Below are 72,089 nucleotides of genomic sequence, written 5' to 3'. Positions count from 1 at the left end.
CAGGGTTCAGTCCTGGGTCCTCTCCTGTTTAGTATCTACTTCTCTGAAGTACAGGCTAACAGAGAGGGTCTTTGGCTAATGCAGTCTGCAGATGGCTGCAAACTAGGAGCAATAATTGAAACTTCTAACGATGTGGACATCCTACAAAAAGGCCTCACTGAGACAGATGCCTGGTGTCAAAGCCATGGCCTGAAGCTCAATGCAAAAAGTGCATTGTCACCCTTTTTGGTAAAACCTCTGAACCCATGAACTACCACATAGGTCATAGTCTACTTAACACCGAAAGTGTGATAAGAGACCTTGGGACACAGTTGACCATTAGTCTCTCCTTTGATAACTGCATTGCCACAGTGGTCAGGAAATCCTTCTACATGGCACACCTCATCACAAAAGGTTTCTCATCCAGAAAAAAATAGGTCATTGTTCCCCTCTACTCATCACTCATTAGACTCATTATAGAGTACAATGCCACTTTTGGTATGTGCCTCACAAGACATCTACAACAACTGGAAAGGACACAGAAATACCTCACAAAGAAGATTACTGGCCTTAAACAGATGCCCTACACAGCCCATCTCAAAAAACTCCAGCTTTACTCCGTTGCATATAACCTACTCAAAGGCGATCTCTGCCTAACATACAAAGCTATGTCAAACCCAAAGCTGTTGGACATACTCCAGTTAAAGAAATCCCAATCCCTCCGAGCTACACGCTGTAGGGACCTAAACCTTGTCACCACAATAAACAGAACATGCTGGAGGGATAGATTCTTGTCCCAGAGACTTCCCATACTCTGGAACAGACTACCTATCTATGTCAAACAGAGCTCCTCATTAGCACTTTTTTAAGAAAAATGTTGATGATTGGATGGGAAATAGGAAATTCACCTCAGGGATTACTTCTGTGGCTCTGTTCGACAGGGACACAGGAAAATTATTTTATTGGGTGGCGAACGCCATGATACCTTTTTGACTAGGCTTATATAGGCCCTAGGGTCAATAGCCTAGTGCCTACATATGAACCTATAGAGAAGACATTTGATTAAAGAAAGAGGATGTAATAGACATTCCATACAAAAAAGTAAGGTTACCATGGACTAAGGCAGCTCAGAAGGTATTTAGCAAGAGCTGGAAAAGTCCAGAATGTTAAGGATGGAGAGAAAGAATCATCCCAATAAGAGATAAACATGAGGATGAAAAGAGAAAAAAATTCAGTATGGCAGAGACTCATAAACAACCTACAGTTAAGTACTGAACACAGATATTAAAAGGAGGGAGACATAAAGCATGGGAAGTGACCCAAGAAGAATATTGATAACTTAGAAATGGAAGTACCAAGAGCTGAAAAGCAGCTGGAATAGAAAAAAGCAGAAATACCTGAAGTTCTGATGGAAACTGAAAGGAGGAGGCAAGAGCGAAGACCAAATAAAGGTTGCCTAAGGATGAGGAAGAACTAGTTAAGAGGAGATAACAATAAAGAAACAGAAAAACAGAAAATACAATGGGAACAGAAAATAGGTGTGCAAACTGAGGCTAGGGAATGGGGGGAGGGTAATACTAAAGTTAGACCGATACATTATTAAAGCCCATAAATGTAGAATATTAGCCTGAAAGTGCTTGCATAGGTGCTATTACACACCATACAGGCTAGTGAGGTCATTTTCAGGAGCCTTGGGAACCTGCAGGAGGTGCATGGAGGAAAGGGAAACATAGTTACACATATTCTGGACCTGTAGCAAATTAGATTGATACAGAGGAAAACATCACATCTTGGTAAAAGAGAAAATACCCAAGATAGGGGAAATTACACCAAATCTATTTTTGTTGGGATGCAAAGTTAAAATTGTAGAAGAAGATAAAGAACTAGTAGGCCTGATTATGACCATAGAGAAGAAGGTAATCACAAGAAAATGGAAGAGACAAGAACCACCCATAACAGAGGAAGTAAAAGTATTGATAGAACAAGTGGAGGATGGAGACAATAGGGATGCAGAGGAAAAGGGGGATAAGAAACATATGGAGAACGGGTATACATGGAAGCAGGAGAATAGGACTCAGTCTGAAGAAAAGAGGAGGGCTGAGGATAGGAGTTAGGAATAAGCAAGAGTAAATATTTAAAACCAGGAGAGACTTTTTCTGGAGCTTTGAAAACAAAAAGCAAAAATGTGGTAGTGTATATAATTATAATAAACAGTAAAGTTTATGGGCAATACAATTAGAAATTATTATAAATAATGAAGATATAGACAGACTCATATAGGGAATGCCATAACAATAATTAAGAAAATTTGAATTATGTTCTACAAACAAACAGCAAATCAACTGGATTAACAACAAACTTTAATAAACATCAAATGCGCCTTTATCTCTAAAGATGAGACATTGTCAGACTGAAGTTAAACTTAAATTCAACCACATTTAATGTGCTTAAACAATATCACATGATAATGTCATATGACCAACATGGATCAATGTTTTAACCTCTTCCTTTTCAAGAAGATATTGACATTTTCATGATAATTAACACCAGGACAATTAGTCATTTCTAACCTAACTTGCCACCTATATTCCAACCAATATAGTTCAGCATTTAGCCGTCTGTCAAAGTCCTTAATGTGATTAATCACTCCAAATTTAAAATTCTTTTGCTTGGTAGATATGGCAGAATGTCTAGATAAAACATTGGTGTTATTATTTATTTCAACTGCATGCATGAGTTCATAAATTCTGAAATGCAGTTTCCTGGTAGTTCTACCTGCATAAAAAGCTGTACAGAAATCACATGTTGCCAGGTATACCACAAACATAGATTTTTGTGTAAAAATGAGTATGTCAATATCCCTACCTTTAACTAAAACTCACTCAACTACACAATTTAAATATTTACAATAATTACAGTTGAAACATTTGAGCATCCCTTTTCTCTTAGTTTCACTAGGGACTGTTAAACTATTTAACCCTCTTTGAAAATGTTCCTTCAAATTTCTATCCCTTAACCTTACAAAAATAAGTTATTTTCCTATTTTATTTAAAGTTTCAGAATATCCATTAAAAGATGCTCCACTTTTTTCCAATTGCTTTCTTGTTGCTTACTTTATTATAATGATGTTTTGAGCAACAGAGAATTATTGTAGTGTCTATCTATAAAACAATTATGATTTCTTCTCTCTGTCCCCATCTCACTGATATCTGACTGAACTCTTCTGGAGCTAATTACTTCTTCAAACATCTTCTTAATTAAATTTTCAGGATACTCTCTGGAAATAAATGTGCATATTAATGCATTGCTCTCTTCCATAAACTAATTATCTTCATCTGTCAATCAATCTATTCTGACAAATTGCCTTATTCTGCTTTAACCTTTAGAGTGCATGCTGCTAAATTTTAAATAAGACTTGTTTTAAATTATCTTTTGATGGAGTTTGGCTTTTAAAAGACCATCTTTTTTATAAACCTTCAAATCTAAGTAGGTTATAGAAACATTATTAAAATTATATGTAAATTTTAGATAATCACTGATATTGTTCAAATAATTTATAAGCATTTCTAAATCTGAAACTGTACACCTCCATATTAGAAAGACAACTTTAATAAAACATTTTCAAATATATATTCTTACACAATTCTGTTGTTATAATGAACTGACTTTCCGAACAAGACATAAAAATGTTGGCATAGTTGGAGCCATTGCTGCTCCCATCACTACTCCATTGACTTATCCAAAAAATGTACTACTAAAATCAAAATAATTATAAAATAAAATAATATCTAATGCTTCCATTAACAAGCAAATTAAGCTGTAGTCCATCAACTGTTTGCTGCTGAACTCATTTCTTTTCATATCCATCCCTTCATTGTTAGGCATTACTGTATGTAATGATTTAACATCAATTGTGCCTAAAATGTCACTTGCCAGTATTTTCACACCCCTGATATTATTCTTAAAATCAAAAGAATCTTTTATATAGGTGTCAGTTTTAACAACTATTTTTTTGCAGATGTTTGGTCGTTGTAGTAGATCATTCAAACCTTTATGTATCTTAGGAATGCCGTAAATTATACTTATTTTCAGTGGGTGTACAATGAAGTAATTATCTAAACTTTGATCTACCAAACTATTATATAACCATTCATAAATTAATGAGTCTATAAGCCTATAACTCTTTACTATATTTGCAAAATTGACTTATGTGTAATATCCACTATCAATTAACAAAAAATGCATTTTGTCCACATAATTATCAAGGTTAATTACCACTATAGCATTTCCTTTGTCAGCTTTGGTAATTAATACATTTTTATTATTCTCTAAACCATATAACATTTCTCTGCCATCAACATTTTAGAACACTTAGCCAGCAGTCTGAACCATTGTCTTTTTATGGCCAATTGTAACATGTTGGGCTTATAGTATCTTAATATTTTCTGAGTATTACAAGTATGCCACTTAATTTTAATAGGATATTTATGTATTTTTTCTAAGAAACAATTAAAATGTTACCTATGTTGCATTATATGTTCTTGATTCAACAGTCTTTGGTCTTGGAATTTATAGTGTTATAAATAAAGGTCTTTTTCTGCTATCTGAAGCAGACATACACACATACACACACACACACACACACACACACACACACACACACACACACACACACAATATGACTACAGTTATTACAAAGAATTCAGTCTGATATTACAAAACTAAGAAATAATGGGCATGTAATACAATCTTTGATATACTAACTGTACTAGCACATCATGTATCACAGGACATGGAGTTCTGAGCACAGAAATGTATTATAAAATTACTTTTTAAATCATTTTGAGATTTAAAAACATATTTCCACTACATTATGTATCTTCAGCCAAATGTGTAAAGAAAGCAGTTGTGTATAAATATCAGTCAAGAGTCCAGTACATTTAGAACAAAACCTGTAGTCTCCACTTCCCGTGCACTCCATCCCCCAAGTTATATATTGTTGTATTGTATGCTTTTCATACAGGTGTGGTACAGGTAGGAGACACATGCTGTTCATGTGCAATATGATGTGCAACATGAAATAAATAATTGTGACACAGACTGTCCTCAGGGGTACAATTAAACATAGTATGGTATTTTTGGCATATGTACCATAACATTCTTTACATTCTGCACAAAATGTGTCATGATTTCTCACTGCTAATGAGACAAACTAATTTGACAGCAGATTAAAAGTAATTCCAGCCCGAGAGGCTGCTTCTGCTAAATTATTTCTAAATAGAACTTTTCTTAAATGAAAACAAGTTATAATAATTATGTAAGAACTGATTTTTTTCTCTCTTTTAAAGGGGGCATGTTTTCCTTATTGACCTAGTTCAGTTTGTGATGTTGTCATAACCTTATTTATGCTGGACAGCAGTGCCAGCTGGGAGAATTAGATCCTTTGAATCTGCAATGGCTGGCATCAGTGGTTTTATAGATTCTTTGTGAAGAGCCAGAAAAGTTATTTTAAGGTACATGCTCTGTCTAAATGCCTTGCTGATATTAATTCAGTTTGCCTGTGAAAACCTAGGATCCTGAGTAAAGTTATTAGAAAATAAAACATACATTTCATCTTTTTTTGTTTTAACCAATATTAGTAACTTATATCTGTATCATATACCTGTAATGTATTTTATTATTCTAAGACAAACATTTTTTGTATAGCTGCATTCATTTTTATGCTTAGATCCCTTGTTTTCCATTAATTCTTTATAAAATTTTAGTGACTTCTATGATGGACTCCATTGAGAATGGATCTTCCCAGACGGACATTCCTGATTAACACATGTAAATTCTAGTAATTATACTAGTCAAATAAAACTGTAGGACCTGAAATAGCACTTTTAACTTCAGTAACATCAAAATGATTTGCAATGCTGAATTAATTATCTTGTAATTCTTCAGTTAATCAAGCACTTAACTTAGTGCACTTTTCCATCTTGAGCTGTATGACCAGAAATGTACAGAACTCAATGCATGGTCCAAATTAAATCATAAATACTAGTCACTCCTCACATCAGCTGGAAAAGTCATGCTCACTTCTCAGACTATGTATTTTCTGTGTGATGATAAGCAGGAACAAAATGAGAATATTAATAAGGAAACAATCACAATAATAAGAAACAGAAGCAGAATTTAAGGCAACAGTAAAAACAATACAGATAAGAATTTTATTTCTGAACATTTCAGACTTTTTTTCTGTTCTTTCCATATTCGTGCAGTTGAAGTGAGCCTGAAGCATGTCACTTCAACCATCATATGCATCATGGTACAAGTTAGGTGATCCCTGTATGCTCCAATGTTACTTAGATTGTCAGAGGTTTACCCATCTTCCACTAGTTTATGTCCTACTATGGACAATATATTACAAATAACATAATGTGTACATGTTTTATTTGTTAATATGTTAAATTCTATATATATGTTTGTATGCATTAGATATTTATTTGTTTTGTTTTGTTACCGGGGTAGAACACTGATCCTTCAAGGTCATTTTAGGTTCATAGGTTCATAGGCAGGTACTAGGCTATCTGCCCGAAGGCATTTATAAGCCTAGCTGGAATGTGTTGGCTTTTGCCACCCCCTTAGATTAGTTCCCTGTGCCTCTGTCCAGCAGAGCCATTGAAGTGATCCCTGGGGTAAACTTTCTGTTTCCCATCCACTCATCAAGGTTTCTCTTGAAGAGGGTTAGCGAGGAGCTCTGCCTGATGTAGATTGGAATTTTGTTCCAGAGAATGGGAAGTCTCTGGGACAGGAATCTATCCCTCCAGCTCGTCCTATTTATTGTTGTGGTGAGGTTTATATCCTTGGAGCATGTGGCTCAAGGGGATATGGTTTTCTTTAGGTGGAGCATGTCCATCAATTCTGGGTTGGACATGGCCTTGTATGTCAGGCAGAGATCACCTCTGAGTAGGTGGTATGCAACCGAGTACAGCTGGAGTTTCTTCAGTCAAGCTGCATAGGGCATCTGCTTGAGGCCAGTGATCCTCTTGGTGAGGAACTTCTGTGGTCTTTCTAGTTGTTGCAGGTGTCTTGTACGGTACAACCCAAATGGGGAATTGTACTCTATGATGGCTCTGATGAGTCATGCGTAGAGGGGCCCAATGACCTCTTTCGATCTGGATGCAAACCCTTTTGTGATTAGGTGGGCCACATAGAAGGATTTTCTAACCACTTTGGCAATGTGATTATCAAAGGAGAGGTTACTATCTACTTGGGTCCCCAGATCCCTTATTAAATTTTCTGTATTTAGGGGGCTACCACCTATGTGGTAGTTTGTGGGTACTTTGTTTTTTCCAAAGGGGATGGCTATGCACATTTTGGCATTTAGCTTGAGACCATGGTTTTGACACCAGGTATCTGTCTCAGTGAGACCCTTTTGGAGGATGTCTGTGTCAGCTGGAGAGTCAATTATAGCCCCTAGTTTGCAGTCGTCTACGAACTTGGTGAGCCATAGTCCTCTTGTGCTTGCCTGTACCTCTGAGAAGTATATACCGAACAGGAGGGGCCCTGGGACTGAGCCCTGGGGAACGCCACTTGTAACAGGTTTAGAGTCAGACCTAGCTCCTGCAGCTCTTACCATGTGGGTTCTGTCCATGAGCCAGTTGGCAACCCATCTCGTGATGTAGGGGTTTATGTTCAGGCTGGTGAGCTTGTCTATAATACCTGAGTGGGGATTAGTGTCGAAGGCCTTTGTGAGGTCTAGGTAGGCTGTGTGGACCACCTTTCCCTCATCTATAGCCTTGGTAACTGTCTCAAAGAAGTCCACCAGGTTTAGGAGGCATGAGCTGTCCTTAACAAAGCCGAACTGGGTTGGGTCCAGTGTTTGGAGGTTTCCAATGTCTCTGTTAATGAAATCCATGATGATGCGCTCCATAGCTTTGCAAACCAAACTAGTCAGGCTTATAGGGTGATAGTTCCCGGGGTCCGTTGTGGCTCCACCTTTGTGGAGCGGAATAATCGTTGCTGTGCACTACTCTGTGGGCACATAGCCTGTGGAGAGGCTGAGTTTAAGCAGTGTGTTTAGGTGAGAGGTTAATTCATCTTTGAGCTCATTTAGGACGCAGCCTGGGACACCGTCCGGTCTCATTGATGCTGTGTTTTTGGCTTTGGAAAGGGCTGTTTTAACCTGAGTGTCTGTGATTTCAGGGGCACTACATTCTTCTGGTATAGTTATGGGCCCTTTTGGGGGTGAGAGGGTGGTGAAGTTTGCACTGAACCTGTCTGCCAGGATGTTGGCTATATCAATCGGTTCAGTGTATTTTGTGCCATTCTGCACTAACTCCGAGCAGATCTGAGAATTGCCACTTAGATTCTTGACATAGCTAAAGAATGCCTTGTGGTTATCTTTGGAGTCCATGGAAATTTTTCTTTCGAAGCTAGCCTTGGATGATATTATGAGGGAACGTAGTTTTTTGCTAGTACTGATCAAGGATGTCTTCCCTTCTTGGGATTTTACTCTTTTCTGTACTAGTTTCCTCCTTCTATTGTATATCTTGTTTATGGCAGGGGTCCACCAGACTGGTTTCCTTTTCTTGGAGGAGTGAGTCTTGGTTTTGTTTGGGATAGCATGATCCATGCATTCTTGTAGGTAACTGTAGAGTGCATTAGTAAAGGATTTTGCAGCTTGGACAGCGTTATCCTTTAGCATGGGGGCTTTGAAACATCCCACCTCAGGCTTAAGTAATGTGAAGTTTGCTTTTGAAAAGCTTTTCACGGTGGTTTCTTTGACCGGGGGTGGTGGCGGAATGTGGATATCCATAGTGATTAGTTTATGGTCAGATCTAAATGGTGATTTAAAAGACTTAGTTTAATCGAGAAACACAAAATCTTGACACAAGCGCTTTCACTCGGACTCTTCCGAGCTTTTTCAAGTGAGACAGTAAAGACATTTCAACAGATAGCTTAAATAGTGTTACTTTAACCATTAATTAATTATGCAATTAGCCCATTTCTTAAAAAAGCAGTACATGGTTGAACTTACTTTTAAATAAATAAATACATAAATAGTTGTACATTTAAAATCTGTGTCAATGTAAAAGTATTAAGTGGGTTTTGACAATTCATATGCAACCTTAAAAATTACTCCCTATCTATATAGAGCATTAAATGCTGTTATTAACTTTCTTAAAAAATGTGTGTTGAGAAATCTAAAAAATCTAAAAAATTCATACAAGAAATTTTTTTATATATTAAAAAACTTTTTTAAAACCAAATAAACAACTAGGGAATGGCAGGATTCCAAAATCTAGACATAAATAAATATGTATAAATAAATATATTTAATCAAAGTCTGGCCTTCCTTAATCTTAAAACAGAGCTTATGCTCAAAGTGTCATTTAACCCAGGTGTTTTACTTGCGTCTAAGCTGAGTTGCCAGATCAATTCTCTAAATTCTAGGGTGGCTTCCCAATCTCCCCCTCTTACATCCGGCACAACTTGTTCAAGAACTAGAAATTTAAGTTTGTAATCGGGGCATTTGAGGGAATGTTTATAGAAGGCATTATTCTCCTTCTTTCTCTCAATCTCATAAGAGTGTTCATATAACCTCTTCCTAAGTTCCCTCTCTGTTTTGCCTACATAAAAACTATTGCAGGTAACACATAGTCCTAAGTAGACCACACCCTTCGTAGCACATGTGTAAAAACCTTGCGGTTTAATATTAAATCTACGTGCTTTCAAGTATAAGTGGGAGTCATGTAAAATCATAGAACACTGTTTGCAAGCTCCACATTTATAAGTTCCTTTACGAGATTGCTTACAATTAATTTGTGAATATGGCCTCTTCTCGAAAATCTCTTTAAGGTTGGAGCCTTTTTTTCTAACAAATGTTGGTTTACAGGCTAGAATAGCCTTAAAATCATCATGCGTTTTCAAAATAGGCCAATATTTCGAAATTAGGTGTTCTATCCCAGTGTTGTTATTTGAAAATGTGTATGCAAAGCTACTGCTCATTTGTTTGTTTTTTGTTAATGACTCCGAAAGTATCTCAGTCTGACCTTCACCTAGAAGAGGTTTGTAAGAACCTTCTCTTAGGTTGCAGACTTCTTGTGTTAATGTAGTAAGCAAATCCTGAGGGTATCCACGCCTTAAAAACATGTTGTGCAATTTGTTAATCTCTTCTTCAAAATCCTTCGTTTTGCTGCACATTCTAGAGGCCCTAATTAATTGCCCCTTTACAATACCTTTTTTCTGGTAGAATGGATGCTGACTGTCAAAATGTAATAATGAATTCGAGAAGGTTGGTTTGCGAAAGATTTTTGAATAAAATTCACCTGCTTCTCCATCTTTATAAATAGTAACATCCAGATAGTTCAATTCTTCTTTGCTTACAACATGTGTGAAGTGAAGAAAAGTGGTTGTGGAATTGATATATTCTAAGAATGCTTCTAGTTCATTCATTGTACCTTGCCATAATATACAAATGTCATCTAAAAATCTACGATAATAGATAATATGCTTTGCCCAAGATTGTTTAAAAATGTAAAAATCTTCCCATCTATGAAGTACTACATTTGCGTATAAAGTGATTTCACTATTTACAACTATACAGAAGTCAAGATGAACGAAACAGCATTTAATATGTTTGCCAAAGGCTTCCATTTTGTCCCCAGTAGAAATCCTAGCATAGCAGCCTTATTAGTGGAGTTGAAGCCATTTACTAGAAATATGAACATAAAACATTTTTTTAAGGGTAATTCTATTACACAAACAGATTTAACGAGAAAAAGTACATTCAACCCACCCATGCATCCGGTTTTACGGATTTTTGAAGAATTAGTTGAACAAGATTTACGAACCATTTGTACTAAAGGCTCTGATCCACCCAAGCAGAACATGAGTAAAGATGAAAGGGATTTCATCAACATGCTAATGAATGAAAGAATAAGAACAATGAAACCTGATAAGGGTGGGGGGGGGGGTTGTTTTGATGTATGACTCAAATTACAAAGCTTGTATACACGATTTATTACAAGATGATGATCAATACATGCTTGTTTCTCGTAATGAATACAATATAGCAGTGGCCAAAATAAAATACATGCTTTCAGATGATCTCTTACAAGGAGCCATAAATGAAAAACTTTACAACTACATGTTTGTCGATAAGCCTAAAATTCCCATCCTATTTGGAATTCCGAAAATTCATAAAGGAATTGACCCTGTGGTTTTCAGGCCCATAGTGGCAGGTGCGGGGAGCATCACCGAGCCTCTAGGAAAATTTATTGATTTTATTACAAAACAATTCAGTTCCAAGTTGGCTCATGTATGTAAAGATTCTTGGGAATTTTTAAAATCATTCCCTACTAAAGAATACTCCCCAGAGGTCCTCATGGTCACTATTGATATAAAGGACCTATTTTCTAGTATTCCCCATGTAATTGGTTTGGAGTGGTTTGGTGATTTTTTTAACAACGAAACCAGCCTGGGTAATAATTTTACGAATTTGCTTATAGAATTAATGCAGACAGTGTTGGAAAATAATTTCATACTTTTCAATGGGGAAATATTCAAACAAAAGAAAGGAGTGGCCATGGGGGCCTCCTGTGCTACTTTATACGCAAATGTAGTACTTCATAGATGGGAAGATTTTTACATTTTTAAACAATCTTGGGCAAAGCATATTATCTATTATCGTAGATTTTTAGATGACATTTGTATATTATGGCAAGGTACAATGAATGAACTAGAAGCATTCTTAGAATATATCAATTCCACAACCACTTTTCTTCACTTCACACATGTTGTAAGCAAAGAAGAATTGAACTATCTGGATGTTACTATTTATAAAGATGGAGAAGCAGGTGAATTTTATTCAAAAATCTTTCGCAAACCAACCTTCTCGAATTCATTATTACATTTTGACAGTCAGCATCCATTCTACCAGAAAAAAGGTATTGTAAAGGGGCAATTAATTAGGGCCTCTAGAATGTGCAGCAAAACGAAGGATTTTGAAGAAGAGATTAACAAATTGCACAACATGTTTTTAAGGCGTGGATACCCTCAGGATTTGCTTACTACATTAACACAAGAAGTCTGCAACCTAAGAGAAGGTTCTTACAAACCTCTTCTAGGTGAAGGTCAGACTGAGATACTTTCGGAGTCATTAACAAAAAACAAACAAATGAGCAGTAGCTTTGCATACACATTTTCAAATAACAACACTGGGATAGAACACCTAATTTCGAAATATTGGCCTATTTTGAAAACGCATGATGATTTTAAGGCTATTCTAGCCTGTAAACCAACATTTGTTAGGAAAAAAGGCTCCAACCTTAAAGAGATTTTCGAGAAGAGGCCATATTCACAAATTAATTGTAAGCAATCTCGTAAAGGAACTTATAAATGTGGAGCTTGCAAACAGTGTTCTATGATTTTACATGACTCCCACTTATACTTGAAAGCACGTAGATTTAATATTAAACCGCAAGGTTTTTACACATGTGCTACGAAGGGTGTGGTCTATTTAGGACTATGTGTTACCTGCAATAGTTTTTATGTAGGCAAAACAGAGAGGGAACTTAGGAAGAGGATATATGAACACTCTTATGAGATTGAGAGAAAGAAGGAGAATAATGCCTTCTATAAACATTCCCTCAAATGCCCCGATTACAAACTTAAATTTCTAGTTCTTGAACAAGTTGTGCCGGATGTAAGAGGGGGAGATTGGGAAGCCACCCTAGAATTTAGAGAATTGATCTGGCAACTCAGGTTAGACGCAAGTAAAACACCTGGGTTAAATGACACTTTGAGCATAAGCTCTGTTTTAAGATTAAGGAAGGCCAGACTTTGATTAAATATATTTATTTATACATATTTATTTATGTCTAGATTTTGGAATCCTGCCATCCCCTAGTTTTTTATTTGGTTTTAAAAAAGTTTTTTAATATATAAAAAAATTTCTTGTATGAATTTTTTAGATTTTTTTAGATTTCTCAACACACATTTTTTAAGAAAGTTAATAACAGCATTTAATGCTCTATATAGATAGGGAGTAATTTTTAAGGTTGCATATGAATTGTCAAAACCCACTTAATACTTTTACATTGACACAGATTTTAAATGTACAACTATTTATGTATTTATTTATTTAAAAGTAAGTTCAACCATGTACTGCTTTTTTAAGAAATGGGCTAATTGCATAATTAATTAATGGTTAAAGTAACACTATTTAAGCTATCTGTTGAAATGTCTTTACTGTCTCACTTGAAAAAGCTCGGAAGAGTCCGAGTGAAAGCACTTGTGTCAAGATTTTGTGTTTCTCGATTAAACTAAGTCTTTTAAATCAGCATTTGGATTATTGCCTTTGCCTCGCCATTTGGACTTGTCTTTTCTTGGATTTGGTACACGCTACAGTTTTTTATGGTCAGATCTAACCAGCAAGGGGTTGACCTCCGGTGTCGAACACTGGTCGCCCATGATGGTAATGACCAGGTCCAATATGTTGTCACCTCTGGTGGGGGTGTTAACCAGTTGATCCAGGGCATTTGAGTTTATAAATTCTAGGAAATGTTGGGCTAGGGAATTCGTACTTGAGTAGTTCTCCCAGTTAATGTTTGGATAATTGAAATCACCCAATATCAGGGTGTTTGGCAGGACCTTTATGTTTCCCAGTGTTTCCAGGAATGTGGAGTGGGGGTCCTGGGACATGGTGGGTGATCTGTAGCAAGCTATAACTTGAATAGCAGTTTTGCCTGTTGTTAGTTGCATGTGGATGATCTCTGAAGCATCGTGCTGTGCCACTAACCTGGAGGTGTGGGTATCCTTGATGAATATGGATACTCCCCCGCATTTTGTATTTCGGTCCTGGTTTTGTGGACAAAATATATGGTATGAGTTGTAGCCTGGTAGTGCTGGGGTGCTCTCTGGAGCCTTAAACCAGGTTTCTGTTACTGCACATATATCGATTTTCTCCATACTGAGGGATGCCTCGAGTGCGTGCATTTTGAGGTTTAGACTTCTGGCATTGAGCAGCATTACCCTCAGTTTTTTGTTACTTGTGCTATTTATGGCAGTGGGTTTGTCTTTTGAGCCTTGCATAAAAAAGGCACTATGGGGGTGGCAAGAGCCTTGGCCAGAATTCAAAAGCCTAAGGGTGACAGGTGCAAGCCGTCTCTAGAAAAGCAGCGTGGCTTGTCAAGCATTTCATCCCAGGCTGACAGACACTGGATCCCCTTTGAATGACTCCAGAAGTTTAGCCAATTGTTGAAATTGATCATTTTTTCTCTATACCGTGTTATCATTCATTCAGGTTTAACCCAGTATGTCAGCTAATCTTGTGGCTTCTCCATTTCTTTTACTGGTAATGATTGCAGAAGTCTCTGTCCCTCAGGGTTGTGTGCCCTAATTGTTTAACTATAGAATTTGATCGTGAACTGAATTCTCCTCCCTGCATTGAGATCTTGGCTTGTCGCTTCCCCTTATAACTCTGCAAGCAGACATACTGATATGTGAAGAAAGAAACTGTGCATGAAATAAAACTAATTATTTAAATGTAAAATTTGATTGTGAACTGAATTCCCCTCCCTGCATTGAGAGTTCATTTTGTTGCTTCCACTTATAACTCTGCAAGCAGACATACTGACACATGAAAAAACAAGTTATACATGAAAGAAAGCTAATGTAGTATTTAACTGTACAATTTGATCGTGAACTGAATTCCCCTCCCTGCATTGAGATCTTGGCTTATTACCTCCCCTTATAACTCTGTGAGTGGACATACTGACACATAAAGAAAGAAACTGTGCATTAAAAGAAAACAAATTGTTTAACTGTACAATTTAATTGTGAACTGAATTCTCCTCCTTGCATTGAGATCTTGGCTTGTTGATTCCCCATGCAACTCTGCCAGTGGACATACTGATACATAAAGAAAGAAACTGTGCATGAAAGAAAACTAATGTACAGTGGAAATAAAAAGTGCACACAGCCTTGTTAAATGGCAGGATTTTCTGATATAAAAAAAGAGACCACAATAAATAATTTCAAAACTTTTCCCACCTTTAATGTGACCTATAACCTGTACAATTCAATTGAAAAACAAATCTGTTAGGGGAAAAAATATAAAAGATAAAAAAGTACCATAAGCTGGTTGCATAAGTGTGCACACCCTTAAACTAATACTTTGTTGAAGCACCTTTTGATTGAATTACAGCATTCAGTGTTCTTAACCCCAAATAAAGTTCAGCTGTCCTAGTAGGATTTTCCTGACATTTACTCAGTTGCCTGCTACAGCAAATGCCATGATTCACAGAGAGCTTACAAAGCATCAAAGGGATCTCATTGTTGAAAGGTATCAGTCAGGAGAAGGGTACAAAAGAAATTCCATAGCATTGGATATACCATGGAACACAGTGAAGACAGTCATCAAAAAGTGGTGAAAATATGGGACAACAGTGACGTTGCAAAGAACTGGATGCCCTCCAAAATAGATGAAAAGACAAGAACTGGTCAGGGAGGCTGCCAAGAAACCTGCAGCAACACTGAAGGAGCTACAGGAATTTCTGGCAAGTACTGATTGTCTACCACATGTGACAACAATCTCCCGTATTCTCCATATGTCTGGACTATGGGGTAGGGTTGCAAGATGGAAGCCTTTTCTTACACAGAAAAACATCCAGGCCCAGCTAAAATTTGCAAAACAATACACTGAGTCTCCCAAAACCATGTGGGAAAATGTGTAATGGTCGGTTTACCTTCGTTTTGTCTCACATGGTACATGCGATCGTGCTGTTGTGCAACCCATATTGCTGAAATACAGAGAACATTGAGGGATCAAATTCAAAAATGGTTTGCTGGAAAGCCATTTCCAACATTTGATCTGTATGTTTTAATGGCAAAAAAGCATTCACTTATTTGCCATTCGAACACCTGGTGAATCGGCATTGTCATTTTTTGCAGCTGTACTTTCAACGTTATGCATGCCGGACACATGATGTAAGACAAAAAAAAGGTAAACCGTTATGGTCGGATGAGACCGAGGTTGAACTTTTTGGCCACAATTCCAAAAGGTATGTCTGGTGCAAAAACACTTCACATCATCAAAAGAACACCATCCCCATATTGAAGCATGATGGTGGCAGTATCATGCTTTGGGGTTGCTTTTCTTCAGCTGTAAACCAGGGTTTATGAAACTTTCCCTGTGGTACAAGGTTTAAGTGCAGTGAGTTCAGAGAAGAATTACTGTTGATGCAGGGTTTGAATCCACTTAAATAATAATTTAGGGGCGAGGAGGGTGGCCTAATGGTTAAGGAGTTTGCCTTACAAACACAAGGTTCAGGGTTTGAGTCTCACAAAAGGTAATGGGTTAGGCTTAAAAAGGCTCGCAAGGGCAGTTAGCCTAGTACTAATCTATAAATCTGGAACTGGGGCTTTAGTCAAGGTGGAGGGAATTATGAACAGTTCCAAATACCAGTCACTTTTGGCCCAAAACCTTCAGGCATCTGGTAGAAAGATGAAGATGAAGAGGAATTTCACCTTTCAACATGACAAATACCCCAAGCATACATTCAAATCAACAAAAGAATGGCTTCACCAGAAGAAAATGAAAGTTTTGGAATGACCCAGCCAGAGTCCAGATACAAAATCCAATAGAAAATCTGTGGGGTGACCTGAAGAGGGCTGTGCACAAGAAATGCCCTCACAATCTGACAGATTTGGAGCACTTTTGCAAGGAAGAGTGGGCAAATATTGCCAAGTCAAGATATGTCATGCTGATAGACTCCTACCCAAGAAGACTGACTGCTGTAATTAAATCAAAAGGTGCTTCAACAAAGTATTAGTTTAACTCATTAAACCCAAGTACCTTCTCATGGTGCCTGTGTACTTAAACCCGAGCACGCCATGAGAAGATACAAATTGCAAGCCGTTACACCCAAGTGCCTTCCACAAGCGAGAGAAACTGTACTGCAGATTTGTAGTTCACCTTAATGTAAAAAATGCTGAAATCATAGCTGAATGTAATTTACCTTCTATAGTTACGATTCAGCGTGTTTTTGCATTAAGGTCACATTAAAGTTGCAGTAGAAAATCAGGTTTCAAAGTTCTTGATAAAGCAAGTGGTGGCAGCCAATCAGATTCTTGCAATCCAAGCCACCACTTGCATAATACCTCCACCCCCGACCTAAATTTCTTTTGTTCTCTCCAAATAAGAAGAGGGTCCAGCAGCAGGTATTTCCTTTCTTTTTGCAAAGAATTGGAGATTTTTAACTGCTACTGGATTTTCTATTTTATTTTCAGCACTCAAGGATTTTACGGATCGCACTATAAGCAGTTCCCGTTCAGCTTGGCCCAACAAATGCCTTTTTTTTCCCTTCTGGTAAGCTTTTTATCTTTTTTTTTCCTTCCCATGCCTGGAGTAGCTTGTAGTGTGATGATCATTGCGTCTTGGTAATGAAACCTTATTTCAAACCGATGGCGCTAGTTTTGGACAGATGGCATTTCGCTATGATTATTTAGTCTTCTTATGGCAATAGTGAACCTAGAGTGACAAAGAATAATGACTTTATTTGATTTTCTAGTATTGGTTAAGTGTTCGGACTCTTAGTATATCTGATTGTTATAAACCAGATAGGCCTTCTGTTGGTGATGTTTTTTTTTTTGTTGTTGCTGCATTCACGTATGTAGATATACATACATATCTATATATGTGTAGGTGTAACATTATCTTAGTCTAATACTTTTGTTGGTTTTTCAGTGGCCAGACAGATATCACAGTTTGTTTAGTCTTGTAGGATTATGAAAATTATACATTTCCAATACTTGTCATTATTATGCCTCTGTCTGTTACAGGTGATGAGATATTATGCTTTGTTTATTTATCAGTTATGAGAAATATAATAATCATATTTCTGTGAATATCTCCATACAAGAGCATCACACAGTAATAGTTAAGGTATCATTTTAAAGCTGACATTCATACAAACAAATTAAATACAAATTGTGTGGATCTACATGCTACACTGACCAAGATATTGTGCTTTGTTTTTCCAAAAAGGTAAAAAATATGCACAATATCAGCATTCCTTGGCAAATATTTAATAATGCCTTAGATACACACTATCAACATTTACATAGTTGGAAAGGTCAGTATCTGCTGAACAACTTTCGCATTGACATTTTTAGTCTAGCTCTTATAGTTAAAGAGTTATGAACATTTGTTTTCTGTATCTTATTACAAATGGATTTTCTGAAAATGAGCTCAGGCTGCAGTGTTGTTCCTATGGTGGAAGTAAGCAGGCAGCATTTTCTGAGCTGCTCTGGAGTGAATGACTTAAGGGTGTGCACACTTATGCAACCAGCTTATTGTTCCTTTTTTATTTTTTATATTTTTCCCCTAACAGGTTTGTTTTTCACTTGAATTGTACAGGTTAAAGGTCATATTAAAGGTGGGAAAAGTTTTGAAATGATTTATTGTGGTCTCATTTTTTTACATCACAAAAACATGGCATTTTAATAGGAGTGTGTACACTTTTATATCCACTGTAGTTTGGTCTAAAAGGAAACTCTAATCTAGCAAAAAGTTTAACTTAACTTGTGGTTATTTACTAATAGAGTGTAACTGTTGAGTATACCACCAGGGATGACAGCTGATTGCTACTCCCTTACCCTATGCAGTCTTCCCCCCTCCCTCAATATCCGTACTATTTACCTACAGTATTTCTAAAATAGTAGACTTGCTTGCAATACCTAATCAATATGTAGTTACCTATGGTACTCTAAAATTGTAGACATGCTGGCAATACCTAATCAATATGTAGTTAACTATGGTACTCTAAAATTGCTGAGTTGCTGGCAATACCCTAATCAATATTTAGTTACCCACAGGTTATCTAATTTGCTACAGTTTATACTCATTGTAGAACAGGCACTAATTGGCACTGAAAAAGGCAAGCAAAGTAGCTCTCTGGGTCTAGCAGTGCTTGGGAACCTACCATTTGTCCAATTTATTTCAGATAGTTAATTTTATTTTCTGTGTGGCCAGGGTCTCTATCCGCTCTGTTCATCCTCGCTACGCTTGGACTTATTCCGCTCCCCTAACCTACCCTCAAATCCCACATACCCCCACTACACCTACATTTATTTTTATCAAGCCACTCCCACTACATACATGCTAGCCTATAAAATAGTGACTTCTCATTAAGCTCATTACGCTATACTAGGCAAACACTAACTACCCTCTAATTATCTTACCTCACCTCCAACCAATCCAACTTGTTCTCTCACTAACATCTCTATAGCACCACACCTCTTTAATAGCTCTAAGATAGAACTATTTACTAATAGATACATACAGCTGCTAACTTCACCACAAGTAGTCTGGAAATATACTAGACTATCACCTAAATTCTTATACCCATTTCTACGCATAAAAATACAGCTTTAATTAAGTGGCGACATCCACCTAAACCTGCACCCTAAATCCACACAAATACCTCATACATCAAACACTACTAACTGCCAGTCCATCACTAACCTACCATGAAATGGCTCTGACATTCTACTCATCAATATGTATCTTAGGAGCCTTGTAAATAAATACATGAATTTTATGCCTCCCTCTCCCTCCATACCCCTAACATCGCAGTCTTAACAGAAACCTTTCTAAAAGCCCACATAAACAACAATGAAATCCTACTATCAGGCTACAACATCTATAGACTAGATAGAATACACAAGGGTGGTGGAGGTCTAGCTGTAATATATAAAGATTCTCTAAAACTTGAGCAGCTACAAGTAAATGCTCCCAGACCTCAATAACAATGAAATGCTAGCCTCCTGACTCAAAGTCAACCCCAAAAAATACATTGTCATAATATCAGTCTACATCCATTCCAGCAACAACCCATCCATAATTAAAAGCCTTTTTTCCTGGTCATCCACATTTACCCAGGAAACCATATAATGGGGGATTTCAATACTGACTGGCATAATTGTTCTTCTGATAACCCCTCTAACTTGATAAACCTGTATGGATATATCCAAATGATACACTCCCCAACTAGGATAGATAAGCATAGTAACAAGCAATCAGTTCTAGACTGCAGCTTATCCAATAAACCTTCTCTGGTCTATCACTCTGGATGCCTCCCAGACAATCTAAGTGACCATCTACCAACCTATCTACTTAGGCATTGCCTCTGTCCCCTAAAAATGTCATATACAAAGAAGTGCGCAACAAAAGAAATTTTTCACCCGATACTTTTAAATCACTCATGCAACACTGTGACTGGTCCCCACTAAAACATCTCCATCTAGATTCTGCCGTTCAATATTTTAACAACAAATTCCATGAAATTCTAAACGATTTAGTCCCCTTTAGAAAGGTCCAAGTTAAATCTAACTACACTCCATGGCTAACTAAAGAAACCAAACAGCTACTCAAACAGAAAGACAGAGTCCGGTCCCAATATCAGGGGCAACAAAATCCAACCTCCTTTGACAGCTATTAACAACTACAAAACAAATCCAAAAAACAGATCAAGAATGACAAAAAACTTTTTAATACTAGAATCCAACATAAACACCAAAATAACCCCCTCCCCAAATTTTGGGGTACTATTAAACAACTTTTTCAGCCACGTCATTCTTCAACTCCAAACAACCCACCACAAATACTACTAGTATTACCGACTCCAAGATTTTTCTAGCAAAAAATAACAATACTCCACTATTCATTCTACCATGAACAGAAGAAACCACCACTTCTTTCTCTAAAACCTATCCAAACAAGTACAATAAAAAACTGCTAAACAAAGTGAAGCCCACAACTCTAGTTGTTGATCAGCTATTAAATGAATACCTAAAGATAGCAGATGATGCCATCTCTTACCCTGTCTCTCTTTTGATCAATAGATCAATCTCAGAGCAATACATTCCCCAGCTCTGGAAAATGTACAACGTAATCCCACTACACAAAGTGGCTCCTCAACAGATCTGTCCAACTTTAGACCAATAGCCGTTCTATCACCCCTATCTAAAATTCTGGAAAAATGTATCTACTCACAATGTTTGGACCATCTGTTATCTAACAACCTGCTAACCAATGCCCAACATAGTTTCTGATCCAAGCACAGCACCACAACTGTCCTCATAAGTTTCACAAACACAGTAAACCTACTCAGATATGATGGACAATTTGTTTCCTCCATCTTTCTAGATTTGTCTAAGGCATTCGATACTGTATCCCACCAAAAGCTCCTCATGAGCTCTCATCCCTCAGTCTGTCACAAATAGCCCACTTCTGGTTTCTCAACTTTCTTTCTGACTGCCAACAAGCAGTGAAGTGGCAAAATGACGTCTCCTCCCTATTACCTATTACACCTGGTGTCCCACAAAGTTTAATTCTAGGTCCAGTCCTAGAATTGTCCAGTCACTATCTTTACCAACAAACTGCACACCACTACTCACCTTACCACTATCATCCAATATGCAGATGACGCCACTCTCATCTGTGCCACACCCTCCCTTCCACAATTCCAAGAAATTACCCCCAAATCCTTCTCAGCCATAGGATGCTATCTCTCCAGCTATCAACTCATTCAAAATCCAAACAAAACCATATTAATGCTCTTCTCCAATAACAAGAAGGACCACATTCTCCCCTTTAGCAACTTTTCATCATATAACATCATTATTTATATTTATTTATTTATTTATTGACATTTGTTAACCGGGTTTGTCCAGCTGGGCTTGTGGCTCATTTTCAGTGGAGACACGAGGAGAAAAGCTCCAGCAGTACATTTTAAAACAAGTACAATTTTAAACAATATCGATATAATAGCAGTTATAGCAAAACAATTCACATATGTTGGGTTACATGCATAAAGTTAAAGTTGCATTACAAAGAAGCTAAGTAACAATTTTACATTGATATGGTTCAATAGGTCAACAATAAACATTTTTTGTTTGTATAAAATGATGCAAATGCATAGTAGACACATTGGAGAGAGAGGTGTAATGAGGTACTAAGTATGGTCCTTTTGAGGGTACATAAAGGGAAGGAAGACTAGGTAAGGTCATGGCAAGGGCAGGTTCTGGAATTGAGAAAATAAGCTTTTAGTTCATTTTAAAGTGTGAGGTGTGGGAGATTGAACGTAAGTCAATGGGAAGTTTGTTCCAAACATGGGCAAGGGAGTGTTTGTAGAGTAGTTTGCCTACTGATCTTTTTGGGTGGTAGATATCAAGCAATTGTTGGTTAGAAGTATGGAGGGTCCAGGATAGGATGTAGATGGAGACTAAGGAAGATAGAGATGGACAGAAGGAGGGTTTATAAAAAATAGAGTGTAGCATATGAAATTGATAAGATAGCAGAAATTGGGGAAGTTCAAGCAATTGAAGAGAGTTTAAAGAAATGCAGTGGTGAGAGTTGTATGGGGAGTTAGTAATGAATCTGACTATTTTATGGTAAGTCTGTTGGAGTTTGTTTAGAGTGGAGGCCTGGATATTGGTAAGAACTGGGGCAGTGTATAAGAGGAAGGGGAGGAGGAGTGCCTGGCCCAGGGTAAGTCTAGATTCAGGCGTTAGGAATTTTTTGTTCCGATATAGCAGACCTAGTTTCTGGTTTGTTTTTTTTATACATTAGAGTATGTGTAGGTTGAACTTCAGTTCGTCATCGATAATGACCCCTAGGAGTTTTGTGTGGGTGTCAGGTTGGATAGTTGTATTGTTAGAAGATGTAATAAAAAATGAGGTTTTGTGATGAGAAAGAGAACAGGGAAGGAAAAGTAGGAGTTTGGTCTTTTTGGGATTTAGGATCAATAGGTTGTGAGAGAGCCATTGTTCAGTGGATAGTAGGGCCTGTTGGATCAGGGAATGTAGTTCAGGAATGTTATTTGAGATGGATATAAGTGTGAAGTCATTGGCATACTGAATAAGGGAGGATTCTTTGCATGAGGTGTAAAGATCATTGGTGAAGATGTTAAACAAAAGAGGTCCCAAGATGGAGCCTTGGGAACACCAGTGGAGATGGGAAGGAAAGGTGAGAAGGATGAGAGCCATTTGACAGATTGTTCTCTGCTAGATAAATAACTATTAAACCAGGCAAGTGCGGAGGGGGATAGGTGGAGATTTGCAAGTTTGGATAGTAGTAGAGGATGAGAGACAGTATCGAAGGCTTTGGAGATATCTAGGAAGAGACAGGAAATGAGTTTATTGTTGTCTAGGGCCTCTGCAATGATATGAGTGAAGGAGAGGAGGGCAGTGGTGGTGCTGTGGTGAGGACGAAATCCATGTTGGGTAGGGGTAAGTAAGTGGTGTGTGGGGAGGTGATTGAGAATGAATACATTTTTCTAATTTCTTGGAGAGGGGGGACAGAATGGCAATGGGTCGGTAGTTTGAGGGGTCAGTGGAGTTTCCACCTTTATGAAGAGGGATAGTGAAGAAAGATTTCCAAAGGGTGGGGACAGTTGATTCCAGACTAGATCGATAAATTAGTATAGATATAGGATAGGCAATTGAGTCAGCAGCAAGTTTGAGGAATGTAGAAGATAGATTGTCAGTGGAAGGAAAGCAAGGTTTTAGCTTGAGTAGTTGAGATTTTATGTAAGTCATGGGGACTGGCTCAAAAGGAAACAAAGTTGTGTTAGTGGGACTTGGAGAGGTGGGTGTCGAAGTAGAATTTGGCTTAGAGGTTACCAGATTTTGGATGGAAGAGATAAAGTGTTTATTCACGAGGGTAGCTGTTTCCTGAGAGGAAGAGTTAGGGTATGGGGAGGGATTAGAGGGCTTTCCAGGATAGAGGATGTTGTTGAGAGCTGGCCAAAATTTTCGAGGATTGGATTTGTTTTTAAGCTGAGCAGAGCTATAGTATAACTTTTTGTCATTAGTTGTATGTTTTTTTGCAAGGTTCTTCAGTTGCCTGTATTTTTGAAGAAAAGGTGGTTGTTTAGTTTTATTCCAGGTTTTCCAAGCACAATCTTTTTGTTTCATAAGGGACCTAGTCTCTTTGGAGAGCCAGGGAGCATGGTTTGATTTTACTCTGATCTTCCTAGAGGGAGCTAAGGAGTTTAGAGTATTCATGAAGATGCTATTGAAAGTGCTTACAGCATCGTTTAGGGGGAGGTGTTTTAGGATGGACCAATCTATGTTGTGGAGAATGGAGTTAAATTGGGATGAATTGAAAGTCGATAGTTTTTGACAGTCTTTGATAAGGTGGGGTTTAGGAATATGGGAGCAGTGTCTTAAGATGGTGGTAGAGAGATGATCACTGAGGGACTCAGTAAGGTGGTGGGATTGTGGTATTGGTGGGGGGAATTGGTAAGGATCCAGTCTATGATGGAGCTGAAAGTAGAATTTTTATGGAAGTGAGTGGGAGATGTTATAAGTTGGTGGAAGCTGTGTAGGTGGATACTGAGTTGGGGGGAGTCAGTTGTGAGTTTGGACCAATCAATGTTGACATCACCAAGGATAAGAGTCTTATATGGCATGTTGTGGGAGAACCAGGATAGGATGTTTTCAAAAATGGGCAGATTGTTACCAGGAGGAAGGTAGATAGAGGCAATTGCAAGTTTTTTGTGTGGATTCAGATGGCAGACAAGGATGATGATTTCAGCTGGGAGGAAGTCAGGAATTGGGGAAGGGTATGGTGAGAGGTTAAGAATGTTTGAGTAGAGGATGGCCACGCCACCACCTTTTTTTACAGGTCTATCAGATCGGAAGATATTATAACCTGGTGGGAGTATTTCACTATTTGAGATTTGTGGCTTGAGCCAGGTTTCAGATAGGGAGAAGATGTGAGGGGTATTGAGAGCTTGCCATGAGTGCAGCTCAGTGACTTTATTTGCTAGACTCTGAATATTCAATGAGTAAATAGTTAAGTATTTGGATGGAGATGATTGTTGTGACTGAGGTTGATGACTGTTAAAGGAGTAAGATGGGGGCAGTGTAGAGGTAGTTTTGGGGAGAGAAGAGGGGCCAGGGTTGGGATGGATATCTCCAGAACAAATTAGGTTTTTAGTGAGGAGAGAGTGTGTAGTAGATGCTAGATGGAGTTTGTATAGTTTTGCTTAGCTTTGTGGGAAGGTTTAAAAACCTGTATTATGGACAGTTTATATAGACTTGAGGTAAAGGTAGTAAAGAGATTAGGGGAGATAGTAAAAGATGAAGTAGTTAGGTATATGTTGTATGAGTGAGAAGTTGGTGAACATAGGAGTGGGTCAGAGAGATTGGAGTGGTAAGAGGTGGAGATAGAGAGAATAAGGAGTAGTGGAGAAGATATTAGAAAATAATACATGTTGGAATAAAATATGGTCAGATAGATTAGGTAGGTATAGAGGAAGTGGTGTTGACAAGATTGACAGATTAGTAAGGTGATTGTGGCAATAGGCAGGAGGTGGAATTGTAGTGGCTAGTGGGACAGGAAGGGGAGGGATAGTTAGGTATAAAGGTAATTGCAATGGGGTGGGTGAGAATGGGGGTAAGGTAGGGGAGCGAACGGAGCGGGGCTAGCACCCTGGTCAAGATGAAGTCATAGAAACAATCAAAAAAAGACAAGGATATAATGTTTCTAAAGGTATAGTCACCAGAAATAAAATAAAAAGAAATAAAATATGAGCAGAAGTAAGCTTACAAAAGGACACTGGCCTCAAGCTACACAAGTAGATTTACTTGAAGCAAACCCAGTGCTGTATGGTTAAAACAAGCTGCAATAGAGAGGGGTTTTGGAAGGGGAGAGAGAGGTATTACTGGCAGCTAAAAGCACATTATCAAACGAGTCCCTTATACTAAACTACTCAGTATCACCATCAACACCAGCTTGAAATTTGATAAACATGTATCACTCAGTATTAAAAAGGTCCACATAAAACTAGGTTATCTGTATAGAATCAAGTGATACATTGCTAGCACAACCAGACAATCAATTGCTAGGGCCTACCTTTTGTCTACCCTACTGCATGACACTCCTGTCTTCACATACCTTGAAAATCTGACCTAAATAGACTAGAGGCCTGTTACCACACAATTGCAAAATTTGCCACACATTTCCCATCACTGTATTGCTCTCTGCCAACTAAAATGGCTAGAACCACCCAACCTCTTATCCCTCAACCAACAATTGCATTCCCATTCATCTACCAGCTTCATAATTGCCCTTCTCTGCAAAACCTTATACAAACTTACTCCAACAGCAGAACCCTAAGACCTTCCAATAAATTCTTGCTAAAAGTTTCTATATCTAATAGTTTAGGAGATTCCTGTATTCAAGATGTACTTAAATGATAACTAGCTCTGCTCCTGCACATCCCCAGGCTAACAGTAGCATTACTACTAATATTTCTTCTTTTCTCCTCTAACTAACATTTTCTCCTCAATCCAGTTTGCTCTCTTAACTCTCCCAAATTCTACTCACAAACGTCTCTCCTACCTACCTTCTAACTATGCTGACTATACTCCTATTCATATGTCTTACTGAATATTGCTCCTACATGCTCTATAAGGTGTAGTTACCTACCTTTTATATAATGTATACTTATTTTTGGAGTTTTAAGCTCCAAAGGTCTTACTGTATTGGCCCATTTGTACCCATAGTACTGAATTCTAAACCTCTGTATGATGTTCCTGCATGTACTTTGTTAAAGAATCGTATTATTTTATTGTATTCTACAAATTCATTATGTTGTTCTTGAGTTCCTTGTTAAATAATGTTGTAATTGCTAAACTGTACTTGGAGCTTTTCTCCCCAGACGTCTGCTGAAAATGGGCTACTAGCCCAACTGGACCGTCCCAATAAATAAATGTTAAATAAATAAATAACTAAAATAAAAATAATGGTAGACTCCAGTTTTACTCAGTTACATCTTGCTTAAAGCATACTGCATTATATATTTTGAACTGATGCACCAGCTTCTTGTATTTATAATATATATTTCCTTCATATTGTAACTGGTGCTTCATCATTTTATTATGGGTTCAAAGCTAAAATGAGCCTTTTGGTCCAGTCTACTTACCTTAAGTAAAATAAACAAAATAAAGTATTTCTTAACTCTTGTGGTGCACATTTATGGTCTGGCACACATACGTGCCTACAAGATACACTTACAGTATGTAGTATGTAGACATGGATGAATGCCAGATAGAGGCCACAGTTTCTTATATATGTACACAGTGACTACTTTCACATAGCACATTGCTAATAATGTCCTCCAGGTTACAGACTGACAATGGATAGAGTGGAAAAACTTCCAGTACATGCATGCTAGTCCTGCTTCACTGAGTCATGATGTTGCCCCTAAGGTCTGCGAGCATGCATTGATGTAGTCTGTGGCGGTGAGCACCATCATTAGATGTGCAGTCTGTAGAAAGCTTGTATGGCGTTTTATCATTTGTAGTTGTGATGCATTCTCCTATATGCTGCTATCCTAAGCACACATATAAATGGTGTATGCAGACATATTGCCCATAGCCTGCAGGAGTGTCCAAGTGGCTAAGATGTTGAATGCTTTTCCAACCTTGGTGACTAGCAGACTGGACTAGCCCTACAGTCTACTTGTTGTGAGGTTTACACAGTACAAGTAAGCAGTATAGCCCAATCCACTCCCTAATACTCAAAGAGCTACAGATCACATTTCATGGTAAGGTTGTATTGTACATAATCACTGCTGTCAACATAGCTTGGCTGGTAATAGAGTGCCTGTATCCATTACACACCTTCTGCCCACCACTCCCAGGTTATAAAGCATTTGCTCTGCTCCACCTTTCCTTTTATTGATTTGTAGCTGCAAACAATGAATATGCCAGTGCGCTATTGACTTCTGGTAATTATATCCAGGTATCACAGAACACACAGTGATGATGACCTTATTAACCGTGCTCTAGCCTTCAGTGCCATGCTGTTGTATTAACATTGAACTACATCATATCTCATACAGATGAGCAAACTGATGCATAACTACTTTCAGAGTTACAGATGTATTATGAAGTGCATGGAGTTTGGTGATTATGCTCCAATATTCAGAAAAAGGCAAACCACTTAAGCACTGAAGTTGTTTGAGATCCGATCTTAACAAATGTTAAGCACCCCCTGATTAAGTTGTTAAGGTTAGGTCTCATGTTAGGCAGCGAATCTGCCATTTTTGTTTCCAGCAAACGACAGTGGCAGAATAAAAGATTTCCTTCTGTCTGCTGTCCGTACAGATAAGGTGTCACTAACTTCCTCTTACAAACAAAAAAAGTAGCTTAAATAACAGGAAATGTGGCTGTGTGTATCTTCTAAAGGATGCAAAGCCAGAAACTTAAATGCATGTCATCATTTAGTGATTTCAATCCCCTGTGATTTCTCCAAAAAACACAGATTTTAAGATAAACAGATCAAAAATATGAAGCAATAATCTGGATGTTCTGCAAAAACAGACAGTTGAGAGGAATGAAAGGTGAGTGTAAATGTAAGAGACTGTATTACACTGCCTTTCTGAAGGCACTCGCTAAGTGTTTTATGGCTGTGAAAGCTGGCAAAGCACTTTGGGCTGGATTCAATAAACCCTACACAGTGTGCTAAAACCATGTATGTGTTGCGCCATGACAAGCACAAGGTAGTGCTCTGTTTTGTTTTCAATAAGAGGCTCTACACAGTGTGTATAGCCATGCAAACATGGTAAACATCATGGCATACTAATTACTGCATTAGCAGCTGAATTGTATGCTAATCAACCAATCCAAAATGGAGGAACTATTTAAAAAGTTGTAAAGCAATTGTGTCGACTCTGTGCAGGTTTTGCCTGTGAATTTCAAAACATATTGGAATGCAGCCACTGAAACTACTCTACACAAAAACAATGCTAGGGGCTTTTGCTCTTCTATATGTGTATATGCAACAGGCCCAATTATATGCTACTGCTGCTGCTGATAGACACCATTCATAAAGGAGAAGGGTGCTTAGACCTTGTTACTTTTCATGGTCTGCATTAGGTGAAAATTGTAGAGTGCTACAGGGTGGATTGAGACACACTACAGGAACTCTGCAATCTCTATCATCCTCAACTGAGAGTAAGGGCAAACCAATACTCATTAGAAATCCATACACACACCCATTGAAGAACACTATAATGAGGCACATATGTGTTGGACTGCTGAAGTCTTTGTTCCAGTGCCTAGATACATCTGGAGGAGCCTTGCAGTGTAATCCCTGTGCTTGTGCTGAAATTTTCAATGTCTGTGCCATCCTTCGCAATATTATTCTGAGAAAAAACAGCTTCAGCAGGAACACCAGTGGGAAAGGGAAAACATCCACTCGCAGGTGAAGAATCAGAGGGGGAACCATCAGCCACTGTGGATGTAGGCAGATATAGACATGCACAATGTGCCCTTGCTCTGGCCAAAAGACAATGGATAGCACACATGCTCACCACATAAGGGGTTAAATCCTTCATCCTATTCACACACATACAGTAACACTGATGCCAGGCAGTGCTCACAACTTTTACTTACCCATGTAATGGCTGTGTACTGCTAGCATCACACAGAGGCAGCCTCAAATTACAACTCTTGTAAGTGCTGGACTTCCAAGGTAAGTGCTGAATCTGGAATAGGAAAATAAATAGTTTAGAGAATGGCATATCCTTACTTGCTAATACAACTAAGTAGAAAGTGGGTGATTTTTACAGTAATGACATCAACATGTGACAACAATGACTTATGTTAATAGATGTATTCTCTATCAAGTAATAGACCTCAAGCATCAGTAATTCAAACATTACAAAAACCTGTAAGGTAGCAGTACAATTTACAAATGTGCATCACAAACACATGTATACTAAGTACTCAGTCAGCTATGTGCCCTGTGCATCAGGAAAAAAGACTTATGTATCCCACACACAGTTATCATCACTTTCACAGGGTGTTGGGGGGATCAGGAGGCCAAGACTGACACTAAAGGTAGTGAGCGAGTGTGAGTGAGAAAGACAGACAGTCAGAAATTTTGATAAAGTATCAAATAGCCACTGAGACAGACTGAATTGTAAGCCTCATGGCTGACACATGTAACTGTTATGTGTATGTGTCTATATGGGCTCTCTAGGTGAAACATGTGTGTGAGTGTTTGCAAGAACAGAGACAAACTCTGTGCTACCTCTGCTTCCTGGTATGTCAGACAGGTGTGAGCCATGCATAGTAGAGGTGACAGTTCATGGTTGTAGTCCCTGACTGTGAGAACTGGCTCTTCCAGGAGTTGCATGGGCACATCCATGCCCATGGTCAGATGGACAGCTGTTACCTAAATGTGATTGATGTCTGCTGGATGAGCTGTCCTCATGACTGTACTCAGAACCATGACCCCATGGCCTACCTCACCTGGGTGTGGACACTTCAATCACTGAAGCAGCAGTGGATGTAGTGGCACTAATGAAGAGTGATCATTAGATGATGATGCTGACCTATGTCCATGTAGATGTCGTCACCTCCCAGTAGATGTTCCATCACAGACACTGCCCATTCCATCATGTCATTCATCTGATCCATTGAATCAGCAACAAGGTAGAAGCAGTCACATATGTCAGCCTGTGCCACATCTACAACCTTAACTATGTCCTCAGAGGCCCTATTGGAATGTGCCTACACCTCCATGGTGGCACTAAGCATATGTTGAGTGGCACAGAAGGACACACCGGGATCAGGTAGAGGATGGACAGCAGTCCTCCTACGAGCACCCCTAACAACCCTCCTGTGTGGCACCTCACCCACACTTTAGCTAAGGCCAGAGTCAACTGGCACTAGAAACCACAGTAACCATACTACCCTGATCAAGTGTGTCACCCTCTTCCTGTCCAATATCTGAGAGCTCACTGGAATAGGTATGTGTAGGCCTACTGGCTGTGTCTGATGGAAATACAGGGCATGGCTGAATGTCAACCTCAATGTCAGATTCAACCTCTGCACCCTCCAACTGTGCCTCTGTTTGGCCGCCATCATCATCAGAGTCTGCAGATACTCTGACATCAGGTGGTAAGAGTCTTACACTTTCACTGTCAGGATCACCTGTGATAATAAGCAACAAACACAGGAAACAAATGAATACCTACACTACAATTTAATATATGATAACTAAATAACACAGGTGCCACTATCGCAGATGGCACATCATTGCACAGACACTCATTACACCCACCTCACACATACTGATAAAGGCATATGTCTGACAAATGGTCATCAGTAATCAAATAAATATGTTTGGCTTACCATGTGCAGGTGACTCCACACTTGCTATGGAGGATGGTCCCAAAAGAAGTTAAGCAAAAGATAAGGAAACACACAATCATCACAATTTCAATAACAAAGAGTGACAGAATTTTTGCCTATATGTCCATTAACAATGCTTTTAACTGAAACATGGCTGACACATCCACACAAAATCCATATGTAAAGAACAAAAATGTGTGGTTAACTGTATCTTTTTATCAATAGATTCATCCAAAAAAATTAAAATAACAGGAAATATTACAGAATATTTTACTGTACAAGAAAATGTTATAGAATGACATATGTAAGCTTACCTGGAAGATCCTCCTGGTACATACTTGTCTTCCCAGAAACATCAACACCAATATCAATCACATGATGTTGGGCACTTCCTGCTGAGCTCTCTGGATCTCTGTCAGTGGACAGGAACTCTTCATTTGGTGTCAGTGGTGGCTCTGTTGCAGCCCACCCCCCTTAGCCAGCTGTTCATGGGCAGCTGTTCATGGGCAGCTGCAGCTAATCTCCTCTGGGCTAATAAAATCATATTGGTGCCCCTGTAATGCACCTGATCATAAGTTCTGCTATGACCCCCTACAACATTTATGTCATTGACTATCTGGTTCCAAATTTGCATTCAGTCAGCCATACCCCCACGTCCTGTCTCAAGTAGAAAGATGCCATGGCACCTGAATGACTGCACTATGACATCATTTTCTGTGTCACCGAAAGGGGGTTTATGTGGATTGGCACGATTGTGTGCCATAGTCCTAGGTGACATAAAACAGAGTAGGATACAACACATAAATACCAAATGATTAAATTCCTACTTTTATACACATATATATTTTTAAAATTAACCACTGAAGACACACAGCTCAGTTATTAAAATTCACGGTTATGTGGTTGTACCATAACACACTCACACATAAAGCAATTTGTTTGATCCAAAACAAGGAATAACAATGGAGTAATGTATTATTTATCATGTAAAGAACTGGATGACTACACAATTTCAAAAGCAAACCTCTTGAAAACAACTTTTGTTGTGGCAGCACACAAATGGTACTTGGCTACCCTACCCCCAAAACTACTGGCAAATGTTATAAGTGCATTCCAAAAAAAAATTCTAACAATATGTGTACATGTTTACATCAGAAACGTCAATTTTATATAATTGACAGTCATTTCTCCCTGTGTACAGCACTCCCCTAGAGGTGTCTATGAGCCATTTTAGAAGTCTAACATCCCTTTGACAATATAGGACAATACATATTTCACTGGAATAACATACAAGAGTGTAAGATAACCAGTTGTAACAAAACAACGTGTGATAAAAGTTAATAAGGCTGTCTATCTAAAAAAGTAGAATGACTGATAAAAATGTCTATGCTAACAGTGAACTTATAAGAAGTGCATACAGATAAACGTTCCATTTTCTAATGCATATATATAAAATATTTTCTTTGTAACATGTTAACACATCTAGCATGCACTTTAAAAATACAATCATACCTTAGCAAGATCAGAAGGCTTCTGTGCAGATAAATCCAAAGTAATAGCAATCTTCTTCTGTGATCTCCACATACACAACTCTCCTCACCTTCAAGTTTCTTAGCTACACTATTACCTTTTTATAGTGTAAATTCAGGCCTCTGAGCATGGTGAAGATGCAAATGAGGTTTGAACTCATTAGAATACTGAATGCCATACTTTTGGCTTTCTGTATCAGGTGTGGACATAGTGCAGGCACTACATCAGTGTTAGTTGCAAATTGATTGCAACTGTGAATGATTAGTGGTAGAGAGAAGGAAGACACAACTGCAGTTCAGACTACCTTACCTGCAGTGGATGTGTCACCCCAGATACACTTACAAAGTGTAGACGTAACTGTAGCAAGCTTTTAAATGGAAGTGAACAGTACACATTTCTAATTTTTATTCACTAATAGCCAAACTCTCCTGCCTTTGCTGAAATCTGTTTGTGTTTTACCGCCATGTAATTTTATCATACATTTTAATGACAATGATACGAAATGCTCTAGAGACTGCATGTCCAAGACTACAGCACATATTAGGGAAGAATTAACACAATATGAAGAGAAGACAGCACCGTACTGCTCATCTGTCCAGATTTTTGCAGAATGCTTAGATTTGTGCCCCATATTTTTGGTCTGTTCCTCATGAAATCTGGATTTTTGTGGCAAATCATTGAGGACTAAATTCAGTAAATAATGACAGGCATTCGGGTTTCAGACTTTATATCCTTCAGAAAATGCATGGTAACACAGTACCTTTTAGTCTAACAACTTTCTGGGCTTATAAGAGCAATATTTAAAATTGGTCCCCATTTTTGAGACTTTATTCCCCATTATTTTTGGCTTTGTCCAGATTTAATTGTGCTAAGAGGTTGAGAGGCAGGATAGTGCTGCATTTGTGCAAACAATATTTATAACTGCTTGTGTGATCATTTATTGCACTAAATATATAGGCAACACATGTAAAAGCAAGAGAGAGTGTACAAGTTTATACGTCTTCTTAATACTGTGGAGGAAATGGGACTTGCTTGTATGCACAATGATTTGCATTCCTGCTGCCAAGTTTTCTCTATAGCAAAGACAGATAAAACACCCCACTGTGTTATGTAGTTTCACTAGTTTGACAGTTGAAATCTAGACTTGTGTAAAAATCTATAAGGTGTGTTGAAAAGCCTTTGCAATGTTGTCTCTGTTTCCTGTCATATAATTTGTATTTATTCCATCTTTTAATATTATTATTTGTGCAACGCATGGCTTAGAGCAAATTCAATGAAACTGCAAAATAATTTAAAATTTATGGAAGTTGTTTCTATGATAAAGACAGCATAAATTAAAGCTGTAAATCAAGTGTGTGTGTGCAGTACATCTGTTAAACATGACAAATCACACTGCAAATAGTGCATGTAGACCAAGGTTCAAGTCCCACATCTGTCTTTAACTGATAAAAAGTACTAAGTACTTTTTACAGTAATAATCTATGTTAGACTCTGCTAATCTTGTTTGAGCATTGCTCACCTCCACACAAACACAATGGAATAGCCCAGACAACAAGCAGACATTGTCATTTTCAAAAAGGATTCATTGCATCATATGTGGTTTGCAACTACTCAAACACGCTGAGTGGCATTGAGTGATGGCAAGCAAGCTTCCACAATACTTGCAAGTCCAGAACACTTGCAGACACCAAGCAGACACTTGTCAATTTCAAATCAGATACATTCTATCATGTGTGGTTTGCCACCTCAAAAACACACTAAGCAGTGTTGTGCAGCAGTCAGCACACATACATAGTAATGAATGTGAAAATATGCAGCTGCTGCCTAGTTGCTCCTGTGGCAGCAGGTGTAAGTTAAGGGCTACAAAACAGGTGAGGCTGGGTTCTAATACAGTAAAGTCCAAGGTTTTATTACTGCTGCTCCAGGTTACATTTTCATACACAGGATATCATATATATATATATATATATATATATATATATATATTACATGTGTAACTGTGGGTATTGATAAAATTATGATTCTACAATTAAACAGTTACTTTTTTGAAGTTTCATGTCACACACATACATGGTTAAACACTCAACTCTTGAATGCATATGTATAACTAATGAGCAAGTCTGACAAATAAGGTTTCAGTTGCAATGAACACTTTGTACAGTAAAGATTGTAACAAATACACTTGTAGCCCAACATTTTCTGTGGCAACTGGTATAAGTTAATGCTAACAATATAGGTGAGCCACAGTTCTCATCTGGCACACTCCCAATGTTATTAATGCTTGTCCCCTCAACTGTAAACAATAAAGAACAATGTAAACATAATTATAAATAACAATAACTATGTATAGCATTGGATCTCATATGAATTATATGCATGACTGAGGGTATATTAACAGTCATATTTATGTAATTAAAATTGTCTTTTCTGGCCATTGATGGAATTATTACTTCAATGATAGTCATACACACATGAATTTATAAACCAGGACCTTATCAGGTCACCCATATATACATGATTAACCCCTCACTCTGTCGTGCGTATATATAATTAATGAACATGTCTGATAAGCACTTCTCATGTCTGATAAGCACTTCTTCTGTGACAAGGAGGAAAAAAACACCTGTTGAAGAATATGTTTTGTCTCTTTTACATAGGTTTGAATCCCAAATTGTATAAATTAATTTTTATCAGTGTGTAGACTGCGGTGGTGGTGCTGCGGTAGCGTTGTCACCTCACAGTAAGACGCTGTCCTGTTCGATTCTCAGCTAGAGCGTCTTCTGTGTGAAGGCATGTGTGAATGGGCATACCTTCGTTGAAGGTTGTGTGTCAGAGCTGGCAACTCGGCACGTAAAAATCTACTGCCAATCATTAGTGGACCGGAGTTCCGCAGTGGCGACCCCTAACCGGGAAAAGCCGAAAGACACAACAACTTTTATCAGTGTGTAAAGACACCAAAAAAAGTGTCAGGTCATAAAATTTATGCACCCTGTACACGTCTGCAAAGTTAAAGCAACCAACAGTTGCAGCAGCAACCAACCCATAAACTAATGGCAACTGTCACATCAGTCTTCTTATTTCATATACTGCCTTCTTCTCTGTTTTACATGTTGCTTTCCACTTAACATCATGCAAATACAGTTGGCATGGTGGTTCGGGTTTGCACACTAGCTGTAAAATGCAATATCTGTAATTGGCAGGAAAGCACACTAAATGTTACTGTTTGACATGTACAGACATGGCAGGAGCTAGAAGGGAAGGTGCCAAATTTAGGGCTCAAAGATGGGGTTTAGAGGAGTCCAGAATATTCACTAGAGTCCTTGTGAAGTGCCACAGCTGTAGGCTGCTGCAGGGGGACTCAATACAAATCAGAGGCTTGGAGTAGTCTGGCCAAGGCTGTCTCCAGTGACACTGGCATTCCACGTACTGGAGAGCAATGTGGGCAGTAATATAATGACCTGAGAAAGCACAAGGAAGAACAACTCAGCCATTGGCTAGATCAGTTTAGGACTGCTAACATCCCACAGTTGTGTAAGTATACAGATAAAGATACTTTAAATTAGATAGAAAGCTGAATATAGCCAAGACTGGTTTGTATAACGCTCTTCTCTTTTTCTCCCCTTTTTCTTTTACAGCCACCCAGGCAATAGCAGTGAACCGAACTGCCCATGCTGAGCATTTGAAAAGACTGAGAGAAGCAAAGGGTATGCATGCAGCACAAAAGAGTATTAGTTTATCTGAAGTATTGCGCTTGTATACATTATTAGCAAATGAAACATGCATAACTTAACTGTAAAATCAAGCATGCATGCTTTAATCTGTAGCTCAAGCCAACTGTAGGACTCAGTTGTAATAGTGTATTCAGATGTTGTGTGTTCATATCCCACAGTTAATCATATTGTAAAATAATTTAAAAATATTACATAATAATTTCAACAAAATTGGCATACATGCCACACTATTAACTTAATCTGTATTATTTCCTCAAGCATATGTGCAATATATGCATATTATAAGGATTACTTGGAATAGCCATCAATCATAGTTTGTAGTTCTTAAAAAGTATAGTTAATGTAAAAGTAAAATTATTATTTATATGGAACTAATTTAGTGTATGTTACATATGATGGTATTAATTATCTTCTTCTTGTTTTGTCTCTTACCCCACTCCTTATCTCTCTTTTTTATTTTTATATGTGTGGTTATAACATTCTGATGTCATCAGTTTCTGACAACTCACAGAATTATTTACAGTGCAGGGAGTGTAGACCAACCAGTGCAGCTCAGCCTGCCCCTCATCCCTCCAATGGCTGCCAGGGTGATGTCCAACACATCTGAGACTCAACCTGGCTGTACTGCCACTGCAGCCCCTACACTGCCTGGGCTCTCCACATCAGGTAGAATTTACCCTGGCAGCTGGTGGAGTGGTACTCCCTGGGAGTATTGGCAAAGATGTTGATTTTGTCACCCAGGAGATGCCAGACATGGTACATGAGGTCTTGGAAAGTACCATTGCTGCAAGCTTCGGCCATATGGAAAAGATGCTCACTAGAATGACAGGCAAAAGAAAACATCAAGCACTTCAACAGTAAGCTGAAGAGTGGGGTGGTGCTGACAGTTCTTAGGGGGAGGACTAGATTCTCACTGTCCCCATGATTGACAGGCATAGGTATCCAATGTCCCTTCCCTATCCGCAATCATGGTGTCATCCAACCTGCGTTATCCCTCACCATCCCTGTCTGTTGTCGTGTTTGTCCTGTTTATCTGCATCTGCTTCTTCATCTACCATACTTACCTGACTGTGACATACTTACATCCCTTACCCAACATTCCTGTCTTACTGAAGTAAAAACACAAAAATGGGCACCTGCCCCCCCAAAAAAATATTTATTATCCCATACATAGCTCTCCACTTCACACATATGTCTTCTCAACACACTCGATTTGGTCTATTTGGCTATGCAGCACTACTGAGTTCTTGTCACCCATCTTTGTTGAGGTGGCAGTCCAAATGTATCTAATATTCTATCCATGTTCATTTTACAGTGTTGAAGAAGTAGATAGCTATGGTTCCTTCCTAATTCCTTCCTGCACATTCCTATATTGCTTTCACTTTGTTCCTCCCCCTGCTTGCCCACAATTCAACACTTTCCTATCTGCCCCATTTTCACACTTTTAATCTAGTCAAAAAAAAATAGAATCACGCACCGCACACATAATAATAGATCCCTAGTGAAGCCCTTACTTTTTTGTCCTCTGCATTTGTCCAGAGTTTGGCATCATGCATCAACGCTGAGTGATGGTAAATGACTATTCACGTCCTATGGCATGGTGTGGTTACCTCTGTGCTATGCTGTTTAAACCAGCTGTGCTAAGAAACATACAGTTAAAGCAGAATAAAGACACTCATATTGAGTTTCATATAATTATTCATTTAGATTGATGACTTTATAAATATATAAATCCATGTGCACTGTTGGCATAAATCACTTGACTACTGTTTGTTTTTATACAGTACTTCACAGTAGTAATTTCCCCTCACATTTCCAATAATTATCACATGTAATTATTTAATTACATCATGAATACAAACATAAAAAAATTGATATAGCTGGATTCAAACCCTGTATCATCTGTGCTCAAAATAAGAGCTTACTGCTATTACACCTGCTGCTGCAGAGTCTGCTAGGCAGCATATGTTTTTCTTCCACTCAGTACTATCCAAAGTGCTGATTGCATGCCTCTCTGCTTAGCATGTTTGCACAGACTAAAGTGAATCAATGGAACTCTCACAAGTTTCTCAATGAAGCAGACCCCCATGTTTGCTCATTGCTTAAGTGTGTACAAATGGGAAAAGTAATATAAATACTTTTTTAAGGTTATACAATTTATGACACATTATTTCCAATATGAACTAGTTGTGAACACCATAGTATCTGTTAGCTGTGTCTACCATAGCCAGTATGGATAGGCACTTCTCAACTTCAAGTAGGAATCCTTAAATGTGTATCTCACATGCACAAACACTTTGCTATCGATCGCACAAACCAGCTGCTTGGCAGTGTGCTATGGAAATTGCTTATTAGCATGTATTACTTATGTATACTACTCAGTTAGTCTTCATCCCATTAAAATCCATGTAAAAACACAACCAAAGGGAAGGTGCAGCCACTTTTTAATGACTGAACATATATTTATACTCACTCATGTGATACTGTACCTATGCTCTTCAACCTTGTTATGTCAGTACTAGTTCCCAAATGTTAACTACACTACAGAAATAAATAGAAAAACTGCATTGTTACATACCATATACATCTTTATAATAACAACAGACATTCAGATTGTCTTAAACATGTATTAATGTGTACAGCAATTCTTCACAAATATGAGTACACATACATACATAGTTGCACCCATGTTGATCACAAAAAATGTGTCTGTATGTGACAATAAGTGTGTTATGTACACAAAATACTGGGAAACAGCTGCATATGTCTCATTTGTGCTGCATGCATTCTTGGCATCTAGTTTGACAAGCTGTCTTTTAAAATATAACCGCACATTGGAAACACAACAGGAAATAGTACATCCACACATTACACCCCACTCTCATAGCAGGATATGTTAAACACATCATATAATGATGATGGCATCATCTATAAAGACCAATATGATAAGAAAAATATACTTCAGGGGTGTTGCAATCATTAAATATTGTGTTTTGCAGATGGGAACAAAATTAGCACATTAGCCACATTATGTCTGTGTTTCTATGAATGTGTAACTGTGTGCATAGTCAGAGGAACATCAGTCTATATCCTACTGTCATCAATCTAGTCACATGTAAAACTAATATCTAGACAATTGTACATGCCTACCCAGCCATGTCATGCAGGCCTCACATCCAATGAGGATGTCATCCATTAGAAATTATCCAGCAGCAGTGTAAAAGTCAGACTTGTGTTGTAGCACCTGCGTTAAGTGCTGAGTTATCTGGCTGATATACATAGTTAGGTAGGAGCTCTAATCACACTGCAGTCAACTGGTGTATGTGTTTAGTCAAAGAATCGTTGGTGTGTATCCTACTGTCAGCAATATATCCCACAGAATAGAAATATTTTGACAGTCATACATGGCTACCCAGCCATTTCATACAGGCCTCCCAATATCATTGCTCAAACATGCAATGATGATGTCTTCCACTATAAGTTGGCTAGCAGCACTGTAACAGTCAGAGACTTGTGCAATGGTGCTTGCATTGAGTACTGAGTTCTCTACTAGCTAGTGTAACTAGTTAGGTAGAGGTGCTAATCTCATTGCAGTCAACTGGTGTGTGTGTGTGCGTATGTGTGTTGTCTAAAAAATGTAGCTATGTATCCTACTCTCAAGCAATACAGTTCCATGGACTACAAATATTTTGACAGTACATACCTACACATCTATTTCATACAGGCCTCCCAACATCTCCTCTCAAGCATCCATTGATAATGTCATCACTCTGAATTGTCCAACACTGTAAAAGTCAGATTTGCACCATTTTGCTTATGATAAGTGCTATGTTCTCTAACTTGTATACCTGGTTAGGTAGGGGTTCAAATCTCACTGCAGTCCACTGGTGTGTTTGTGTTCAGTTGGTTCACATTCAAGCAACCATTTGAGAACAGCATTTGAGACACTCCTACTGTCATCTTCTTGGCTGTGGTGGTGGTGCTGCGGTAGCATTGTCGCCTCACAGTAAGACGTTGTCCTGTTCGATTCTCAGCTAAAGCGTCTTCTGTGTGGAGACATGCGTGAATGGGCATACCTTCGTTGAAGGTTGTGCATCAGGGCTGGCAACTCGGTACGTAAAAGCCTACTGCCAATCATTAGCAGACCGGAGTTCCGCTGTGGTGACCCCTAACTGAGAAAAGCCGAAAGATACAACAACTACTGTCATCTTCTTCTCACCAGACACTGCCGATGGCATCAGCCATAAAGTGTTGTCTGACACTATACAAACCAGAGTTGTGCTGTGGTGGTTACATTAAGTACTGTGATCTGTAGAGAGTTAGGGAGGGGTTCTACTCTCTCTAAGGTCAGCTAGTTTGTGTGTGCATTCAGCAATTAATGTGGTGACAATTTTAGAATGAAATACGAGTCCACAGCTATATCAGACACTCTTCAAAATATCTTCTTGTAACATACACTACTGATATCCTGTATAACATGCACTCTGACAGTATTCAAGGTAAACTTGTCCTGTTGCAGTAACATTAAATACTGCGCTCTCAATTTCTTTACTTGGATATATAGGGATTCTAAACTTACAGCAGGCAACTTCAGCATGTATATATACAAATATTACTTTTGAGACAACTTTACACAGAGATGTAACTCCACATCCATGTCAGACACAACTTCCAACATGTTCTTATCAGCATACAATGATGCTATCATACTTCATAAAGCACAATGTGACAGTGGTAAAATTAGGCATATATGGTGGTGCAAATGTTACATTGCATGGCATTCATCTTCTGAACCTACACTGCTGTAATGTTCAAATCAGATCCAGTGTACTGCTATGTGTGTGGTTGCTGGTACATTAGGGCCACTGTATGATCTTTTGAATCACTTTTCATTTCACTACCACTTAGTGGATCCTTTAGCATAGCTCCATGCATTCACCATCCACTTTTTTCCTCTGGCCACATGATATCCTTCTGGCAGAGAAGTGGAGGATGTCTTCATGTCAAATATGCATACACACATCATGAAATAAAGTCCTTAGCTGAGCCTCTGCAAGCCATCTCCAAACTCCAAACTCCTGCATGTGTGACTGCTATTACTGTCATGATGTGGTGCACCTGTTCCATATGGACAGTGACAGTATGTAATAAAATCCAACAAATGCCCATGTATGCGCAATAGTCTTACTATCTTCCAAAATAAAGATATAGGAAGTTTGTTTTAAATCATATAATAATTGCTAGAATTTTGTGTGATGTTGGCCAGTAACTTAATAATGTCTTATGACCCTATGGATGCTTGGCACATCAGTGTTGCTGTCATTGACACATGCTATGTTGAGGTGCGGATGTACAGTATGGCTACAAGAGGTATCACAATCTGTGATGTGAGCTAATGTATTGATGGCTGCTGCTGTCATTTCATTACATGCTCCTTCTATAAAAGCCATAATAATATGCCTCCTGAGAACTGTTGACATGGTATGATAAAATGTTATGTTTATTGTTGACTTATTAGGACATGTGCCGCTGTAGTGGAGCTGATCAACATTCTACAACATTCTACACAGTTTTCATTCCACCATCACAGAGACACTAGCAGTATGGCACAGGCGTGCATGTGTCTACCTGCCATCACTAAATGCTCTTTGACAGACATCAGTATAAATACATACCGATTATGTATTTTTTTATCCATAATGTCATAATGCTGTGATATAAACAGAACTATCACATGTTTTGATTAAATTACAACCTTTTGGAATGCATTGAATGTGCAGTTGTGTTGCTATTCCCAAGGATTATTGATGTGTTCAGTAACGCCATTGTGTGATTAGTAGCATATGTGTCAGGAAATATTCTGTATGAGCCACAAACAACTGATTTGCAATGTGTTCTAAATGGCATCAGGCTGCTCAAATACAGCTTTCTCATGAAATATATATCTGCAGATGTTGTGCAATTGATGTAATTATATGGCATATATAACTGTCTGAACTGTACCAGTGTGTGGCATGTGACACATGTCCATAGCTGTATTTGCAGTTGTTTTCATGTATTTCAATAAATGTGGCATGTTAAGTGGAATATACAACTAGGCACAGAGCTGTTTTTGTATGGCATCAGCCATACTCAACCACAGAAAACACACAATCTGCCAGCTGACAGTTTGTCTCACACATCACACCCCTGTCACCACTTTCCATTAGCTAAAGTATACATGCAAACATTGCTCAGTTTTTCTCCTCAGGAGAGCAGCTCATCTGTGTGCTCTCTACAGCTAACACAGAATCAATGGGCCCTGACAACATCCCAGGTTGCCTATAGCATGACTTAAAACCTGACCTAGTAGACACAGTTGGATCCATACTTCAACACAGACTCTAGACTGCCTATGTTCTTGTTGAAGGGTGTACAGCAACAGTCATCCATCTGACCATGGGGGAACATCACCTGATGCATGGAGTTATAGAGTCAGACTCCTGAATCTCCTCATCTGTGAGATAGGCCAATGAGTTATTATGTAGTTTATTAAAAAAGACACTGTGTACCACACCCAAGTTTGGTTTGTTAAGGCTACATGATGTCTGTTACATCTGTTTGATGCCTTTAAGAAGGTCACAAAGGGCCTGCATGAGGACAACACTCCCATCCTGTGTAACTTGACCTGACCAAGGCATGTGACAGAAGTCCACACTAGGGTATCACAGACAAACTGTTTCAAGTGGGCATAAACACCTATGTCACCAAGTGGATAGAAAAATGGATCACATGCATGACAGGTAATGTCAAAGCATGTGAAGTCACGTCTATCTAGAGTCCAATGATCAGGTCCGTACCTCAAGATTCTGTCATAAGCCCTTTCCTGTTCATTATTTATGTCTCAGAAGTCAAGACTAATTTGCACATCCTATGTCTCACCAGTTTTGTGGATGATTGCAAATTGTGGACAATCATTGAATCCAAGATTTGTATTGGTATAATGCAATCAGTAACAACACACACACAAAGGCCTGTTGCCGGAGCCATGGAGACACAGTAGATGAACAAAAATCAAGGGGGGATTAGTTAATTACGGCAGCAAATACACAAGCTAATTACAATATATACAGCATACCCCTATAAGCAGACCAAGTGGTATGTGACCTGTGTACTCAGGTAGATGGTATGTATGTGGAACGTCCACCAGCATGTGCCCACAGTTGTGACTAATATATTGTATGTAACACAACTCCTGAGTATGTGGGACATCCACATCAAAGGGCATTATAGTCCCATTGACCTCAGCCCTCATCACAGCAATAACCGATTACAATGCACTCTTTTGCATGGACCTTCCAACACATCTCGCAGGGAGATTTACTCAAGTGTATCACTTTTGCCACAGTGAGCTCCCACACATCTTATCAGCCATACCTAAGTATTCTTTTTACTGCATAAACATTAGGAGTTGACAGTGCAGAACTCCATTGAAGGTATTAGACAAGATGCATTTGTGATATGTGTTCCTGGGATGCACCCAGTAAATACATAGCTCATTGACAACATTCTTGGCATGGATGACATTCACGCAAGTGTGGACTCTGGAATATATATATGCCAATGCAAACCTGTCAGCTAGCCAGGATTGATTGTAATTTAAACTACAGCTGTAGCAGTGTTAATACCACCAAAGGGTGTTATTTTTTCCCCTTATAAATTACTGATAAATCATTGGGGTTGCACAACTATGCCCATGCAGAACATGTATACTAGTTCACAATCACATATTTAATGCCAATGACACAGATGTGCTGTGTTATTATTCTGATACTGTCCATGATTGTGTGTGCTTCTGTCTACTGTTGTCCATGAGCCTATTGCTATGTATGCCTACCTGGCACATGTGGTAAAGAGGTATGCTGACATTACATTCATATTCACGAAAATCATTTTGCACAGCTTCACAATATGCATATACCCCCTAGTGCATATACCTCTTTGATAAATGTCCTCTCCAATTATCATGTCAGGATGCTTATATCACAACAAATCCTCTCCATTGATGTATCACCTTGTGTGACAGCTGCATAATATACAATAACTACGTGATGATATGACTATACCCACACAGGAGATTTAAACAGCATTACGTACTGTATTATATAGAAATGTGATTACTGTTCAGGCTGCAACTGTCTTGTCTTTGTGGTGCATGCACATTACCATGTTTCATTTGTCTTCTTCCCCTGTGTTAATTCCTCCAATTCATGCGTGTCCCTTTTCACTACACACACTTCCCTAGAATAATGATTTATAATGCAGTCTATGTACCCTTTCCCAGTCACCACCAACATGTTTATTCTGTATGCCTAAAACAGGTTTGCACAATATTCTGCACTGATTACACTATAAGAAAGTAATAAAGAACTTTATGCATTGTCTAATATTAAGCCATGGTAGTCAATGTGGCTATCCGTGCAATCACCCAGAACTAGTTTAGCAGTTGGTAAACATCTCTGCATGTCTGCAAGTATTTATGTGTCATTACATGGTTTCCTGGTTGGCAACACTGTTAATGGCCATGAAACTTCACTTGTATTCATGTAAGTGCGATGTGTGCCATGCATATGCAATTAGCACTGCTGCTCACCATGCTAACATATAAAATCCATGTAGGCTTCACGCTAAGTCTACACAGAGTTTATTAAATCCTTGGGTTAGAGGGGGTTTTTTTCTTTCTTTTTTTTACTGCTATTTGTAGTATGTGGAGCAGATAAAGCTCCATGCAGTACAAAGAATTATAATTGAGTCTGCAATCCAAACTTACAATTATGTGTTCTCAACATGGATGCTAAGAGTCACTTCTCAAGTTTCACTCTCAAGGTGAATTTCTTGCATCCATGTCTCAAACAAATAATGCAATGGTTTGGATCAGCGAGCCGACCATAAGCCTATATATTACACAGCAGTTCAGCCTCATTATGTCTATCTATGCAAGGATCATTTTAATATTTACAGTATATGTACCCAGGAAAGTTATTTTGATAAAATGATTCAATCTGGGACTAGGACAGTGGTGTGAGAGACAACAGACCACTAGTTAAACTGCGGAGTGTAAAGGGAAATCTACTTTCTACTGAAATTCAGGTATTTCAGCATTGATTATATTGAATTCATGGGTAGTGGGTACAAAACATCCCTTCAATCAAGTGTTTACAATTTATATAAACTTTGTTTTTGCTCAATGAATGTATGCATTTATGTTCATTGCATCCATAATGACTTCATTTTAAGAATATCCTCTAGTAATGAAGTATGTTCTCGGAGTTCAAAATCTGTGCTTCCTATAAATTAAAATGCTTTCTATTCTCATTGTGAATTGTAATGTGAACCAGCTGTCATCTGGTTTGAATTATAATCAGTTTTATGCAGAGAATGGTATAATTTTAGTCTGCTTCTATTTTCATACTGTAGTGCTTAATCAGCACAGAATATCACTTTCCAAACAAATGAAACAACTTGTACAAAACTCGTCATGGAGGGTATAAGTAGTTTTTCCTTTTGTTTTTTTTTTTTTTTCAAGTTTTCCATTTGCCTTTATTCATCCATATTTTTATTTAATGCTTGTCCTCAGGAACAACGTTCAAGGGCTGTGGTGCATAATGTGATTATACAAATTCATCCCGCATCAATATATAACAAAGCAGACTTTTCGTTATATGATTTGATCTACTGTGTTGCTCTTGCAGTTCAGAGAATCAAAGTGGTAATCAGCACTAAGTTCTTGGAGACCCAGTCTTATTTTTAAAATCAAAAAAACACTCTCCAACTGCCATTTACTTTTTCACCAGGGTACTGTCCCTACTATTCTTCTATGCAATTACTTTTCTGTTAGATGATGTCGGTGTTCAGAGCCATAGTTAAGTCATCTGACAGCTTAAATTGGTGCCCTCAACTCAAAGCTGAAGATCAAAAAAAATATTCCCAGAAACAAGACCAAAAAATATATTTTGCGCTCTGTAACTGCAGCAAGCTGCTTCTTACAATGGTAACAAGCGGATTGATACAGTTACTAATACACACTCACACACACACACGCGCGCACGCGCACACACACACACACACACACACAAACACACACACACACACACACACACACACACACACATGTGCAGCGCACACACGCACATGCACACACACACACATGCACATATGAACGCACACACACACACACACACACACACACACACACACACACACACACACATACACACACACGGCACTTCAGCCATAACTACCAATGCAGTATTGACATTCATTTGACATTCATTTCTGACCCTGTGTGTTGTGCCTGAAGCTTCATATGTCAGTGCTGGATTGCCCCTTAATGACTTGTGACATTGGCAGTTGCCCCCTTTGTCACTCTCTAATTATAGCTCTTTCAATTTTGCAGTAGAGTTCTACGTAATTTGCTTTTAAATAAGAGGTGGGTAACTGGCTGAAAGGATATTAAAAGTGATAGAGCTCACTTTAAAGTCATCTTCCTCCTTAGTGTAGCTGTGAGTATCCCTACCTGGCATGTGGGTGATTGGGGTTCAATTGCCTGACAGGGAGCAAATAGTTTGCATTCTGTTGTACCTGTTCCATTTTGTTTTTTCTTTTGAGAAATCTGCTTGGCCTGGTGTTTTTGTTCTATGTAGCAGATAGACACTTTATCCAGGCTATACATTTCACATGTTTTTTTTCATTGGCTAATTTGTTTAAATATATTTGTGGCCTTGTCTTTTCTGTTAAGACTCAAGGCCTGCAAAATCCATAAGTACTGTTGGTGACTCCTTGCTGATTATTTTTCTCACTCACACTCTCATTCCTTGATCTGCTTTTTAAACTTGGTGATTTTTAAGCTGCTCGCCTTTACTGTAAATTGAGCTTTATAAGATCCTCCCTCTCTATATTGCTGTTGATATCTTGACTTATTTATTTGTCATTCCTTGTGCTTATTTTGAAAAAAAGTGCATTTTGCCTCTCGATGTCTGTTGTACTTCATCTACATTCATTATCTAGCTACCTGGTGGATAAAGTACTGTATTTTTACACTCTAGCAAGCTCTTTAACATCAAGAGGACAGAGAATTTTGCACCTAGTAGCAGTGAGTGGTAGCCTGGAATGTATAGGTTGGGGAAACAAACTAGAGATTCCTGCATGTAGTTATTTTAGTGGCCATAGGGCTTATTAATCAGGTGACCTTGTTTTTTGTGCCTTTATAAATTCTAAACAATTGAGTGGCTCTTGGCTCATTTCTACAAAGTGAAGTAGTTTTATTGAATAATCACACTTTTAGAAGTTGTTTCAAGTATACTGCTATCTTAAATTACTCATTGCCCTTCCTTAAGTTTAGGTTTATTTGTAGTAGCATTTCACTCTGGACACTCTTTTACTGTGTTTTTACAGTAGGAATACTGGGATGATTCATATAGTGGCATTAAGCATTTACCTGGTCTATTTAAGTTGAAAATCACACAAAAGAGCTCTAAGTATAATTGTTTTATTGGCCAGGGGGCTCAGTAGTCATTTTATTTCTATCTCCAGTGCTGGTATAAATTCAGCACATTTGCATTGAGCTGTACATCATGCCCGTGCCCTGTACAGATTCAAACATGTAGAAACATTGCTTTTTTTCATTATACGGTGATAGTTTACTCTGCTATTTACCTCAGAATTGCATGAGCGGTGATACAAGTTGCTCTCGCTTGCTACTTGACATTAACATTTGACTCCATTTAATATAATAAGGATAATATTCTTCTTTGCAATGTGGAAATGATTTGCTTGACCTGTAAAGCTATTTTATATTCCTGTACTATTGTTGTCGCTAGCAAGGAAACAATTCAAATGTAATACCTCAAGGGTTGCTACCACCTGAATCTTATGTTACAAATAGCCTCAGAGTCTCAGAGCTCACTGTTTATACTATTTTATGCCTAGTTAAACATAGCTGTACTTTGTAAAAGGCATTCTTAGCTAGACTGTGTTAATCTACTTGAACTCTACCCTGTCTCTTGTTAGATTAAAGTGTACTAATGCCTCTCGACTCAGATACAGTAGCATGCCTTGCTAATTGCCTGAACTCTTAGCAATGAATGTATATGTGTATTGTTGAACTAATATACTGTGTTCACTACCCTAATTTCTTTGTAAACGGCTGTTTTCTTACCCCATCTTTATGTCTCTTCTCCCCATCATTCCTAGGTTTCAATTCAACTATCCTGCACTAGGGTTTTGAGAGTCTAACTACCTGGTGAAAGGACCCCTGCAAACTATTCTAATCATCTGATCCATGTAGAAAGACACTTCCCATCCTGCTTAGGAACCCTGCTACCAAGGAGGCGAGAAAGTATGCGTTATCTAAACCTAGCAGTAAAAGCTGAACACTTGCCTTGTAACTTGTGCATGCTTTCAAGCACGCTACCTAGCCAGGATACCCAGCAGCCATACCCTCCCTCTACCCCTTAATAGTTATACGCTTTCCTATCCTTGCATTATCTCCAGCAACTGTTTATAGAGCCTTCTCAAACCTTTTACCATCCATCCCTGTTCTCTAGTTTTTGGCTGTAATATATTTTGCCCACTAGATGGCACTCTACACTAGGCTAGTTCCTAGTATACCTATCTGTTCTCCCCAGAATTTGAACTGAAACTGAAATAGTGATCGAACCCTGAACTAACAAGGAAGCCTAAGAAACAGTCTTAGGACCTCTTTCCAGCCCTGTATTTCCCACTCTAATACTTTACTACATACTTGCACTCAGTTATCCCTTACTATCACTACCACTGTTTCCTACCATCCTTACTTACCCATATCAACTGAAAGTACCTCAGTAGTCAGCTATGCACAGATTGGTTTTGCTGACATTTCTTCACTTACTTGTCTCTACCCGCTCCATTCATCCTACGGGCTCACTCCACTCCCCTACCCCGAATTCCCACCCCCCCAGTAGTCCTACTCTTATACTATCTAACCACACCCCTTCCCACTCCCATCTATCACATTAACCTTCCCATTGGCCAACCACTGCAATTCCCTCCTTTCAATCACCACTCCCTACCTCACCCATCACCTCTCTCTCTTCACACCTATTATACCTGCTGCCCACAACTGAAACCTACAACTCACCATTCAAAATGTATAAACTACCAACCCCAACCATGTTTCATATGTTACTCACACTCACACTTCTAACTCCTTTAACATTAGCCTACTTCTTAACCTCCTATGAACACCCATTATATCCACACCTTCACTACCCCAATAAGTTAACTACCTCTCCTTCTCTACCTATATTCACTATCCATTGTAACATAACATCCATACCCAGCTATTTACTAGAAAAATACCATAGAACAGCCCACATTAAATATAATTCTCCCAATTTCAGAAAATACCTACATCCATATACCAAATTCCCAAATCCTAGACTGAAAATACTACTACTATCTTTAAAAGATGGAGACATTCACCCAAACCCAGGCCCAACAACTGACACAACTACTCAACTCCTCAACCCCACCACTTCTACTATGCATTCACTTACCAAACCACCAAACTCACTCTTATTAGCACACCTCAATATATGTAGCATAAATAACAAAGTTGCACAACTACATGCTCTCTTAGACATCTACTCCTTTGACATCCTTTGTCTAACAGAAACTTGGCTTAAACCTGTAACAAAAGACATAGAAGTCATCCCACCCGGTTATAATATTTTACGACTTGACCATGCAACCAAAAAGGGTGGTGGGATAGCTATCCTATTTAAATCTGGATTACAGATTACCACCTATGACTTTCAACTACCTCAAGACTCTAACACTGAAATCCCTATTACCAAGCTTCAACTCAACACATTCAAATAAATTTATCTTATCTGCATCTATCTTCCTCCTGGTAATAACACTGCCACCTTAGAATCCATCCTATGCTGGTTATCTCAGAACTTACCCCAATAAACCATTATCCTAAGTGACTTTAACATTGTTTGGAAGAGCTGTAGTAGCAGCCAATCTACCACCCATATAAACCTATTTGGAGTTATTCAAATGATTACCTCCCCTACCAGGATAAACAAGCCTAATAAGAAGGAAAGTACCTTAGATTGGATTCTCATAAATAACCATGCCCAAACTTACGAAGTTGGAACCCTCCTTGATGACATAAGTGATCACTCACTTACCTATATAATCAGACTTAAAACCAATCCACCCATTCCAACCATTTATAGGACTATCAGAACCAAGAAAAGCTTTAACCCCGATCTCTTCCAAAATGAACTAAGAGCATGTAACTGGTTTCCCTTAAAAAAACTCCCACTTGAGGAAGCTGTTAATTACTTTAAGTCTAAATTCCTAACCATACTAGACCACCATGCACCAACCCGCTCTATCAGAATGAGAACTAAATCTGCCCCATGGCTCTCAAAAGAAACCAAGCAGAAAATCCATCTCAGAAATAAATCTTGGAATCAATATCATTTAAGTAAAAACCCTGTGGACCAGCAAAACTTCAGACAACTGAGAAACAGCACTAAAAAAGCTATCATGTCTGACAAAAGAAACTACTACCTACAATTCCAGCAGACTCACTATAACAAACCACAAAAGTTCTGGGCAAGTGTTAACCAATTACTACACCCAGGGCAATCCATCACACCAAACCCACAAGGCACAGACATGGAGAATCCCAAGCAGACTGCTAATGCCTTTAATACCTTTTTCACTGAGGCCATTTAAACTCTTGCCAGTCAGTTATCTACTCAAAACTTAACTCTAACTAACTCAAACACTATCCCACCCCCTCCATTTCTCTTCCAACCTATCCCAACAACATATATTCTTACCCTTCTCCTAAAACTGAAACCATGCTCTCCTTCAGCCAACCAACTACCCGCTGAATATCTACAGTTTTCCTCAAAACACACCGGCTGTGCTCCTGTACTGAACCTAATTGATCAACTAGCTCTTCCTACTACATTCAGCCTACTCATCTTCTTCTCAGTAATCAACTTCCTTATCTTAATAACAGCAAACCTTCTCCTTCTACATACTATTCCTTACATTTTCTTAATGACATCAATGTGAATACGTTTGAACTAATTAATTGTATATAATCAGCTGCCTTACTCACTTGTATATCATGTGTTGAAACTGCATGTGCATTATACTACTTATACCTGATTATTTTCCACTAAGTTATTTACTTCTGATCTCTCAATTATGTCTTACTAATGTACCTGCACTATGCATTGTTTACCTTAATTTGTGTATGATTTTGTCATGATTTTGTCATTGTTTTTTATTGGAACTTATCTCCCGGGCCTCTACTGAAAATGGACATATATCCAGATAGACTAGCCCGGTCAACAAATGTAAAATAAATAATAAATACATAAATTTATTGTTTTTTTTTTTTTTCTTGCACTTCTTTAATGCTTAAAGTTGCATTTTCAAACTGCTGTAAGAGCTGCTGTTCTGCATTGAAAAACATTGTATCTAGTGTTTCTTAGTTAGTATTAAGCATCTGTTTGTGGTTCCTTAACACTTGGGCTCCAAACCATTCATTTTACATTAAGAGGGTCAAACTCTGCACTTTTGTGTTAGGAGAGGGCTGATTTCACCTATCTGTGTGCTTACCTGGCTGGCATTAGGGCATAGTGGTGTAAAACTTGCTTTTTCTGATCAGATATAAACTTCACATTTGGTCAAAGCTGCTCTTTGCACAGTGGAAGTTACTGGTGCCTTGTATACATGCAATCATCAGAAGATGAAATTTCCCTATAAAAAGCATCTAGGAACTTTGTCACAGTCCTGAGTTACTCATGGGGCAACTAATTTCCATGGTGAGCAGCATTTACACATTTAGTTAGAATTAATTAGGTCTGCCTTACCTTATTATAGCACCCAGGACTATTGCTGCTGAAGGAACATCTGAGTAGGGTGTTGGGCAGCATCATCGGTTAGGTTAGCTGCAGATTACACCAAGCAAGCACCCTTCCATCATCTGATTAAAAACACCATCCATTCCAATCCCTTGTGTGACACCCCTGCACTGGCCCAGTAATCAAGGAGCCTCAATCCTCATCACTGGCAACAGAAATTGCAGTCAGTCCTGGGGTGGTTTCTCCCTCTTTCTCCAGATCCACAGTAAGACTTCCCACTGGCACAGCTATAGGGTTAAGATCTCAGCTGAGTGCCCAAACCAAGACCTCCAGTTCCGTCACTGTCTAACTAGTGTTTCGTGTCCCTGCCCAAATAGCTGACACACACACACACACACACACACACACACACACACACACACACACACACACACACACACACACACACACATACACACACACACACACACTTAGAGGTTTGATTAATACACATACACATACACACACACACACCTGAGAAAGGTTTGCACAGATTTATTAGTTATGCTCCCTTCTGCCCAGACTATAAGGTAGTTTCGACTACCACCAGCCACTTTTTAGGCCCTTAACCAAGGGTGTCTAATCCTACTGTGTAATGTTACTATTAATCCAAATGGTAGTTTGACCAAGAGTAAGGCTATTTAGGAGTGGCCTCTGCAGTGTCACCAAATAGATATGCAAGTACTCTAAGAGCTCAAATGTCTCTAAACAGACCAGCCATAATTGAAAGTTTAAATATATTTAATAATAAATAATAAAAGAACAAGACAATACTCTGTAAGTAATCAGATGCATCAGAGTTCAAAATCACAGGAAATATTCAAAACCACACTGCAGGACAGTCTCAAATAAATAAAGAAAACATCTAAGCTCTACCTTACTATATTCCTATGTGAATCTAAAAGAGTTACTATGCCCTAAAATCTTACTTACAGAACAACAAGCAGGCAGAAGTGGTGATCAGTGGATTTTGCCAGGTGAAAGACAAATACAAAATTCCTATTTCTCTCTCAGAGAGTTCTTAAATTAATATCAAATATTATTACTGGGTTAGCTTGGATGAAAGCACTTTTTGTAATCTGACTGTAGTTCCCAAGCTAAACCCCCAGTGTCAGAAACTAAGAACATTTAACATCTCTCTGTGAAAATACATATCCTTTAGATGTTTGCAACTGCTAGAAGACATAAAACAATAAAACACTTACAAAACAACACATAGATTCCCCTAGTGTAGACATCCTGTCTCCTGTTGACTGAAACTGAAAGATAACATTTATAGCACAATTGTAAAACAATTTAATTTCAAATATTTTCTTGAAGTTTTTGCAAGTTAACCCTCTATGTTCTAGTTCCCACTGTTAACACATATACATTTACACAATTACAACAGTTTATATATATTTCTGTTCCAAGCCAGCAGGGCATGCTAAGGTTACAGTTTAGCTCAGTTTATAACATACAGTTCTAACACAGTTGTAGCACAAGCATCTTACATGAAGCATGTTGGCATTTGCAAATGACACATAACCACTTAAAAATTCCAGATAGATGGCTGGCAGTTTCTCCCTCTGTCACACTTCCATATAAATCATATTAATATTCTCAAATGACATATACTTATTTACAAAGTTCCAGCTAGCTGGGCTGGCAGTATTTCCCTTTGTCACACCTTGTAAGTACACATTAAGACCTACAACCATGAATGGGCACTTTCCTGCTATTTCTTCATCAAACTTGGTGGTCATGTGCATCTTTAAGCAATGTAAGAATTGCCTTATGTAAACTAATAACCACTCAATTCTCAAACAGGCAACTAAAATATGTGAGAGATTTTCAAACACCTCCACATTCTCTAATACACCCCCACCCTTGACTACCAACACTATGTCCAGCACTGTTGCCACTCCCTCTTCTCAATCTTCTAACTCTCTACCCTCTTCTCCTACTGTAACTTCCTCATCATCCCCATCACCCCCTAATGCTCCCTTCTCCCACTCCCCTGAATTCTCACTAAAATCTATTCCCACTTCTATCATAAAAAAACTCCTCCTGAAATTGAAGCCATACACCAACGCCCCCGACAATATCCCATCTTACTTTCTCAGCATAGCTGCTGAATCAATTGCCTACCCCATCAGCATCTTAATTAACTGCTCTCTCCAAGAATGTATAGTACGTCAAATCTGGAAACAGGCCTTTATCATACCTTTACATAAGGGTGGTAACAATAACAATATTACCAATTTCCGCCCCATCGCTATCCTGTCTCCCATTTCTAAACTCCTAGAAAAGTGTGTCCAACTTCAGCTACTACCACATCTCTTAGATAATAACCTTCTAACTCCTACACAACATGGTTTCAGACCAAATCACAGTACCATGAAAGCCCTCCTCTCCTTCCTCGAAATTGTAAATAAAGCCCGCGACTCTGGTCTACTTGTCTCCACCCTACTACTTGACCTCTCTAAGGCCTTCGATACTATCTCACATAGCCTGCTTTTAACTAAACTCTCAGAACTTAACCTATCTCCCCCCTCCCTGAACTGGTTCTCCAGCTATTTATCCAATAGATACCAAGCTGTAAAATGGAAAAAGGCCACCTCCTCTTTCCTCAATACCCCTACCGGAGTTCCACAGGGCTCCATACTGGGTCCCCTTCTCTTCAACATATTTATAAATGATTTCCACAAATCAATTCCATTCTCAAACATCATTCAATATGCTGATGATTCAACTATTATCTGCTCTGCCACATCTATCCCCACACTTTACACAAGAAGCTTTCTCAACCACTGAATATTGGATGAAAAAAAATCACCTAGCACTCAATGCTTCTAAAACTAAACTAATGGTATTTACCCCTTCTAAAGTCACTCCTGTCTATATCAATGCATTCTCAATTATTAGTCAAAATAACTCACCTCTAGAACTGGTGACAGACGCCAAGTTATTTGGGGTCTAAATTGACAGCCAGCTCAAATTCAACTCCCACATACAAATAAATATCAAAAAAACCCATCAAAAACTAGGTATGCTCTATCGACAAAATCATTACCTCACACCTGCCTCCAAAATCACTCTCTCTACTTCCTTTCTTATCCCCTCTCTTCTATATGGAGCTCCACTTCTAACTAATCTACAGTCCACTCTAAAAAAAAACTCTCCTGTTGCTACAACAAAATCGCCAAGTTTGCTACCAGCCATAAGTCCTCCACCCACCACTGTTTCTCCCTTCAAAAACTAAAACGGCTAGAGCTTCCCAATCATCTCACCTACATTCAATTATCTCTTGCCCATAAGCTCATTTTCAACACCTCCCTCTGCCCATCCCTCTCCTCTGCCTTTAAAATGTACCTTCCTAATAGAGTATTAAGGTCAAACAATCAAAATCTATTAGAAGTGCACAAACCAGCTCATCCCCCAGGGAAAAACCTTCTATCCTATGGCACTGCTCGCCTCTGGAACTCCCTACTGCCATCCGTTCGCACTACCCCTAACCATTTTATTTTCAAAAGATCTCTTCATTCTTACCTATCTTACCAGTGGGAATGCTCCTGCTCCCACCCCTCATAACTAACACTAGAACTGCTTCTGCTCCCTCCCCTCATAACTAACACTAGAACTGCTTCTTTCTTAATCTTCCTTCATCCCCCTGTTTATTCCAGCTATTTTTTTCTCTAACAACTGCTCTATTATTCCTATTGTATATGCAATTAATGTATCAGACCTAACCTCTTAAGTTTATGCTTTTTAACATGTAATAAACTTCTTGCACTGCCTTGCAACATGCCTTTGATAAACTGTTTCTCTGCTAGTTCCATCCCATCTCTGTATTAATTCTAATGCTTGTTAACTATTTGAAATTATTTGTTTTGAACATTTTAGAATTGTATAAATTATCAACAATAATCTATTGTACTTAGACTGTTTTGGAGCTTTTCTCCCCAGGACTCCATTGAAAACGGGTTCATCTTGGCCCAATGGACTATCCTGGTAAACCAACTGCAAATAAATAAATAAAACAAATAAAATGTAGTTACACATTCACACTGGAGGCTGGACTCTCTCATACAGACACAAGAACACTTTGAAACAGATGTTATGTTATGAGGAGCAACCCAAGGAATTCTTTAAGGTAGGAAATGTGAAACAAGGTACATTTAAATGTGGGAATTGTGTTTACTGCAATCATATGTTCACATAGAAATCCATTACACATCCCATGACAGGTAGAGAGTTTGTTTTACATGCATATGGGAATTGCAACACAAGCAATTTAATATATTTAGCTGTGTGTGAAATCTGTGATGCTTTTTATGTGGGTATGACAAACAGGAAATTTAAAGAGCGTATAGCCTGTCATCTCAGTTATATAAGACATAGAGTAGTTACAAATGCTCTTAGTAAACACATTATAGAGAAAGGTGATCAACATAGTTTTTAGTTTATGATTTTAAAAGTAATTTATAGACCATTGCGGGGTGGGAATTTAAAACTTTTAACTGAGAATGAAGAGATGAGATGGATTTTAAGAATGAGAGCATTTGTACCACCTGGTCTTAATGACAGTTTTACTTTAAAGTCTTATTTAAATATGCTGCAACAGCAGGTGTAATTAGAGTCATGTGACTTTTTAAATTGTATTTAAGTTATGTTGTTTAATTGATAGTATTTATTTCGCCTGAAGAATCCTTGAAGGTGAAAGTGTTTACTTGCGAACTTGAACTTGGATTAAACATTTGTTGTTTTAGAGTGTTTCCAGTTTTCTTTTTCTTTTTGGAATTGAGCAGCATTCTACCGTCTCTATGGATGATGCCTCAATAACCACAGAAAATGGTCAACTTAACAATTGGCTTAGCTACTGGTATCATTCCAAAGGGGTCCAATACATGTCAATCTTGGATGACATGATTGACAGGTCACTCTGCTTTGCCATAGATGGTCTTCACTTATCACTTCTAGGCTTTCAGATATTGGCCAAAACATTATCCACCCCTAAAGTGCTTTTCTTTTGGCAATGCCAAACAGACAAAGCTTCCAACATAACAAAAGCTACTCAGGACAAGCTAAAGGTGTTACTGCTCGGTGCTAGGAGTCTCAAAAAGAAACTACACTCCCTGAAAGCTCTCATCTCCCTGAAGAATGCTGACATCTGAAATTATTGAAACATGGTTCAAAGCCATGGAAAGCACTCAGGCAGTGCATGGCTGTAATGCCTTTCATACATTCTGACCATGCAGTGAACATGAAAGAGCAAAAGGTGGAGGTGTATCTATCTACATAAAGGATAAGCACACCTCAGGGCTGGTTGAACAGTATGATATACTTGAGCTACTCCACATCCAACTAACCATGGGAAAAATCCATTACCATGGTTGCTAGCTACAGGTCCCCCATCATGAGTCAGGAGACCCACACATCATACCTGAAGTTATTAGAATCACTCACTATCCAGCCCAGCACCATACTCATGAGTGATTTTAACTACCCCTCTATTAATTGTGAGGCATACATGACCACTAACACGCAGGCCCAAAGATTTATTGAACTTGTAAATTCCAATGCCCTTGAGCAGTTAGTTTGCATTCCCATTAAGGGAACAAATATCCTAGATCTGGTACATAGAAATATGGGAGAATGCTGCATCCCCCTAGTGTGATGTCAACACTTACAAGATCAGATCACAAAGCAGTCTCCCTTGATATAAAGGTAAAACTAGTCCCCCCACCTAACACAAAAAACTTTAAGAATTTCACTAAGACAAGTTAGCCCCAGCTAAGGGACTGCAAAGATAGTTTCCAAGCTCCTTCAAGTTCAGAAAACACTGAAACCTGTGTATCAGTGTGTGTATTGTAGCTTTAAGAGCCATTCCAGTCTATAACCATATGCAGATAAGTACTGAGCACGTGCAAGCAAGAGTGCCATTTTTAGTGAGCAGCCAGAGTGAAAGCATGTATGTATGTAACAGTCAGTCAGTTAGTTAGTTTGTTTAGGTTTTATGTTTCGGTCATCCATCCTGATGTGTTTGTTTGTGTGTAATAAGCAACTTAAATGAACACCCAAACCTCATCGTCTTATTTGAATACAGAAGATGAGCGGCATGGTGTCAGAATGGGACCCGATGTCAGAACCACGAGGTGCACAGTTAGTAATGGAGGAATATACATGAGTGGATCATCTTCTTCTTTACAAAAATGCTTAAAATAACTTCCGAATCACATAAAATGTATAAAACAATGGAAAACTACAATATGTTTTCACTATGTGCTTGTTTTTCATATTAACTAAAGATATTCACAATATCCAAAGTGTGCAAAATGTTGCAAGTGTGTGCAGTATTACAGTATTATTTTGCAGAATACAGTCATTTCAAAAAGATTGCTGTCCAGTTGAATATTTTTCAAGTACCTGGTGTGTATGTTTGAACATAATTACAAGGGCAGTTTGTTGGCATGGCAGAAGGATTTCACAAACCTGGTCCACTTGTGTTTGATAATAATGTTGCAGAAAATTGGAGAGTGTTTGAGCAAGAGTATGATATTTTCATACAGGCTACTTTTTCTGAAAAAGATGCACGTACAAATGCATTTATTCTGCTTAATCTATTGGTTCAGAAACCAGTGAAAGGGAAAATTCATTTGTGTATGCACCTACTGTGTTTGCAGGGGAGGGGAAGAACCACCATATTGGGGTACAGGCTGAAACACGGGAAGACCCTGAGTGCTTAAAACATAAATCTAGAGAAATATGCAATCCCTCAAATGAATATTACAATGGAAAGGCACATATTTTACAAAAGAGATCAAAAGGCTGGTGAAACTTTTGCAGCATTTATAACCAACTTGAGAGATAATGCAACAACTTGCAGATCTGGTGATCTGAGAGATGAATTGATAAAAGACAGGCTTGTGTGTGGTATTAAAGATGATGCAGTGAGAAGGATTTTGCTTTGAGACAGTGATTTAACACTGAGCAAGGCCATAGATATTTGTCAAATATATGAGCTCACAGAAAAGCACACAAATATGCTTACAAATGAGAAAATATGATTGCAGTGACTTCCAGTGCTAATGTTGATAGTATGCAGCATGAGGTTAAAAGATACAGGCCTAAAGGCATGGGTCATATAAAACCCAGAGCAGCTACAGTGTGCCCAATAGTGGATTCAAATTAATGCATTTAGTATATAGTGAGGTTCACATTTGTAAGAATTCATAGAATTTTTTGAAAGCGATTAACAACATACCATTTAAAGAATCCTATATACTCCTTAGTATAGATATTAAACATCTATATTCTGTCATTCCCCACAATATTGGCCTTGAATGGTTCACAGAATTTTTGTATGATAAAAAAGATAGAACATTTTGAAGTGTTATTATATACACAACTTATGGAGATGGTTTTAAAAAAAAATTTCATTTTTTTTTTTGATAATGAAATTTTTTTACAGCAAGAAGGTATTGCTATGGGTTTGGCATGTGGGGGCCTATATGCCAATATAGTGGTGATGCAATGGGAGAGGAAATATCTGTTCCCCTGCAGTTATTATGCCTATATTAGATATTATTGTTGATTTTTGGATGATATATTTGTCTTGTGGGACGAGCCATCTGAAAAAAATCAAATAATTTATGGACTTTATTGATTCTACTTCAGAATTTTTTAAATTTACCCATAACTTGAATTTACATGAGATTTCCTATTTAGATATTTTTTAATTAAAGACTACAGAAATGGGAAATTTACATCAAGGATATATAGAAAGGAAACGTACTCTAATTCACTTCTCCACTACACTAGTACCCATCCCCAAAAACAAAAGAAAGCCTTAGTGAAGGGGCAATTGGTCCATGCAGCCCGAATGGTATCTAACATGGAAGGTTTTTTAGATGAGTGTGATTGCTTAAAGAATATGTTTTTAAGAAGAGGCTATCCAGTGAAATTTATTAATGGCATAGTAATAGAGGTAGTTAATAAAAGAGAAAGGAACTTTTATTTACCTCTATTATGTGAATCTAATATACAGGATGTAATTGAGATTAATGAATCATCTGTGGTAAATGAGAATACTATTAAAAATTATAATGCATCCTTTATATCTAGTTATACTGTTGATAGTCTGGTTATAAAAAATATTCTGATGAAATATTGGACCATTTTGAGGCAGGTGAAGAATGTGAGACAATTTATAGACCTGAGCACTGCAATGTTTTTTAGGAGGGGTAAAAACTTGAAAAGTACATTTGAAAGCGGCACAGTGGTGCAGCAGTTAATGTTGTCGCCTCACAGCAAGAGGTTCTCTGGTTCGATTCTCGGCTGGGGTGCCTTCTGTCTGGAGTTTGCATGTTCTCCCTGTGTTCGCGTGGGTTTCCTCCGGGTACCCCGGTTTCCTCCCACATTCCAAAGACATGCATCTGGAGCATTTCTCCCCGGGCCTCCGCTGAAAACAGGCTCTGTGGAACCTAGTCGGACATTCCCGGTCAACAAATGTTAAATAAAATAAATAAAAATAAAGATATCCTGGTTTAGATAATAAGAATTCTGGGTTTATGGGTAAGTGTGATATGTGTCATTTTTGTAAACGTATAAAAGAAGGAAGGGTGTTTCAAATTAACAATTTTAATCTAAAAATCAAATGTAAATATAATTGTAACTCAGAGAGAGTAATATATTGTGCTATGTGTGAAGTATGTGGTTGCTATTATGTGGGCAAAACAGATAGAAAATTAAAAAAATCAAATTTATGAACACCTATATGAAATTTGAAAGAAAAAGGAAACCGATACTTTAAGCAGACATGTAATGGAGAATGAGGGGCGCTCATTTAAATTTTTTGTGATTGATAATATATGTACTGAATTAACAGGGGGTGCCTGGTCACTACTGTTGGAGAAAAGGGAACTATACTGGCAGCTCCTTTTGGATGCTTGTAGTTGGCCAGGATTGTATGAAAGTATTTTTGTAAGTTCCCTTTTTAAGATTAAAAGCATTAATGAGATGAATTTTATTTTTAACATTGGTTAATAACCCTTATTCATATAGTTTATGTATTGTTCTGCATCTTGCACATAAAGATAGCATTTAGGTCCAAGCTTTTTATGCATTTTAATAATTAACATTTAATATTTAATATTATTACCTATATATATATATATATATATATATATATATATATATATATATATATATATATATATATATATATATATATACTCCTACATTTAAAAGGTTTAATTAATTACATTTAGGATGTTTTATGTGTTTAATAATATTTTTAATATATGTTTTATATGTCTTTTAATATATATGATATATGTTTTTAAAGGAGGCATGAATATCTAGTGATTTTGAACATGTGATTGCCTTGATTATGTTTTAAATATGTGTAATTAATTGAAGGGGATTGTCTGATGAAGTTTTGTGGTTCAGGACGAAAGCGTTTACCAGCTTTCAAAATGAGAAAGAGCTTTTGGCAATTCTGTTTGCATGTTCAAAGTTTCATGATTATATTTATGGCCTACCTTTTCAAATCGAAACTGACCAACCTTTGGTCACTATTTTGAAAAAGCTAATGCAGACAGCTCCTGCGAGACTACAATGCATGATGTTAAAGTTGCAAAAGTACAATTTCAATCTTGTTTCTACAAAAGGCAATCTTCTTTATCTTGCTGATACTTTATCCTGATCACCCAGGAAAAACACTAAACAGCATGAAAATGGCAAACCTGATTCTGAAGTCATGGAAGTGAAGCATTTTTCTTCCAAATGTCTTGATGAGTTTAGAACTCACACAGCTTCAGATCCGATTCTCCAGAAGATCAACTACTTTGTCAGTAGAGGATGGCTGTCAATGCAATCTTGATTACCAGTAGATGCACAGCAGTATTTTACTTGCAGAGATGAGCTTTTGATAGTTGATGGTATCATCATGAAATGTCCAAAAGTTATTGTTCCAAAATCCTTGCAAAACGATTATATTAAAATCTTGCATCTTGGCCACACAGGAACTGATTCTACAAAAAGAAGGATCATAGTACTAGTATTTTGGCCTTCTATGTCAAAATATATTGAGAAGGAACTTCCATCGTGTTCTGTTTGTAATAGCACTAAACTGCATCAATAAAAAAAACAATTCAGTAAAGCCAGATTCCTGAACTAACTTGGTCGACAATAGCTACAGATATTTTCAAGTGGAAAGGTCAACATTACTTGGATTTAGTAGACTCTTATTCAAATTAGTTCAAGATTGACCTACTTCCTAATCTAACTTCCAGTTCTGTCATTATGAAATTGAAGAGACATTTTTCTGTTTATGGTAGACAGCACAAAATCGTTTCTGACAATGGTGCACAGCAGTTCAAAAGATTTGCTGAAACATGGGACATTGTTCATGTTACTAGTAGTCCTGCATACCCACAATTAAATGGCTTGGCTGAACATGCAATTCAAAGTGCAAAACAGCTGTTGGAGAAATCTGAATGAAACCATACTGATGTTTTTCTTAATCTGTTTAATCTCAGAAACATTCCTCTCAACAATTTACTTGGTTCACCTGCTCAGAGATTTATGTCGGGATAAACCAGAACCACACTACCAATCAGTAAGAATTTGTTGATTCTGAGTGCTAAAAATAACAAAGCAGTAAAAGCAACATTCCTAAATAAGCATTTGTCCCAAAAGTCCTACTCTGACAAAACCAGCAAGCTTCTGAATCCATTAAAAAAAGGAGAGATACTGAGGATAGGGGCAGCAAAAGGACTTGACCGAATAAGACTTGTGAAACCGTTGTGTGAGGAACCAAGATCGTACATCATTGAGCCGCAAGGGATGGAATTCAGGCAGAATCAGAAACATTTATTACTGGTGTCCGAGCCAGTGTTACAGCATCTTGCCTGTAATGGAGACTAATTCTCAGAGTGATTTGTACAATGTTCCTGTTCCAGAGAACATTTCATCATCTCTTTCTGTTCCTGAAAGTATCCCTGAAAATCCCCAGTGTCTGTCCCTGTTGCTAAACCAAGTTCTGATTATTACATTAAAAGATCAGGTCATATCTCAAGACTTAATCCTAGATACACTGCAACCTGGACATGATTGTTATTGTTTATATATGCCTGTATAATCTGCATGCTCATCTAATTGTCATTTTCATTTGCATGACAGAATAGTCAAAGAACATTACCCAGATGTCACTATAGCTAAGTGCCTAGTCAAGTAGATGCCAAACAGTGCATTGTACTCAATTATTAGTCTAATGAGAGCTGAGTAAAATGGGATTATTATAGGTGTGAGATCTAGGTACACAGATAATAGTCTGAACTTTGACCACCCTAAGTCCACATTGGTGAGGAAGCCCTTCTAGGTGGCACAACTTAGTAGTAAAGTATGCCATCCAGATCCAAGAAAATTATAATCACATTTTACTCAGCCCTCATTAAACCAATAATTGAGTACAATGCACTGTTTGGCATCTACTTGACTAGGCACTTAAATCAGCTATAGTGACATCAGAGGTCCCTCATAAAAAAACAGTACAGATAGAGTAAAACTCCTATCACTTTATTCTGTCTCACAACTATTAAGAGGGTGACCTATGCCTACCATACAAGGCACACACAAATCAAACCCTGATGGAGCTGCCACACATCTGCAAGTCAAACAGCAAGAGGGTCACCTGATCTAGGGATCTGAACTTAGTCAGTGACTCAAAAAAATATGCTGGAGAGACAGATATGTGTCTCAGAGATTGCCCCTTCTTTGGAACAGGCTTCCTATTCACATTAAGCAGAGCCCTTCCCTGGTAATCTTCAAATGCAATTTGGATAGACGGATGGAGAATCACAGATTCACATCTGGGGTAGCACCTATGTTCCTTATGGCCAGGGCAATCTGTAAGATACTCAAGGAATAGGCACAAGTCCATGCCATCCTCTTACCTCTAGAGGCCGCATATTGGATAAAATCAGGTTTTACTTGCTAGGCTTGTAAAGGCTCTTAAACCTTTAGCCTAGTAATCACCTATGAACCTAGAAGATTCTAATACACAGACTAAAATCACTGATGGCTGCACTATGAAGTGGAGGTTAGATAAGTTAACATTGGTTGTATCCCTAGAACTCATAGGTCTGATGTAATGTAACCCTTTGCAATCTGGGTCTTCTGCCTAATGACATAGATACCCACTACATAGCAAAGTTAATCAAAAATACAACAGTTTATGCACCTAATTTCCATACTGCTAGGGTTGCAAAGGTGTGGTATAAAAGTAAATGATATGTATGCATGCACAGTCCTGGATCAGAAAGCTTTATAGCACTTTGAACAGGATGGAATCGAGAGAGTTGGCAATAGTCTGAGACAAATGCAGGACAGTGTATGCCGCAGTTCCGCAGCATCCTGTTTCCCTACAAGACATGGCTTGCATTTATCATACCTCAGATAATCTGGTCTTGTCCCACTCTTATAAATGCCACCACCTTTATGACTCGATCTGTAGACTCATTTACAAAACTGAAATTATACTAGTATTCCTTTGAGTAGCAGATGATGGGCGAAAGCATTTGCGGCATTGAGGATTCTCTTGGTGCCATGTTTCAGGACTGCAAAGTGCCAAAACTGGTGGAAACCATTGTGTGTGTGTGTGTGTGTGTGTGTGTGTGTGTGTGTGTGTGTGTGTGTGTGTGTGTGTGTGTGTGTGTGGGTGTGTGTGTGTGTGTGTATATGGGTCTACTGAAAAAGACCGAAAATCCACTTGTTCGAAAAAGAACAGTGGATTCTCTGTTACGCGAAAGTGCACTTAAGCGAAAGTGCACTTCCATGAAGAATGGTTCAATGAACTGTTAAGGAATACAGGTGCCGAAGCACACTACAGTGGGGAAAGGGAAATTATGTGTTTCCCCACTGTAGTGTGATCTCGGAGTTGGTATATTTAAGTAGGGGGGGTGTGGGGGCGAAGCCCCTTACTTAATGTAATGTTAGTAACTGTTTTTTGTTTTGTTGTTTTTTTTTTTTTTATTATTGGTTCATTGAACCGAGTTTCACGAAAGTGCACTTTCGAATAAGTGCACTTTCACTTAACTGAGCGGTCTGCTGTTCTTATTCAAATAAGTGATATTCGATAAAAAGCAGTAGACCCATATATATATATATATATATATATATATATATATACACATATATATGTGTGTGTGTGTGTGTGTGTGTATATGTATATATCTGGTTTCAAAATCCTTTACTAATGCATTCTACGGGCACCTACAAGAATGCATGGATCGTGCTATCCCAAGCAAAACCAAGACTCACTCCTCCAAGAAAAGGAAACCAGTCTGGTGGACCCCTGCCATAAACAAGTTATACAATAGAAGTAGGAAACAAGTACAGAAAACAGTACAATCCCAAGAAGGGTGACATCCCTGATTAGTATCAGCAAGAAACTACAATCCCTCATAAAATCATCCAAGGTGAGCTTCGAAAGAAAAATTGCCAGGGACTCCAAAGATAACCACAAGGCATTATTTAGCTATGTCAAGAATCTAAGTGGCAATGCTCAGATCTGCAAGGAGTTAGTGCAGAATGGCACAAAATACATTGAACCGACCGATATCGCCAACATCCTGGCAGACAGGTTCAGTGCAATCTTCACCCCTCTCTCACCCCCAAAAGGGCCCATAACCATACCAGAAGAATATAGAGCCCCTGGAATCACAGACACTCAGGTTAAAACAGCCCTCTCCAAAGCCAAAAACACAGCATCAGTGGGACCAGATGGTGTCCCAGGCTGCGTTCTATACGAGCTCAAAGACAAACTAACCCCTCACCTAAACACACTATTCAAACTCAGCTTCTCCACAGGCTACATACCCATAGTGTGGCACACAGCAACGGTTATTCCGCTGCACAAAGGTGGAGCCACAACAGACCCTAGGAACTATCGCCCTATAAGCCTGACTAGCTTGGTCTGCAAGGCTATGGAGCACATCATCATGGAACTCATTAACAGAGACATTGGAAACCTCCAAACACTGGACCCTACGCAGTTCGGCTTTGTTAAGAGCAGATCATGCCTCCTAAACCCGGACTTCTTTGAGACAGTTACCAAGGCTATAGATGAGGGAAAGGTGATTAACACAGCCTATTTAGACCTCGCAAAGGCCTTCAACACCATTCCCCATTCTGATATTATAGACAAGCTCACCAGCCTGAACATAAACCCCTACGTCACAAGATGGGCTGCCAATTGGCTCACGGACAGAACCCACATGGTGAGAGCTGTGGGAGCTAGGTCCAACTCTAAACCGGTTACAAGTGGTGTTCCCCAGGGCTCAGTCCTGGAATCCCTCCTGCTCGGCATATACTTCTCAGAGGTACAGGCAAGCACAGGAGGACTATGGCTGACCAAGTTCACAGATGACTGCAAACTAGGGGTTATAACTGACTCTCCAGCTGACACAGGCATCCTCCAAAAGGGTCTCACTGAGACGGATACCTGGTGTCAAAATCATGGCCTCAAGCTAATTGCCAAAAAGTGCATAGTCGTCCCCTTTGGATAAAACAAAGTACCCACAAACAACCACATAGGTGGTAGTCCCCTAAATACGGAAGACGTAATAAGGGATCTGGGGACCCAAGTAGATAGTAATGTCTCCTTTGATAATCACATTGCCGAAGTGGTTAGAAAATCCTTCTATGTGGCCTACCTAATCACAAAAGGGTTCACATCCAGATCAAAAGTGGTCATTGTGCCCCTCTACTCATCACTCATCAGACCCATCATAGAGTACAATGCCCCATTTGGGATGTAGCTTGCAAGACACCTGCGACAGCTGGAAAGACAACAGAAGTACCTCACTAAGAGGATCACTGTCCTCAAACAGATGCCCTATGCAGATCAACTGAAAAAACTCCAGCTGTACTCGGTTGCATACCGCCTACTCAGAGGTGATCTCTGCCTGACATACAAGGCCATGTCCTACCCAGAATTGATGGACATGCTCCACCTAAAGAAAACCATATCCCCTCAAGCCACACGCTCAAGGGATCTAAACCTTACCACAACAATAAATAGGATGTGCTGGAGGGATAGATTTCTGTCCCAAAATCTTCCCATGCTTTGGAACAAGATTCCAATCTACATTAGGCAGAGCTTCTCACTAACACTCTTCAAAAGAAGTCTTGATGAGTGGATGGGAAACAGAAAGTTTACCCCGGGATCACTTCAGTGGCTCTGCTGGACAGAGGCACAGGGAACTAATCTAAGGGGGGCGGCAAAAGCCAACACATTCTGGCTAGGCTTATAAATGCCTTTGGGCAAAAGATAAAAATGCTTATATTACAGCTTATAGATATATAGTTAAAGCTTTAGTAAACAGATGGCTTAGCAAACCTACCTATGATCCTGTGAACCTATGAACCTATAATATTATTATACCACACTTTTCTCCCCTTTTCATTTTTTTACACTCGTTTTCCAAACATAACTTTATCCTGATAAATTTTTAATTCTTTATTACAACAGCATTTCTTTTTTAACCTAAAAAACTTAATCATTCCATTTTATACTTTAAATTTAATATCTATGTTAAGGTAGAATCATCATTGTCCTTTAAACATTTCATTACTCTATACAAATTCAAAGATGCACTATAAATTATTGGACTTATTAACCCTAAACCCCCTTTATCTATATGCACATATAACCCCCCCCCCCTTTTACTGGATTTAACCTAGATCCCCAAATAAATGAGAAAATAATAGTATGTACCTCTTTTTCTATGATTAATGGTAAACTAAAAAAACCCTGCTAAATATGGAAATCTAGTTATCAGAACAGAGATAACTAACTATAACTTTTTGTGAAATGAAAACATAAATGATTTCCAAAAAAGACACATAATTTTTCTTTCCATACTATATCTATAATGTCTTGCTTTGTAAAGCATATTCCAAGAATTTTAACTATCCTTATATTAAATTTAATCCTTTCAATCAACTCCTCAGATCTTAATCCCTGATTTTTTCTTTATTTATCAAAAAAACTGTCACATGAATAGTTTCCTGTAAATGTTTTATCACACTGCACATACCTATTTTATCCTTAGCACTAATAATAATATCATCTGCAAAGGTCAGCAGAATTGGCAAGTTTACCCCCCTTTTTTGAAATAGAACTCATCAATTCCATCTTTGTATTTATATTTATTGATATATTCATGAGTAATACAAATAATATGCCACACAAGGACATCCTTGTCTAATCCCTTTCTCAAGGTGTATATCTTTGCTAAGCCATCTGTTTACTAAAGCTTTAACTATATACCTATAAGCTGTAATATAAGCATTTTTATCTTTTCACTTATTTTATAAACTTCAAATATCTTCTATAACACCAAAAGTCAAATTGAATCAAATGCTCTACTTAAATCCCCTACCATTAGTTTTGCATTTACATTCCTGTACAATACATCAACTACTACTTCTCTGATTATCAATAATAAATCCTGGATCTTTTTCCCTTTTATACAATATACATACATGTCCTTTTACAACTTTAATTACTTTTTCTTCCATCCTTTTTTGTAAAATTTTCATAAACGTTTTATAATCCATATTATTTAATACTACTAATCTCCAGTACTATAAGTCTTGTTTATCACATTTTTCCATATAAATCTAAGTATACTCTTACCAAGTTATTTATACCTAAAACCTTTATCTAACCATTCATTTAATACTCTTATTAACATTTTTTTTATCCATTGTCATGTCATTATACATCCTATATTCTATTCCATCTGGTCCTTCAGCCAAATCCAAATTCATTATTTTCAAAACTTGATCTAGTTCTTATATCTTAATTTTTCTTTCTAAATCTTTATTATCTTTATCAGATAATGAACACACTTTCCAACATTACTAATTTTTATCTTTTGTCCTACAAATACATTCTTAATATATCTTTTCTACCATTTCTGAGATTTTCTTCTTGTATTATACATATTACCTACAGAATCTCTTATTTTTTTCAAAAAACTGTTAATATCTATAATTAATTTTCTTATATATGCTGCAATTTCTTCTTTTTTCCTTGCAAAAATGTATTTGCTTATAGAATAATAACTCTATTTTTCTTATTCATCTCATATAACTCTTGTCCTTCATAAAAAATCATCATACAGTCAGTAACCTCATTACTTAACTTCTCATAATATATCTTATCCATATTTATCTTTTCTTTTTCCCAAATCACATAATATCTTTTATACGTCTGTTTAAAACTTAGCCACCACTCTGACCAATTCTTATAAAACTCTGTCATTCCTACAAGGTCTCGCCATAATTTCATCTAATCATCTTTACCTCTGCTATCCCATTTCACTTAATTTATTCTTTTTAGACCATTACTGATTTTTATATATTTAAAATGTCCTTTTATCTTGATCCAAATTGCCTTATGATCTAAGAAACCAGTCATCAAAACACATTATTCTTCTCTTAATAAGCTTTCTGATACCAAAACGTAATCCATTTCTGTTTTCCTTTCTCATATTCCATAAGTCCATTCTTTTTCATTCCAAATTTTTAACTGCCCATATTTTATAGCATCTCACGCCAACATAACATCATATGCTTTCTTTTTGGGTTGTCTTAAATTACAACTGAAATCCCCTGCTGCAATAATCTCCATATTAATTGCTACATATTGAATAGGACAGCTGTTTAATCAAAGTCTTACCTCTGGATACGTACCCAGGGAGTGGCGCACTGCAACTGTGGTCCCACTTCAAAAAGGCGGTGCCTCCACAGACCCTGGAAATTACCGGCCCATTAGCTTGACAAGCCTTATCTGCAAAGCCATGGAGAGGATCATAATGGACCTCATAAATAAAGACATAGGGAATTTGCAGACTTTGGATCCAACCCAGTTTGGCTTTGTCAAAGGCAGATCATGCCTTTTAAACTTGGTTGACTTTTTCGAAACAGTCACCAAAGCCATTGATGAGGGAAAGGCAGTCCATACAGCCTACCTCGATCTGGCTAAGGCCTTCGATACAATACCCCACTCGGGTATCATTGAAAAACTCATCAGCTTAAATGTTAACCCATACATCACAAGATGGGTTGCAAACTGGCTGAGTGACAGAACCCACAGGGTCAGAGTTGCTGGCGCCATGTCAGACTCAAAGCCTGTCACAAGTGGTGTCCCACAGGGCTCAGTCCTGGGCCCACTCTTGTTTGGCATCTACTTTTCCGAAGTACAAGCAAACACAGGAGGGTTATGGCTGACAAAGTTTGCAGATGACTGCAAACTGGCCATAGTAGAAAACACATCTGACACAGATATCCTTCAGAAGGGTCTCACAGAAATGGATAACTGGTGCCAGAGCCACGGCCTAAAGTTAAATGCCAAAAATGCATAGTCATACCCTTCGGGAAAAACAAGGTTACCCTAGCTACCAAATAGGTGGCAATCCACTGAGCACAGAAGAAGTTATCAGGGACCTGGGGACCCAGGTTGATAGTAGTCTGTCATTCGACACCCATGTAGCTAAAGTAGTTAGGAAGTCCTTCTACATTGCCCACCTTATCATGAAGGGATTCTCATCTAGATCAAGGGAGGTCATAGTCTCCCTTTACTCATCACTCATCAGACCAATGATTGAGTACAATGCCCCATTCGAATGTATCTGACCCGACACTTGCAGCAGCTGGAGAGGCCACAAAGTTCCTCACCAAAAGGATAAAGGGTCTCAAAATCTGTCCTATGCTGCCCGACTGAAAGAACTCCAGCTCTATTCAGTCGCTTACCGCTGCTCAGAGGTGACCTTTGCCTAACATACAAGGCCATGTCAAACCCAGATTTGATGAATATGCTTCACCTCAAAAATCTAGATCCATCAGAGCCACAAGGCGGAGACTTAAACCTCGACACGGCTATTAATAGGACGTGCTGGAGGGATAGATTCATCACCCAAAGACTCCCTATGCTGTGGAACAAAATCCCGGTACATGTGAGGCAGAGCACCTCGCTGGCCTTGTTCAAGAGAAATCTTGACCAATGGATGGGAGATCGCAGATATACCCCAGGAATTACCTCAGTGTCACTGCTCGACAGAGGCACAGCAAAAGAATGGGTATAGTTCCCCATACTAAAGGGGTGGCGTAAGCCACAAAACAATGGGCTAGGCTTATAAATGCCCTCGGGCAGATAGCCTAGTATGAACCTATGAACCTATGAACCTATGTTTCTAAGCATTTCTTCTCTCTGCTTTCTAGACCCATATACATAAATAGCAACAATTCTAATAACCTGATTCCTCCACCTTACATCAGCCACTGTGATTCTACCTGTTGTGACAAAAGTAATATCTACAGTAACACAGTAACAGCTGATGAGTATATTTTGTGGCACATTTTAACTGTTCAGAGTTGAATAAAACAACAATTGAATTCAGTTCAGAATGCATTTCGAATAAATTGCATTTATTTAAACTGTATCTGCTTTAATACTGCTACACACTCAAGTGTGCTAGCTTGCAATGCACTTGAATTGTTTTAGTGCTGTCTTAGCTGCTTTACTGTAAAATAAATAAATAAATAAAGTCCAAGCTTGTTTTGTGCTTTCCTGTAAATAGTCTAGTCCAGATTCAGATTTGCTGTATCCAGGACTGTTTATAAGCTTCTG

This window comes from Protopterus annectens, chromosome 2.part1, assembly GCF_019279795.1.
Source record: "Protopterus annectens isolate FY-2018-M chromosome 2.part1, PAN1.0, whole genome shotgun sequence".
NCBI lineage: Eukaryota > Metazoa > Chordata > Ceratodontiformes > Protopteridae > Protopterus > Protopterus annectens.
The sequence above is the reverse complement of the archived record's forward strand: the minus strand, read 5'-3'. Positions refer to the sequence as shown.